Raw genomic sequence first — 72,089 nt, forward strand, 5'->3', positions numbered from 1 at the left:
CGACTACATCACCCACTCCGGTCTTCCTATTACAGAACTATGGGTGCAGGCTTAAGCTAAAACCACCTGACCTTGTTTTCATAAAACCAAATAGCGTACTTTAAAAATGGAAAGCTGTAAAAGAAGAACTATGAATGATGGAAGACTTGAATATTGTGAAAAAATTGTCAGTGAATATAATAGTCTATTAGTGGTAGTTAGTAAATGTGATGGTAGAATTAGACTGGTTCCAGATTCAAGTACATAAACCAGTTCTTACAGAGAGAAACAGACCATCTAAAGAATACTGAGGAGCTGTTGGATAAACTTGAACCTATGAAGATCATGACTAGTTTAGATCTTTCCTCTGAGTTTCATCAGGTAGCACTTGAATCAAACCCATGGAATTGCATAGCGTCTTTGTATGAGGGAGATATTATCAGTACAGCGTCGTCCAATTCGGATAGAACATATCAGTTGCTGAGTGTATCAGAAGTTTTGATTTTGCTTGAGGAAGAGAACTTTTGGCAAAATTGACAATTTATCTCGACGATAATCTGATTATAGGAGAAGCTTGGGAAGAACATGTTAACAGCCTGAGGAAAGTTTGCGACAAGTTAATGCAGAGAGGGATGTCACTGAAGTAAACCAAGTGTAAATTTGCTCTCAAAAAATTAAAATTTCTGACTCGCTGCCTGTCATAAAAAGGAATTTTACCAAATAATGAGATCCTTGAGGCTATAGCAAGATTTCCAACCCCAAAAAACAAAGAAACAACTTAAGAGTGTGTTTGGAAAGTGTGGGTACGACCAAAAATTTCTGGTATATGGGTATGCGACCAAGACTGTCAGGAAATCTTTGACAATTTCAAGACAGAATTGTGTAACAGTAATTTCCTACGCCTGCTTGATTTATCTCTTCCCTTTTTTTTTTGTGGACAGCAGTGATTATAGTTTGGGAGCACACCGTTTGCAGTAATTTGGAATAAATGGCACGGTGAACATAGGTCTATCTCTTTAACCAGCTGTACACTACAGAAACATGGAAAATGTATACAGACACTAAAAAAGAAATACTAGCAATTTATTGAGCATTTTTCAGATTCAAAAACTACTTGCTATGGAATCAGCAGTTTACAGTGACCATAGAGCAATTATTTATTTGCCCTAACGTAAGTTGTATCATGGCAGAACAACAAAAGCCAGAACAGCTTGATCACTGATGCATTGTCAAGATTCCACATAGGGTGTAACTTTGAGGGTGGTAGTGGGGAGTGTGAAAAAGAATTTAAAATTATGTATCCTCAGGGAATAAGTAATGATCATGAGATCAGAGACATATAGAACGATATTCGAGAAATCAGAATTATGACAAAAATTGGAAACTGGTAAAGAGTTACCTGGAAGAAAAAGGTCACAAAAAATCAGGATAATACTAAAAGGTGTAAAACGGCAGTTTGTTCAAAAGGAACAGCACTGACAGCGCATTTGACTGCATTGATCAAGTATGTGCATGAGAGCTTTGTTCATTGTGAGACACAAAAATGTTCACAGAAAATACAGGAGAATGGGTATTTTATAACATCACCTGAAGGCTTAAAAAATTATTAGCTTGTTGTCAGAGATGCCCAAGGGCAAAGAATATCAATCAAACATAGAGGGGTTTTATGCAGAATAGACAACCCAAATGGGAATATGACCTTGTTGCTGTCGATCTGTGTGATGATTTACCTAAATTTAGAAGTGGTTCTTGCTACATTTTTGTCTTGGTTGATGTTTTCCCAACATCTGTCAAATTTCACCCACTTAGGAAATCATCAAATAAGAATATTATTCACAAAATTAGGGGAGATTACTTCACCAATGTCGCAAAAACAAAAAAAGATATTGTCAGATAATGAGACACAATACACTTCGGGTACCTGGGAGACATTCGTTGAAGTTGATGGTATAGAACACATAATGATATCTGCATACAGTCCATCAGAAAATTTGACTGAACACTAGGTGTGTGAAATTGAGAGAATGTTCTGCATTTATAACAGAAAACCTGATATCTGGATACAGTATGTAGATAAGTTTGAAGACATCATGAACATTCTCCAGCACTCCGTGAAGGGTTTCTCATCACACAAAGTTCTGTTTGACAGTAGACCACCCAACCCAATCAGTGGAATAATAGATTTCGCAGTATGTAAAACCATGGGCCCCCAGGAAACAGAAGAAATTGTGAGGAAAAGTGTGGAAACTCTAGGAGAAACATGGGAACAGAGACCTAACAGAAGACTAAAAGAAAGTATTTTAAGAGCAGATGATTTAGTACTAGTGAAAACACAAGAGAAGACAAAATCTATCAGTTGTGGGATAAAATAGTTCTTTTATATTTATACAGGGCCTTTTGGAGCACAAGACAATCTTTATCCAAATGCACACCGACTTCTGTATCCAAGATCTGGAATAATGTGTGGCCTATGAAATATGATCGAACTGAAATCCTATAAATAAGCACAATAATGATCATGGCACTAATGAGAAAAATGAGATAATATTCTGAAAATAGTAGGTTATATGCTTATAAGTGTATATTATTCAACTTAGCTCATTATGTATATCAAGATGTAAATAAACAACAGAGTTCTATTAATTAATTGTATAATCAATTATGTTCTGTACCTTTCATATTTGTAACTGGAATCAGTAAACACTATTTCTGTGATAAATAGTAATCTTCAAGTTAATTAGACCTTAAAAGTTTGACATTTCTGCATATAACACATGAAGCCAAAGTACATAATGATTGACACAAGTCTCATTGATGCCATTAAAGTATTACTGATTGTGGCATAAACATGATTCGCAATTAAATAACTTGTTGCATTGATTATAGATGCCATTGCAGGTTTGTTCTAAACTTTATGGTGTATGTTTCCCACACAAGTACCCAAAACCCAAACATGTACATAAATAATCTGTGACTCTGTATATTTTTACGTAACCTAGATTCAGTTGTGGATGATGTGAAAACAACTGAGCCGTGAGTGGGACAGAAAGAGACTGCACTGTTGATGAGCAACCAGATTTTCCAATAATTTAAAAGCTCTGACAGACATGAGTGAGACAGACAGAGACTGCAATCCTGCAGTGCTGCCAGACGTTCCAGCCAATTAAGAAGATAGTAGGCATCACAGGTAAGTGGTATCCGGCCATTAATATTGAAGAAAGGAATTGTAATGTGTAATGAAAAATCAGTTAAGCACTTACAACAAATGAGGTAAAAAATTAAATTTCATATTAAAGTTTTCGATATGTTTTTGAACATAGGTTTCTTAAATATACCAATAACTTAATTAATTGATGGCAAATTCAATAATAAATTTCGTGAAGTATTAGACTACATAACAGTTTTCAGGGTCATCAGAATGAGTACAGACATCATCTCTGCCATGTGAGATTGGACATACTATGGGGGTCTTTACATAAAGTATTTGGTACCAAGGTACCATGCCTTGAAATGTTATACAATGCACATTTCACAGTATAGCACATGTTAAAATATAGCATTGGGTTAAGTTTAGTGTATCAAATAGCATTGTACATGTCATATAGAAAATATAACACATCCATTTAGTCAACTCCAACTCATTTAAGTACAAGTATCAGGGATCTTTAATTACTGGAAAAGTATCTTACTGTTATCTTCAATTTTACAAAGTGTACAGCAAAACTAACTTTATCATTTGCATAACTATCAGACAGTAAGCATGCAGAAATATTAGTGTTAAAGACTGTTAACTTATTAAATGTGAAATTAGTTGTCATAATTTGATTATTTCCTAATAGGTACAAATTAATGTTTTGGTTAGATTTCTGGCTACCACATGCACTAAAAGCTGCATTCGTTCACAGGAGATTATGTTTCTATAAGAACTCATGTCAGATTGATTGTAATTTCGAGTTATAGAACAGTCCATCATAAACAAACTATTACTTCGATCATTAGGTCAAAACGAGATTATTATGTAAAATTTGAACCCCAAAATCTATTTCTGCACTATGTTCATTACTCCAAAATATGTTAGCATGAACATTACTGCTGTAATGATCGAAAACTTAATTATTTTGTATCAAGTATTGTTAGTCACATTTCTGTAACAGAATTTCAATACTAATGTTGAAAAGCAATTACAGAAATCACAATTTGTTATAATCACACATTTAATGTCTTCAAAACAGTTATTGTAATTTCTTATGAAACATTCGATTATAATTGTTACCCAATTAATATAACTTTGTTGAACATGACTTTCAAAGAGCTTGTGTTATTAAGAAACGATATAATCAGTTAGCCTAAGAGCTCAGGTGTGGCACTAGAGTGACCATTGTTATCAGTTAGTTCAAGTGTGTAATTTGTAAAGTCAGTTTTTTTCAACAAGGCACTGTACAAATGTTCTAGAACAATAGAAGCAATAGCAAGAATTGAAAACTATATGTTGATGTCAATTATTTATTATGATCGACTTTTCACATTGACTTCTGGGACTTCTGCAGTGAAGTAATTGATGTTAAGCTCCCCAACTGACATTGAATTGGTGGATAAAAATCGTCGAAAGCGGCAAGACAAGTACACACTTCAAGCATTTCGTTGAACTTAACATAATCTCGTAATCTACAAGTATGTTAAAGGAAAATTTTTGTCTGTAACCTGGCAAAATGAGTGTGTTACAACCTTTTAAACCTACAGATAGGAAAGATGGTAGAGGAGTGAGAACTGAAAAAGAAAGAAAAAGTCTCACACAGCTGGGATCGTGCCAATCGCCACATGGTATACAGGCAATAGAGCTACCTGTTCCCTATGCTTTAACTATCTTCGTCATTCCTTCCGTGAATTACTGCTACACTGCTCCTGCATACAATTTCTCCACTCTCATAATTCCTCTAATCCTCATCTCTTCTGCAATCACTGAAAAATTGACAACCATTTCCTTGGTTCCTGTACCCATGACCACTTCTTCTTCCTCAGTGAGATTTTTGATTGTTAGAGCTATTGTGCTTGCAATTATGTCCTCGGTTTTGCTTGCCCATCAAACTATCTTCCTACACAAACTTCTCAGGTACCTCCATTAGTGAATGTCTATCCTTCATCAGACTTACTGGTAAGGTCTCTTGCATTGTTCCAGTCAGTCTTCTCTTCTTGGCAGATGTCATTATATCCTCATTTAAACGGATGCTCTGATGTTTTATTCAGTTTCCAGAACTGGTCAGCAAACTCGCTCAGGGTACCTGTTAAGTAATTTGCGATAATTTCTTCTTTCTTCCCCCCCCCCCCCCCCCCCCCCCCCATGTGAAAGCTTCAGCCACTATTCTGTGTATCACACACTGAATCATGTCTTTCTCCTTCAAATGTGCATGGAAAGTGCCCTTTAATCATTTCATAAATATCAGTGGGTGCAAGATGCCCTCATGTTTTTATATTTGTGCTACTTGACCTTGGTTGTACCTGTCATCCCCATTCACCACCATAATAACCTTACCCATCCATTGTTAATGCTGCATCAATCTACTTAACAGTCTTGTCAGTTTTCATTTCAAGTTGGCTTTATGCCATAAGTGCTGCATATCCTGTGTAATCTTCTGACTATCATCTCTACTTTACACTGTTATAGCATTCTTTATATTTGCAGCCAGTTCAACTTGCTTAATCCATAGTCACTGAATAGCGGCATCACAATGCCATTGTTCTGTGTCATCTCTTCGATTTACTGGCAAAATGTCTCTCGCCTTCTTGGTTCTTCCCCTTCTATTCTTCCTGGACTTTTTTAACACCTTCCTCGATTTTAATTGCCAGTTTCTCTTGCATTTTGCCCATATATTCGTGGGGTTACTTCACGTTTTCGTGCAATTTATTATCTCTTTCATCAAATTCTCTGTTCATCTTTTCCTTAAACTCCCATAACCCTTCCTATGGGTCTCCATGTTATTGTAATACCTTTTGAAACGTTTCTTTATTTTTGTTCCCCATTTTCTAAAATCTTTATTCTTCAGTCTAAACAGAATCATTATTGCTTTGGCAAATCACTGCTGTCATTGATTGCATTTCTTTCCACCTCTCGTCACCTGGATCGCTTTAGCTTTCCATTAGTTTTATCGGCATTCAGTATCAATGGTTGAATTAGGTAACGGACAGTCCACTTACAATCCACAAACACTGATCCCTGTGTCGTCTCCATCTTTCAGCACTACCTCTTTCTTTCCAAGTTCTACTTCCTGAACCTCTTGCTTAGCCCCAGTAGACGTTTTTGACTATGTGCTATGCACTGGGAAGTAGCAATAAGATAATGCTTGGGTAACGCAGACTCTCCTAATTATCGACATATTAAGGACGCAAGGTACTTTTACAGCTCAATATTATGTAAAACTCAACACCTGTTTCAGGCACTGTTTATAATGTGTGTGCTCTAGAGATTTTTTGTTGATATAAGGTAATGGAGCACATCTTCTAAACAAACTAGAAGTATTTTAAATATTTTCGAACCTGTTTCAGGTTACTAAAAATTGCAAAGTAATTGATGCTTTTTTTCCAAGATGTTTCCTCAATCTGAGGTACCATTTAATGCAATATTATACATCTGAAGGAGACCAAAATTTTACCAGATGAGCATGACATGATGGCTCAGGTATTAGACCTATTTAATTCCATCTATTCTGTACATTACAAGGATATAAAATATCGCACCTTACATTTTAATTATTATATTTTTTCCTAATAAAAATGTTATTTTTTCTATAATTAGTTGATTTTGCAATAAAGCTTACGTCTAATACGTAAGTATGGACTATTGCGAGTTACAGAGAAAACAGAGCAATGCTTTGTAAACTTTAGGAAATATTTGTACTGAATTCTTAAAAATAAAACTTGCAGGAAATTGCGAATGAAGATATAAGTCCAGTTAAACTGTGCCTCAGATATTCCTGAAGCGTTGTCTTCATCCTGATGTATCTTCAAGCGTCCTATTGACATTGCTTTTAGCACTTCTTGCTTCTTTGGTAACTTGAAGAGCGAATCTTTCTGCTTCATGCACCAATTGCCTGTTACACATAAGCAATTGATCTTCCGTATCAGAGCCACATTTTATGCCTAAATTTCTCAGGACTTCCAACCTCCCTATCACTCCATCATTGAAACATATCACTGCATATCATACATGAACTTTTAACTCATTTAGTCCTACAAAAATATTCTTGGGTAATGATTTCCGATATTCAATGGCTGAAACTTTCATTTTATTCTGAGTGCCCCCATGAAGGCATTTATTAGGCACAGGGTCACTCAGGTGTCCAAAAATTGGTTTTATTTAATTCATAACATGCTCAGGAAGAGACTGCTTGTGATTGTATATTTGACCACTTTCTTTTGCTTATTGGTATCCACACCAAGAATCAGCTCCTTCACAGCAACGTTAGTGAACAGGATGGTCATCTGTGGACATCTTATAAAACTAGGTGGCTTTCCTCATTGCTGTAACATGATTCAGAGGTGTAGTTCGTCCAATGGCTAGTCCATAATAACTCTGAAGAAGGTCTATTTCAGTTTCTGTCAGTCTGCCTCGGCCAGACAAAGATTTTTTTTATCAGATAACCACTTTCCTTTCATATCTCTTAGTAACTTCCTCGATCTAGCGCCCATACTCTTTTGCACATGTCCACAACATTCCAGTTTTCTTACCAAGGTAGCACCATAAACATTGAACACATAAATTTTATTGAAACCTCTTGAGTATCGCCTAGGTAGATCGTGTATCTAACGTTATAAACGGGTTCCTACCTCTGAAATATTTCTAGTGTCCTCACACTCCATACCTTCACTGTAACCATCATAATTCTTAGAACGCTGATGTTCAATACGTCCTTCAGTGTTATCATGGCAGGTGTGGCAATACTTAGATAAGCACTCAACATCATCAACTTTTCCGTTCTCCATAGAAGTAGCACTTACAACACCATTCAAGGAACGATGTCCTCGACGTTGCCATGTCCCACCAAGTGCAACAGCAATGTCCCTGGTTACACAAATATTTAGAGTTTCTTCTACTGCACGTTTCATAGATGCTTCAGACACAACAGTCAAGGCACCTAAAAGTATTTTTATGTACTTCCTGAACCTACTGGGAGCTGGAAGAAGGTCCATCAAACCACAAAACGTTTGAGCAGCCTTTTTTCCTTTTCCAATTGCATGCACTGCATACACTAACTTCAAATTCACATCATATGAATTACGCACAATGTTCGAAGTCATTTTCGAGGTAGATATATTTCAGGATCTACACAGAACAACTAATTTTGACGCTAAACTCTTCCTACCACTTTGTTGTTCAGTTATTTCCAGACAGCATACACCATCACAATGTTTACATTTCGCCACTTCCTTTATCAAAGAAGATAGGACTCCCACATCAACAACAACAAATCAACTACATACAGCGTCATTGTTAACTAAAAAACTTTAATCACCAGGAGGTGTGTCATGTGGTAGTTTCTTCCCTGAAGAACTGATACATTGGTTGCTTTCAATGGGATGGCTGGCTTTGCTTGTGAACTGGTTACCGCGGAACTTCTTTATGTGTGGCATAGTTCATATTCATTGCACACTAAAGGATATGTCCTTCCACCAATATTTATGTAGCAATTGGGCAACAAACATTCAGTAACACGTGAACAAACTGCTTCAGCGAAAAAAAGTAAATAATAGCGAAGACAATAATTTACAGACACCAGAAACCTGCACTGTTACCAACATATACAATGTATCATACGTATAATCACTGGAAACAGGAAGTTCACAGTTCTTTTCGAAATAATGCTGGTTACTGTAACAGAAATAGAAGGGGGCATGGCGTGATACATCACAGTAACTTTAAAATTTGGCATATATAGTTCGTTTTTCATTTGAAACCCTATAATTCACATATGAATGTAATCAGGAAAGACTATAGAATTTAATAAAGTCATAAAAAAATTCGACTCCCCCACCATTTATAAGTACCCTGTATCCTTAAATAAATGCTGACAGCAGTACCTCAGCTAATCCAAATTAACACAATATCTACACTATTACCACTGAACACAGTATACCTCACAAGCTTATCGTAACCAAATATCAATGTCAACATTCACCAGGTTAACCACTACACCAAACAGGATACACATCATAAATTACTACACATTTCAACCCATAGTTAATTACTTGAGTGATAGCATCGGCTTGAGGCTGTAAGTAACAATTCTATTGATGTAAACCTGCATACACACGCACACAATACTTTACACCAAAAAATTTCAGAAACGGCAGAATTACCATTACAGTTATTCATATTACCGTAAAATATGATATGACGGTACTTATATGCTCTCAAAACAGCATAACATTGTTTATTGCTGTGTCAACAGATCATCTCCACTCACCACTCGACACTGGTACAAGTCACCGTACTTGACGGTTTGCGCGGGCGCGCCTGTGTTTAGAATCGGCAGGCCACGCTGTCAGTTGGGGCTGTTGAACACAGAATGTTGTGGAGCCATGTGCATTCGCTGTCTCGTCCTCGAAGCTCCGCAGTTTACTAAAAAGAGATGCTGCCGTCGTAGTAGTCTGTTGGTCGGCTACCACATGGAGCTCCAATAGACAGTTCGGAGATTAGCCAAGAGATGTCGATATTGGCGGCCTTGCTTTTACAAATGTGCCCACTGGGAGTCCCTGCAGTAACGGACAAGTGTATGCAGCGTGTCTGCGCTGTCCACGTTCCTTGCGCAGCATGCTATGATGTCGTGTACTGTCACCTATCACCTTGTTGCTAGAAGGTCTTTGGCATGGCTCCTACGTGAGTGTACATGATGTCATCCAGCAATCACGTCAAAAACTTGGACTATCGTCTATATCACAGTTTATTATTCCACATATAACTGATCGATTTTAAACATTTGAAAAACAATTGCAAGCATGTCACTCCAAAGCATATCTCTTAAATTCTCATGCAGAATATTTGACCTCCACGTATTTCTTCGTGATAATGTTCATACGTATCTCCCGTTAGTATACAATTATTATTGTTTTTTGCTTGGATTTTACCGTTCGGCTTTTGCGACACAGTTTGTTGATACCTATTGCACTGTACTGTTTGAAACGTATTGTTTGTTCCCGTGATTTTTTAATTTGGCGCGCTGCCTTGTGGTGCACTTTTCAAAATTCGATACACCTTACTATTTAGCTCCATTCACAAAATCTAGCCACGGTGGTGCCTCAAAACCCATAAATAAAGCAGAAACTGCGGCACAGACTTAAATGTTAAGTACTGTAGTCCCCTTGGTCCGAAAACTGTAAATATACTGGAACAGTCGCGACGATAAAACACTCCCAATTGTTTTAGATCTTACTAATCACCCAGCAGAAGCCTAATAAATGACTTAAGACTGATCGTGTCCTAATGGCCGATCTGCTGAATGGAATGACGTCGCGTGGGTCATCCAAAATGCGTACAAGGTCCCTTAGGGTCAACTCGTGGGATACTATACCGACGGATACAGGGAAAATAATCTGGACAGATGTTGGAGCTAGCGTGTCGATAAATTTTCCAGGTCGACAAATCGTATGAATATGTCTCGATTTTTCTTTAGCCTGGTTCCGTTATCAACTATAGCCTCGGAACTTCCTCTGTTGCGCAATTACTTTTCCTAAATCGAAGTTGATTCCATGTAATTCATCCAAATTTCCTAAGCTCGTAGTGACTGAAAATGCACTTGCTTTTGTTTCGAGGAAATTTAAGATGTCTCGTTTTCAATATGTTATATCTCTCGCTACGACCATTTCTTACTGTCTTCAGCCTTCTTTCCCTGAAAGTGTGAACCATAAGTAGAACTAAGCTGTAATAATATTCTGTTCTCGTGCTGATACAAAGTGGTTCAGCTCTACCCTTTGACTCAACCGGTTTTTAACACTGCCACTAATGAGGACCATAAGACGACCCCACTGGCTTTAGGGTTTGCTTATTCGGTATATTCGCCCTTGTTGAACCTTTGGCCAGTGACTGACCACCTCCCAGGGCAGATGACTTTTGAAGTCATGCTGGATAACAGGAGGTAGGCACAAATTAATTCCCTCTGTGAACATCAGAGGTAGATGGAACGATACAACAGGATAGGTTCTACGCCAAATTGAATATTGGAGACGTATTTCTTACTAACAGTTTCAGGGCTCAAGGGAAGGCTGATAAAAAATTTCAAATAAGTTGTTTCGTGGGACTTTCTAAAACTATAATAATGCTCACCTGTGCTACCCTTCACGGTGGGAACCAATCCAAGGCTAAGACACACCAAATACACCTAAGCCACTGGTCTCAGTACTTATAGTTTTGCTCCCTCCCCTTTTGTGGTGTTTTGGTGTCAATAGAGGAGATTGAGCCGTGTTGGTTACAGTACGTATTCCATGGGATTACACTTTTTGATTGTTACCATGTAACGGCTTCGCATATCATGCAACGGAGGGCATATAGCGAGTTACAAGCCTCTTAGAGACATAACTGGCTCGTATGGTGAATTATTTTTCTGGTGATCATGAGGCAAGGTTCCGGCTGGCAGATGGAGCACCATCTTCACTCTAAGCGTAGAAGATGAGTGGGTGCCTGCCGAGCAGTGTGTGTGGCCGGTGGTAACATGTGGACATGAGGCAAAGTTGGTAGCTGTACATCTGGTGAAGGGCTCACTGGGTGACAAGTTACGACCAGAGGAAGACTGGTGTACCACTGGCCACTTACCCTGTGTTCAACCGAAAGAGCTGAAACTGGCGAGCATTTTTCCAAACATCGTCCGTTTTTGTGAGGTTGTAGCACGAAGCTGAATTTAACATACATTGGATTCTGTCCAGTGTCGTTTGCTGGACCCTGTTCCCTATTGAGCTTCAGTCAGCTTTCTTTTATTGTTTGTTACCTTTTCTGACAGACTTGGAAAAGGAGGATTACTTACGGTCTTATGTTAAATGGATTCTGACAGTTGGTTTTTTATTGTGATTGTGTGTCAGGAATAAATGATTTTCTCTGAAGGTTCATGTATTAGTTTGTGTACAAAAGTGGATCGGTAGAATATTTTTGTGCGATACAACTGGTCTGATCTTCCTTAGTGATTGTGTATGGTTTAAAGATTTTATTGTAAGTTAAATCCTTGAAACCCTCTTGTTTGACGGTCTAACTTTGCTTCATTCTATTTGATCAGGCTTCCCTCATAACCACCTTCTATTACAGGTATCAGTCTACCTGTATTGTGCTTGTAACAGGTTTACCAGGGCTTATTGTTGTTCACAAACTAAGCAAGATTTGTAAATAAGGCTCCAGTATCAGGAATTAAGACATTTATTGATTATTATGACAGTTCTTTCAGAAGATTTTCATTTTCAAGTATTTGGGTATACAAAGCTTGAGAATTACAGCGTTTTGTAGTTCAATAGGAGCTTTAGACTTAATTTTTTATAAGTGAAGAATTTAGTGAGCTATTGAGGCACAACTGAAATTACAGTCATAATTTTCAGTATCACGAATTACACAAATTTTTATCCTGTAGTTAGTTTTTATATTTCTAAATAATGTATGTAAAAGGGAGACTTACGTCTATGTAGTCCTGATGTATATATAACTTCTGGTCTGGGTGTAGCTGGTGACTGTTCTCATTACATCACATGTGAAATTCTAAAATATCGATTTCACGTCGATTTTGTGCTACTTCATACAGTGTGACGGAATATTTTGGTATAGTTTTATAAATTATTACATCTCTTACCGTATGTGTTTTATATTAGCGTAGTAACAGACTATGAACAGAGGTGATTAAATCTTATGGTAACTCAAGTGTGTGTATCTTATGCCTAAGGATATAGTCACGTCTGACCGTAGTCTGTTACTATATAAATACAAAACACCTATGGTGTGAATTGTCAAGAAATTACAAGAAATATTTAAAATATTATATAAAAACATTCAGCTACACTGTATAAAACAACACCAAATTGATGTGAAATCGATATTTTAGAATTTCAAGTGAGATATAACGAGAACAGTGACCAGATACCACAATACCAGATGTTATATCTACATCAGGGCAATGTAGACTTAAATCTTCCTCTTACTTACATAATTAAGAAATATAAAGGTTAATTACAACATAGCTGATTGTGTAATTCGTGATAATCCAAATTATGACTGTAATTTCAGTTATACCTGAATAATTCACGAAATGCTTCACTTATAAAAAGATTAAGTCTAAAATTCGGATAGAAGTATAGCAGACTGTAATTCTCAAACTTTATATACGCAGGTACTTGAAAATATTCCGAAACAGCTGTCGTAATAATCCATAAATGTTTTAAGCAGTGGTACTGGAATATAACTTACAATTTCGTTTCAAGATATATATTTCACTGCAGGCTCAATGACCAAGAAACTATTCAAGATTTAGCAGCTATGTCCATCAGATACAAGCACCGCTGTTCTCACTTTCCCTTGTTCTTATTTTTGGGATTTAAATTACTTACTAATTTCTTGAAAATGTATTTCAAATACTAATCAGGCTGAAGGCAATGTGATGTGTAATATGGGAAAACTTAAAACAATTGCCCTCTTTTTGTGAATGGGTTATTGTGTTTGTTAAATGCATTTCATTTTTGTGTTTTACACATGCCAGTGACTGTGCCATTTGGCCAGATCCAGAGGGCCTTCACATTTAGTACTATGCTGTGTTCGAATGCTGTCCACATTAATATGACAGGGAAAAGAAACTAATTCAGTATCTCATTCCATTTGTAGCTGCAAAATTATTTTGCTACCTCTGCGCAGCGCTTGTTTATTTACACAGAATTTTATTTATTGTGTGAATGATGTTAATTTGATGACCTAGTCCTACCCCTCCCTAAGCACATTGCTCTATGACTATTTTGTAGACAGCATTAACTATTTACACATTTACTGTCTGTTCATACCGCTGAATCACCTTGTCAATGGCAGTGGCGACTGCAGCACAAATGCCACACAGGACTAGAATATGCCGATGCAATCACCTTATAAATCTCGAAGGCACTGGCATCGGTGCAGCCACTATCATAACATATATGCATGCAGAGTGAGGTAGCTGGCCAAGCTGGTGAGCTGGTGGCAGAGATACTCATCTGTCAGCGATGCCAAACAGCTTAGCAGCACAGTAGATTAGGGCACTGTCGTGGAACAGGTATGGTCCTGTAAGTTCCCAGTGCCTCACAAAGGGGGAAATTGTTTATGCAGAGTTACGCCATTGCTTTCCCAACAGTGGATTGCTTACACATTCTAAATTGGGGGGGGGGGGGGGGGAGGGGGGCAGTAGCAGTTGTGTGTCTCTCTGGCACAGTGGCCGTTTGACAGTGCGACAGACATAATCAGTGAACAGGTGTTAGAAGGCTCCAAGCGTTCACATCAACAAAGGGGTGGACGGCAGCTTGGCTGCTGTCTCGAATGAAGGAGTCATCTGGCGAATGGATGTCAGCCCATCACTAGTCCTGTCTCAGAACTGATTCACTGCAACTGAACAGAAGAACGGCTCAGAGACCTGAGTATATGTAGCTCTGTTGCGGTCAATGAAACTATCCCTTGGCAAGGATGACCGAATGACCTGGTTTTCTCCACCACACAGCAGCTTCCCAACCTATCGTTTCACGCGTTCAGCTAGTTCCTTTCTGGATTGAAAATGTTCAATTAACGAAATTCATTCAGTTAAGATAGTTCCTTTCTGGATTGAAAATATTCAATTCACGAAATTCATTCAGTTTACGTTATGTTGTCTCTGTTTCCTCCTTAGATGCTAATACAGATTACAGTTCCATTACGTTACACTTATTATAAATTAGCCATTGCATAGATATCTGATGTACCATAAACTCGGGGATGGCAAAACTGGTAGTTGTAACACTAACGGTAGTGGTGTTATAACGTTGGTGATCTCAGTGTTTCTAGGTATATTTGTTCGGCAGAAATACGTCCTCTCAGCGATGCTATTCTTCCAAGCAGTATTACAGATCACAGTTAAGGACAGTGGTTAGGAAAATCAGATTTGGCGTTGGTAACACTTACAACGGATTTTCGTAATAATACAACACAGAGGTTGATAAGCTTATTGTGGTCGTAGTGCTGTTGGTAGCTGGAAGTCGAAACTGGGCTCCTGATATGTCGTAACTTGTATTATTTGTCAGTAAAGTACTTTCCTGTACGAAGCCTTCATCATACGTTTAAATCTTCCGTTCCCGATATAACTCATGATTACAGTTTCCGGTGAGAAATCTAAATAAATCGAGTGTGGTCCAACTCTCTGGAAATGGGATCTAAACCCTCTGTTGCAGCCCTTACACGTCCCTGAGTGGACGTTATTCTGTACTAGTCGGCTGGCCAAATTGTAATACTTATCCCAACAGTCTTTAAGGCTGCCAGTGGCATGGGAATGTAAGCTCTACTCTGCTGCGAGACTGCCAACACTCCCAGTGTGCGTACTTATATCCACTTCAGAGATAGAAACCTTTCTCACTTCACTTCCTCATCCAACAAAGCGTATACATGAATAAACAACAGTAAGAGAGTTCTCCCCCCCCCCCCCCACCCCATGGACCATGGACCTTGCCGATGGTGGAGAGGCTTGAAAGCCTCAGCGATACAGATGACCGTACCGTAGGTGCAACCACAACGGAGAGGTATTTGTTGAGAGGGCAGACAAACATGTGGTTACTGAAGAGGGGCAACAGCCTTTTCAGTAGTTGCAGCGGCAGCAGTCTGGATGATTGACTGATTTGGCCTTGTAACACTAACAAAAACGGCCTTGCTGTGCTGGTACTGCGAACGGCCGAAAGCAAGGGGAAACTACGGCTGCAATTTTTTCCCGAGGGCATGCAGCTTTACTGTATGGTTAAATGATGATGGCGTGTACTTGGATAAAATATTCCGGAGGTAAAATAGTCCCCCATTCCGAACTCCGGGCGGGGACTACTCAAGAGGACGTAGTTATCAGGAGAAAGAAAACTGGCGTTCTACGGATCGGAGCGTGGAATGTCAGATCCCTTAATCGGGCAGGTAGGTTAGAAAATTTAAGAAGGGAAATGGATAGGTTAAAGTTAGATATAGTGGGAATTAGTGAAGTTCGGTGGCAGGAGGAACAAGACTTCTGGTCAGGTGAATACAGGGTTATAAATACAAAATCAAATAGGGAAGTAGGTTTAATAATGAATAAAAAAAATAGGAGCGCGGGTAAGCTACTACAAACAGCATAGTAAACGCATTATTGTGGCTAAGATGGACACGAAGCCCAAGCCTGCTACAGTAGTACAAGTTTATATGCCAACTAGCTCTGCAGATGATGAAGAGATTGATGAAATGTATGATGAGATAAAAGAAATTATTCAGGTAGTGAAGGGAGACGAAAATTTAATAGTCTTGGGTGACTGGAATTCGAGAGTAGGGAAGGGGAGAGAAGGAAACGTAGTAGGTGAATATGGATTAGAGGTAAGAAATGAGAGAGGACGTCGTCTGGCAGAGTTTTGCACAGAGCATAACTTAATCATGGTTCAAGAATCGTAAAAGAATGTTGTACACATGGAAAATTCCCGGAGATACTAGAATGTATCAGATATATTATATAAAGGTGAGACAGAGATTTAGGAACCAGGTGTTAAATTGTAAGACATTTCCAGGGGCAGATGTGGACTCTGACCACAATCTATTGGTTATGAACTGTAGAATAAAACTGAAGAAACTGCTAAAAGTTGGGAATTTAAGGAGATGGGACCTGGATAAACTGACTAAACCAGAGGTTGTACCGAGTTTCAGAGAGAGCATAAGGGAACAATTGTCACGAATGGGGGAAAGAAATACAGTAGAAGAAGAATGGGTAGCTCTGAGGGATGAAGTAGTGAAGGCAGCAAAGAATCAAGTAGGTAAAAAGACGAGTGCTGGTAGAAATCCTTGGGTAACAGAAGAAATACTGAATTTAATTGATGAATAGGAAAATATATTAAATGAAGCAGGCAGAAAGGAATACAAACGTCTCAACAACGAGATCAACAGAAAGTACAAAATAGCTAAGCAGGGATGGCTAGAGGACAAATGTAAGGATGTAGAGGCTTATCTCACTAGGGGTGAGATAGATACTGCCTACAGGAAAATTAAAGAGACCTTTGGAGAAAAGAGAACCACTTGTATGAATATCAAGAGATCAGATGGAAACCCAGTTCTAAGCAAAGAAGGGAAAGCAGAAAGATGGAAGAAGTATATAGAGGGTCTATACAAGGGTTATTTATTTGAGGACAATATTATGGAAATGGAAGAGGATGTAGATGAAGATGAAATGGGAGATACGATACTGCGTGAAGAGTTTGACAGAGCACTTAAAGAACTGAGTCGAAACAAGGCCCCCGGAGTGGAGAAAATTAGAACTACTGACGGCCTTAGGAGAGCCAGTCCTGACAAAATTCTACCATCTGGTGAGCAAGATGTGTGTGACAGGCGAAATACCCTCAGCCCTGAAGAAGGATATAAAAATTCCAATCTCAAAGAAAGCAGGTGTTGACAGGTGTGAAAATCATCGAACTATCAGTTTAATAAGTCACAGATGCAAATACTAACGCGAATTCTTTACAGACGAATGGAAAAACTGGTAGAAGCCAAGCTCGGGGAAGATCAGTTTGGATTCCGTAGAAATATTGGAATCCGTGAGGCAATACTGACCCTACGACTTATCTTAGAAGAAAGATTAAGGAAAGGCAAACCTACATTTCTAGCATTTGTAGACTTAGAGAAAGCTTTTGACAATGTTGACTAGAATACTCTCTTACAAATTCTAAAGGTGGCAGTGGTAAAATACAGGGAGCGAAAGGCTATTTACAATGTGTCCAGAAAGCAGATGGCAGTTATAGGAGTCGAGGGGCATGAAAGTTAGGCAGTGGTTGGGAAGGGAGTGAGACAGGGTTGTAGCCTCTCCACGATGTTATTCTGTATATTGAGCAAGCAGTAAAGAAAACGAAAGAAAAATTCTGAGTAGGTATTAAAATCGATGGAGAAGAAATAAAAACCATGAGGTTCGCCGATGACATTGCAATTCAGTCAGAGACAGCAAAGGTCTTCGAAGAGCAGTTGAACGGAATGCACAGTGTCTTGAAAGGAGGATATAAGCTGAACATCAACAAAAGCAAAACGAGGATGATGGAAAGTAGTCGAATTAAGTCGGGTGATGCTGAGGGAATTATAAGTGTTTCATTTCCTAATAAAGTAGTAAAGGAGTCTTGCTATTTGGGGAGGAAAATAACTGATGATGGTTGAAGTAGAGAGGATATAAAATGTAGACTGGCAATGACAAGGAAATCGTTTCTGAAGAAGAGAAATTTGTTAACATCCAGTATAGATATAAGTGTCAGGAAGTCGCTTCTGAAAGTGTTTGTATGGAGCGTAGCCATGCATGGAAGTGAAACGGACGATAAATACTTTGGACAAGAAGAGAATAGAAGCTTTCGAAATGTGGTGCTACAGAAGAATGCTGAAGATAAGATGGGTAGATCACATAACTGAAGAGGAGGTATTGAATAGAATTGTGGAAAAGAGGAGTTTGTGGCACAAATTGACAAGAAGAAGGGACCGCTTGGTGGGACATGTTATGAGGCATCAAGGGATCACAAATTTGGAATTGGGTGGCTGCGTGGAGGGTGAAAATCGTAGAGGGAGACCAAGAGATGAATACACTAAGCAGATTCAGAAGGATGGAGGTTGCAGTAAGTACTGGGAGACGAAGAAGCTTGCACAGGGTAGAGTAGCATGGAGAGCTGCATCAAAGCAGGACTGAAGACCACAACAACAACAACATCAACAACAAGAGATTTCTACCCTAAGCAACTACAAAAAAGCTTCCAAAATCTGTGGTAATATATATTACAAAAATGAATTCAGAGTAACACCTGAAAAACCGCAACCCAATCCTTCTTTTGATGTTTCACTAGATGCATATTAAATTTGAGTTAAAGCCGTGAAAATCGAATAAATGCATTTTCACACAAATAATAAGTTAATAACAGTAACGCCAGAGACGATATGATTCCTTTTTTCCTCTTCTGAATCTTAATCAACTAGGTGCATCCAGAATTAGTAATTCCTTTGGGTGATCTTTTCGAGTTAAGTTGCTCACAATCTTGAGTAGTTATAAACGCTGCCCTCATCGCAGAGAGAACGGCTGCCTGCTTTCTCTGGAAGGCGGAATTCTGAGAACCGCACATTCACTGGAAACAGGTAGATGCAGCGAGCCACCCACATTGTCTATGTGACTGGCTAACAACTGAGACGCTGTGACTCTTGTAAACAATACGACGAGTCGAAAAATGAATTGGCTCGACTGCACGGATATGCGGCCTTTGCCCACTAGAGCAATGCTGACCGATAAGGCTTCCCTGCGGATCGAGTGATTCTAAGAACGAGAAGCGGTAGCTGGGGTTATATCAAAACATAGCGTTCAGTAGATAAACATTTGCTGGCTGCCCGTTGGTACATTACATTCTACCTGAAATTTTGTCGCTGGGTAGGATGCAGACTGGCTGACGCCAGAGAATAGAGCTATATTTTCTCTCTTGGTTTCCCACCGTCGGAGAAAATCGCGGCGTTCGCCCTAAAGAGTGCACGCTGCCAGAACTTTTGTTATGCATCAATGACCTACTGTTTGAGTCGACAATTTGTAAGAGAGGGGGCGAAAGGTTAGCTCGTTGAAGTCGTCGTTTTTCTCAGCTTGTGGTGGGAGATTTGCAATTGGTTGGGGAAGTGGACTCCACTCTCTGGCTCTGGACACTAAAGGCTGCTCTCGTCTTACGAAGCTACTTTGTTCGAGTCTGATGTTCGAGTCTGCTGTAGAGTCTTGCATGACCGAGTAAGCGAGCACAAAATACGAAATGGGGCGAGCACACCCTAACTGGATAGGCTGCCCACACTAGTTCTAGTGACCCAGCATAGATGCCGTGACCGAATACGTAGCACGTAACGTCAAACACATTACACGTGTCATTATCCGTGTGGTGTGTCTCTCTCTCTCTCTGTAATCATGCCAGTGCAGTAAGATGTAAGATTGAAACCAATGTTTACACATTGAAGCAACTGGAAGGTCTAAAAAGCGTAGTATGGAGTAAATTTATGTTGGTTGTAGACGAAAACAGTGCGTCTACTGGGTACGTATCGTGCATAAACTGCTCCACATTATCGTGTTTCCAGTCGGGAACCACTCATTTAAGGGGCTCCGGAACGCCCTATACTTGGAATGTTAAAATACCGCTTATAAATTACATCTTTCCTCACAAAGTATATGAGGTAGGAAGTTGAACTTTTTACAGATTGTTTATTGGAATATGGGCTACAACTTAACACAAGGATATTGGAAAATTTTAGTTCAGTTATTAAAGATGATTTTTTTTCTATTGTAATGAAAATTCACAACATTTTTTCTCAATTTTTATTTATATATTCAAAAATATACAGTTTTTTGGAAAAAGGCTGTGTTAAATTATGCAGAAGGTACTGTGTAACATTTACTGAAAGTTTGAAACAAATATGTTTGGAAGATCCTTAGAAAACATGTAATTAGTATGAGAAAATAAAAGTTTTGGGAATCGAGCGACAAAGATTGGATTAACTTTTTAGTGCATTCCAGGTCCATAGAATGGATTATCTTCATCCTCTGCAAACTCCTCCTCCAGCTTCCTCTTGTTCCTCCTCCTGTTTATTCTTGCTTGTATTTCTAGACTCTTTACAGCCCTGTCTGCAGCCCAAAGGCGTTCCTTGTCTAAAGCAAGCATCGCTCGTTGTTGTGTTCGTAGATTTTGCTACCATTTTCTTCAGTTGCAGTGACTGCAACACTGTTCCAAAAGGTGGTCATGTATGAACACTTATCACATTTCAGTTGTATTTCACTAGCAAGTCCTACGTGCTTTATTATGGAGAGTTCCAGACCAACTTCACTACAATGAATACATCTTACACAGTTTGAAAAAATTCCTTTGAGAACCGACATATCAAATATGTCATTCACATCCGATTCACCCATAAAACATTCATAATTTTCACTCATTGAACCAAGCTTCTTCTGTGAAGTATTTTCTTTCCCACTTTGACTGCTATGGGCAGGTGTACTTGAGAGGTTAGGTTCACTCACTTGGTTATCGTCTGTATTGTTTACAGTAATAACACATACCTTTGGCTTTCCAACATTTCTCCTTTTCTTAAAAGCCTTCAGAGGATTTCTAATAACTTTACTTTTACTCATTATTATACTTCAACAAAACAGAGACTCAAGAAACAGAATTAATTACGAATATTTTCGAGATAACGACAGAGTAAATGAACATGAAACAATCGACAATCACACCAGCGATATATATTGAACCATAACAGGATAGCCACAACACATACTTTATCTCACATCACTGAAATGTACCTGATGAACACGGACGTTAATAATAACACCATTTGACAGCAGTTTAACAACCCCACAGTGGGTCACGCCCATGTAGAACACATTTCAAAAAAAATTTAAAAATAGTTGTAGTCTTCGGAATTGAATAAATTATATATCTATTAAAAGGTAATAGTCTGCAGATTCAGAAAACGCAAAAAAGTAAAAATTGAACTTTTCATGATTTTGAGCCTTTCCGGAGCCCCTTAAAGAAACACAGTTGCAAGATACAGCTCCTTCACGGATATCGGCATTAAAAAAAAACTGTATTACAGCAAAGTGTGTTGCAATGTGTGCTAAAGATATGAGACCTTTTAATGCTGTTTCCGGTGAAGGTTTCAGAGAACTAGGCCAAGAATTAGCACATCTAGGTGCGCATTATGGAGAAGTTAACGTGGCAGATGCCATGCCACATACCTCTACTATAAGCAGACATGTCAAAGAACGAGCTGATGAATACGAAACAGCATAATGCCTTCTGTTATTGCAGAAGTTATTAATAAAATATGTGCTGCGACAGATGACATGTGGACTGGTTCGCAAAATCTGGTGCACTATTTAACGCTTACAACACATTACATTAACACAGATTGATCTGTTGTGAACAATGTTTTATTTACAACAAAATTCCCTGGAGTTAAGAAGACGGGAGTAAATATTATGACAGAAATTGAAGAGAGGATGGGTGATTGGGACATTTCGCCGGACATGTTGCACAGTTTTGTTTCTGTCTCCGACCAGGGTGCCAATGTAATAAAGACTTTGGAAAATCACGAAATGATTCCTTGTGCTGCCCATTGTATAAACACACAGTTAGCCATAGTTTCGATGAAGATAACTTCTTGCTAAATCATGCCCCGAACATCGCATCAACAATAAATACTGCAAAATGCATTACAAGGTACATTGAGTAGCCTCTGCTCGTCTTTGATATCATCGTTGAAACTAGAGGCCTACACACGGTGGAACAGCTTGTACACTATGCTGGAATCCTTACACAATTATCATAGATCCTTCAGGTACTATGTCATCACCACCCAGAAAGAGAGTTCGTTTCAAGGAATGGAGGAACAACAGATCATCCGCAGCAGATGAAGTAGATCTCTACATTTTAATGTACCCCGGAGATGATGATGACATCTTAAAGTAGGGGAGCAGACATGAAACAGATCTGCCAGGCCTGGCTGCAGTTGCACGACGTATTTTCTGTATCCCAGCAACAAGCGCACCTAGTGAAAGATGCTTTAGTAAAGCCGGCATGTTACTAACAAATCGCTGCAGCCAGTTAAATGCGGAACGCGTAAGTGATTTACTGCTGATAAACAATAACTATACTTTTGTTTCTGTTGCAAACATGTGAAAAGTACGACAAGTCACGTCTGTAAATGTTTAATGTTCTTTGTATGCTTTCTTTATGAAGATGGTTGTCTTCTAGATTACAGGGACAACACTTATTTAATGTTTCCTATTAATGAAAGGAGAAATATATCTTCTGCTTGGAAATGGGACTCGTCTTCTATCCAAGATTGTATTGAAATATCATTTTACTTCCCAATTGCTTTATGAATTTAGCTGTGTCTCGTACCCGTTCTTGGAAACGTTACTTTTGTACTAAAAGAGAGAGAGACAGAGATAAATACATTGTGTCTGTGTGTGTGTGTGTGTGTGTGTGTGTGTGTGTGTGTGTTTGTTTGTGTGTGTGTGTGTGTGTGTGTGTGTGTGTGTGTGTGTGTGTGTGAGAGAGAGAGAGAGAGAGAGAGAGAGAGAGAGAGAGAGAGGGAGGGAGGAAGAGGCGTTGGATTTGCACAGTACGGTGCAGCGAGCCGGGGCGAGGCGAGGCGAGGTGAGACGTCAGCGGTGACCGGTCATGCTCGGTTATCCGCGTGTCCGGGATCCGGACAACAGACATGGGGCGAGTACGTGACCGAGTCGAGTCGTGTGGGGCCGGACACGAGCGGCTCGGTCCCCCTGTCAATAGGCGAGCAGTGACCGGTCAAACATTGAGCGTTGCAGCACTCTAGTCTGCTGCACAGCATTACTGGGTGCACTCTTGGTGGCAGCTACCCGCGCCATCAGTAGCCAGGTCATATGCAGGGTAACAATTATTGAACTATATGAAATAAAATTGTCATAACTTCTGAACGGTTCAAACTGGACAGTTGGCCGCAGAGAATGATGGGAATTAGTATGCGCAGTATAGTTTGGTTTAGCGACAAAGCCGACTTTCATTTGGATGGGTTTGTCAACAAGCAAAATTGGTGGATTTGGGGGACTTTGAATCCGCATTTCACGATCGGAAAGTCTCTTGGCCCTCAACGGGTGACTATGTGGCGTGCAATATCCAGTCATGGAATAATCGGTGCGATATTTCTTGATGGTAAAGTGACTACCGAACGATACGTGAAGGTTAAGGAAGATGATCTCATCTCCGTTATCCAGAGTGACCCTGATTTCACCAAGATGTTGTTCATGCAAGACGGAGCGCGACCCCATCGAAGTAGGGAATGTTTGATGTCCTGGAGGAGCACTTTGGCTGACCGTATTCTAGCTCTATGGTACCGAGAGGCCACTGGCACGGGCCTCGGTTGGTCGCGATATCCTCCGGATCTGAAGACATACTACTCTTTGTTGTGGGACTACGTTAAGACAAGGTGCACAGCAATATCCCCACAATCGTTTCTGAGTTGAAAATAGCCATTCAGGTCATCAGCAGCATCAATGTTCCGACACTTCAGCAGGTCATGCAGTTTAGCTATTCGTGTACGTCAACCATCGCCAGTGATGGCAGGCATATCGAACAATACGTGTAATGATGATTACATGTTGAATAAAGTGTGTCCATGCCGCAATTCCTAACTACTGTATGTTTTCTCATATAGCTTAATAATTGTCACTGTGTACTATAAACGAGTGTCGTGAGATTATCTCGGAACATTGGCGTCTTGGGACATGTTGATGTTAGGATGCTGTCATTACCATTATCCAAGGCTTCCAAGAATAGAAATAGCAGAGTGGCATGTGTAGTTTCATTATTCTCACCGAGACATGTACGATCATTGTTACTAGTTGTACCTACGTTCTGTTAAATCAGTCATGTTAGTTAGCCAATGTGACCAAAATCCAACTTCTCTATTAACTAACTCTGCCAACCATAGTTTTCTGTAACTTAATTTAATTGTAATTAATAATTCGTACTAGTTAATTTCATGGGATGTTTGTTCCTTTAATTTTGCAAATCAAATTTTCTAATAAATCCTGGGTTTATGCAGGTCATGTTTCAATTCCGTATCTCGCAAATCCTTTCTCAGTAAGTGGTTTAAAATGAGAATGTTTGAATATCACAAGTTACGTTACATTGCTAAGGGCCAAGATTAGTATATAACGTTAATAGATCTGTTGCATAACTTTCAATCAAACATCAATCCGGAGGAACTATGTGACTTGTCGTAGACATTTACGACACAGATCATGACAACAGTCAGCTCAAGCAGGTTTCCGCATAACTTTGTATTCATCTTGCCATGATATAAATTTTTATTGCATAGCCACAGATGCAGTCAGTGAACATCACTTTTTCATTTTAAAATTTGGGAGTGAACCATTACAACTGCCGAACCTCAGAATAGTTGCTGGCATAATTAAACCACATATGTATTTTCATTGCAACATTTTCAAATATATATTACGATGTCCGTCCACATAGCTGAGTGGTCAGCGTGACGGATTGCCGCCCTACGGACCCGGGTTCGATTCCCGTCTGGGTCGGGGATTTTCTCCGCTCATGGACTGGGTGTTGTGCTATCATCATCATTATTTCATCCGCATCCTGCGCACAGGTCGCCCAATGTGGTGTCGAATGTAATAAGACCTGCACCAAGGCGTCCGGACATGCGTCACAAGTAGGCTGCCGGCCAGTGACGTCAAACGCTCATTTCCATGTATTACGATGATTCCCTCCCGCTTATGCTGGACTGTCTGCGTCGATAACAGCGTCGAAAAGTAATTCTGAAAGGGAATTTGTATGCGTGTTGTTCGCGTATTTGCAACAGGTTTCATTCTAACATTCTGCATGGTGTCTGTTAGTTCCAAGTCGTGCCTCCCTACCACTTTCGCGCAACGGCGCTCTGAGCGTGTTTTTTAGGGAATTGACTAATCTGAACCTGGGACCTGTTGCTGGTAAGGAGACGCCAGACGACACATGACATGTAGAGTTCAGAAGAGTTCAGTGAGACTAGCGATGATATAATAAATTACTTAATGATTTTAGCGTCAGATCCACTGCACTCCCTGTAAAAGAATCTTAACACTAACTAAATTTAGAGGAAAGGGTACAAGGCTTTCCTATTTTTAGTTAGCTGGTAAAATAACGTCGTAAAAGCAGTTAAGTTCACCACTGCAATTTTTATTCTACTCACAAAACATTTGTTTATAAATTGCGCTATTGATGAAAGGAAATATTTTAATACAGGATGATAAAAACCAACTACGTTCAACAAAAATGTGAACGAATATTCCCTGAATGGGTTTCCAAGTTCTATAATGGATCGAAGGATGACCTATGCCATACCACATCTATAATCTACGTTTAAATTAAGTTTCATAAAAGAAAAAGCTATCAAATATGGTCTACAGCGACCCTCAATTATCTTTAATTACTTATTTAAATTATCATAAATGACAGTGGCTGATGTGGCTTCTCAATAATTATGTAGCAATATCATCATCGCGTTTCAGATTTTAACTTCAAGTAGCAAATGTGAATACCATGAGGTTTAATTGACGATCGACACTAGTATTACGTAAAAGGGGATGTAACAGATAAGACCTCTGCAGTCCTGAATGAAGCCTTATGCGCTCTTATGCGCCATCACGTGCGTTCATTACCTTGTCGGTGGTTAGGCAGCGTCAGCGGCGGCGAGCGGCGCAGCTCCGCACACCTCGCCGTCTTGGTATCAACTCTCTAACTTCTCCTCACTACAATTTACGGAAGTGGGTTTAAGAATAAGGTATCTGGCTGTGTTTCCAACTGACCAATCAGGGTCTCAATGTTAACCTTAAGCTCGACCTACAAAAATTCTGTCAATCCAATGAGAAACGTTATACTTTTCGTGGTGTAGCAAAGGTTTTAATGTCTGCAATGTAAGAGACATGTGTATAATGTCACGCTAAAAGTGGCAGCTGGTGTGGCCCTTTTAGCGTTATCGTAAGATCTGTACTGTTCTTCCTGAGGGCTCTATCTTTTAACATGGTTTGGGGGCTGCTCTTGGCGATCAGCCGGCGATGTGGGTATCCGTCCCTTATTGTAGGGCCTTCTAGCTTACACGGCTGTGCTCTCGACTTCTGTTCTCGTTTCTCCCCTCGGAACTGCGTCTGTTTCACGGTGGGACAGTATGACATGCATTTAGGCGGTATTGTGTTAGTCTGAGATATTCCAGTTGCTCACTCGTTGATCGTATTACTTTGGTTAATTTAATGTCAGGATTAATTCGGAGCTATGTGACATACTGCCAGATTTGCTATCATGTCAGGGTTTTCGTGGAAGGTGTTGGATTTGCCTGACACCTTACATATCACCACCCTTCGAACTTAAATTTTGCACTGAAATTAGGCAATGATTGAATCGTTGTCTAAGTCAGTCAAAAATTATTCCTTTATCTAAATTTTGTTGCCTACCTTTCAGCCATGTTATTCTAGTTCTATGCTAGTCTGTATTACTAATTCATATTTTTATATTCTTCCATGTTATTCTCAAAAATATGTTTATATTGACAAGAGAAGAATTTTTTTATGCTATTATCATTATTAATTATCAATTATTTTCTTTCTTTATTTAAGTGTGAAGTTTGTTTTTTAAAACGTTTGTTATCGAAAGTGAGGAGTCTTTTACATCGATTTCCTTAGCAATATTTATTTTCTATAAATGAAGTAATTAAATAAAACCTATTCCTAACACATTTTCTATATATCATGTACAAATAAATACTGTGAATATTGTTGGCCATAATACAAAAAATGTTTTTCTTTGAAGACATTCATTTCAACATTGTTACACTAACAAATAAGAATTTTTTCCAAGAATTGCTTTGACGAAGAAATATACATATATAAGTATTGAGATATTATCCTAACAAAAGGTACAAATGTTGAAAAACGGAAAATATCCAACAAGATAATTTTTATTCTTGGTTTTTATAGGGAGAAAATAAGTAAAATATAGTTGTTTATTTATTTTTGTGAGGAGAAAATAAGTAGCATATAGTTTTACTGTTTATTATGCCTTACTTTTGTTCTTTATACACTGTCCATTTCAGAACTAATGACTTATTCTTATCGATAGTCTATTTTTACTTAAGTCCATAGTCAATGACTGTTATTTTGTAGGTTATTAGCTTTCTGGTGTGCTTTACTTATTTAGTTTTTCACATGTGTCTTTTCCATAATTCCTACATCACATGATTTCACACATTTTCACGATACTGTGAATGTTTATCCATTAGGTTGATGAATGTTATTGCACGAAGTTGATGGACTTGAGTGAGATGGATGTGGGCAAGTATTTGATGTACAGCCTCGTTCGTCGTCCTTGTTGGTTTTGCAACTGTGTATTGCTGTTGTGGAGGTCCCATAATGGAATGGAGCTGTGAGTGCGGTATCTCGTGGTTTACTGGCTTTGTATGTGTGAAAGTCATCGTCATGTGTCGCTGAAAGCGGTTGTTTTTCGTTGTAATACTTCGCAGACGACTAGTTTACTGTAGGATTGGGATTTGGGAAGGCATGTCGTCTATTCTTCATCCATCTTCTTTCTTGGTCTCAATCTTGCAAATCTTCAACTCCTGTTCTTCTTGCTTTATCTCTGTTTCTTACCTGATTCTTGGTTCTTCTCTAGGCAGGATGTTGGAATATTTATTGATAACTAGTCGCTTTGAAGTTCTCCTCTTAGTAACAGTTTGATAAATTGTTTGGACGTGTCATTTCCACTTTGTGGCAGTTTTCTTCAGTTTCGTGGTACAGTGTTGTCGTTTAATAGGAGTAGTGTGACTTTTACACATATTTTTTGCCAGTGGTGGCTTTCCCAAGCCGTCTTCCTGTCGGGCCGATTTTAGTTCGCTCCGCTGAGTCGGGGCATCTCAGGACCCTCGGCCTTCCGTGTCGTGTCCCTGCAGGGCTCAGTAGATTTACTGCCGAGTTTGGATACATGTGCCCTTTGTTGGTCTCGCTGCCCTTTCCCTTCTCTCGACGCTTCTGACTTGTAGGAATCATGCATGTCTTGCTAGTTACATTCTTTTCTTTGTTAATACTTCTCTCGTTGCAGCTTGTGGGTCGTTGCATCTGGTTCTTGCTGGAACTTGTGGGTCGTTGTATCTTGTTCTTGCTGGAACTTGTGGGTTGTTGCATCTGGTTCTTGCTGGAGTTTTTTTACAATGGTTCTTACAAAAAGTTTTACTTATACTCATCTAATGTATGTCTAGTACCTACATTGTTTTACGCCTTTTTAAAACGCTTTACAAATGTCGGCACCCTTTCCATGTTACAATTCTAAGATATTTTGAGTCTTAACTTCTACAAGAATCACCAAATTCGTTTTTTTATTTTTGTCTAGTGTTGTAGTGTATAGTATTTTAGTATTTCATGCTATGAATTAATCCCTTCACCTTAATCTATGTTACTGTTGGTGTTATTTTTGTTTTTGTTTTTATTGAAACTACTTTCTTTTTCCTACCTTCCTCTCTCTTCATTCTTCTTTCTCCTGACGATCTTATCTGCAACATAAACTTGAAATATTGTACTGATTATTTACCAGTAATAAAATTAATCCTCAAACTTTTTGATATAGCTCACATGGTGAAGTCCTAAGATTTTGCCTGTTTTGGGTTCATTATTTCCACAGCATTACCATGAGCAATTCAGCTAATTATGACCAGTCCTTTGTATGCAGCGTAAAACTTATGTATTTTGTGTTTCTGTTTGGTGAAGACATGATGTGTTTTTACAAATACTTTCTGGCCTACTGATAATGTTCTTTTAATTGCTGTTCTGTCTCCTCTTTCTTTTAATGGCTGCCTTTCTGACATTGGAGAGTGCTGTTGCTATGACTTGTTTGTGCTGTCTACGTGGTACAATAGGAAATCTTACATTTTCTCTGGTTATGTTTGGGAATTCAATATTTTTAAGCCCAGTATTTGGAGGTACTAGTGTAGCGCTATATGGCATTTCATTTATTACTTCTTGCAAATATTTAAGGTATATATCCCAAGTGTTGTGTCTCTTGCCTGCATACTATTGGTATAAAGTGCCTATGTCCTATAGATCGTTCTGTTGGATTTACGCTAGGTTTGTACTTAGATATGTAGATGGGTTTTATTTTGTGTTGTTTTAACATGTTCTGCCATTGCATTGATTTGTATTGTGGGCCATTATTCGAAATTATTCATTCCACTCAACCTACTTGTTTGCATAAATCTTGTCTAAATGCTTTACTTATAGCAAGACCTGTTGCCCGTTTTAATGGTATCAAGGTAACATATTTGGTAGTTAGTTCCAAAACGACAAATATGAAAATATATCAATTTTATGCGCGTGGGAGGCCCATCGGGGGGCCCCAACAAATCCGTTGCAGCTATTTGTTTTACCTTTTTAGGGATTATTGGAAACATAGGCGGTTTGGTTTGGAAAGTGACGTCTTTTTTGCATTTTACTAATACTGTTCTAATTCGTCTTTCCATATTAGGAAAATGGCTTGTTTGTTTTATTTTTAAAAAGTATTTCTTTGGTCCAAATTGGCCATTACTTAAATGTGTGTATCATATGTACTTTTTAATTAGTTCATTTGGGTATAAATTAACCTTTCATTCCTTGCAACAATTTGTCTAAAAAGTAAAATATTATTTTTTTAGGAGATAGTGTTGTCGAATGTCTGGAAAATCCTTACTTCTCCACTTGTGTTTGATTCCTTGTATTTCAGGAACCTTTTCCTGTTCTTGGCCTATGGTTTTCAATGCTGTCATAACGTAGTTTTCGAAAGGTACTTGTTTCATATAGTACATTGTCAACTGGTTGGTTGGTTGGTTGTTTTGGGGAAGGAGACCAGACAGCGTGGTCATCGGTCTCATCAGATTAGGGAAGGATGGGAAGGATGTCCGCCGTGCCCTTTCAGAGGAACCATCCTGGCATTTGCCTGGAGTGATTTAGGGAAATCACAGAAAACCTAAATCAGGATGCCCGGACGCAGGATGTAAACTGGTCTTCTGCTGCTTCCACACCTATGTTATTGGATGCACCCTGTGGACATTGTGATAAAGCATCTGCTAATACATTCGCTGGACCTGGTATGTGTGTAATAGTGTAGTCAAATTCTTGTAGCATTAACATCCATCTGGCTAACCTCCCGTTAGTTACTTTGGCGGATAACAGAAATTCTAATGGTTTGTGGTCAGTGTATACTTTTGTTTTTCTTCCGTACAGGAAGTATTAGAAACGTTGAAAGCTCCATACAACAGCCAATGCTTCCAGCTCCGTGACTGAATAGTTTTTCTCGCTTTTTGTGAGTACACGACTGGGAAATGCAATTGTTCTGTATGATCTTAGGCCTGCCTGTTCGTGTGCCTGGAATAAAACAACTCCTAAACCTGTTTTTGCGCTATCAGTGGCCATACAAAAATTTTGTGTTAGATCAGGATGTGCCAAAATCGGTGCTGTTGTTAGTGCGTATTTCACTTTTAAAAATTCTTCATTCGCTTGCTGATCCCATACCCATGGCGTGTTTTATCCAGTCAATGCACATAGTCGTGTTGTTGCGAGAGAATCGATCCAAATTAATTTTTTAAACAATCTGGTGAGACCTAGAATTCCTTTGAGAATTTTCTTATTATATGGACTACAGAATTCTTTGATTGTCGTTAGTTTTTCTGGGTCGGGCTTTACCCCTTTCTCTGAAATTGCGCGTCCTAGAAATTTGACCTCTCGGCTTCCAAATTTGGATTTTGTTATATTTTCTGTAACCCCATGCTCTTTCATGATCTGTGAAAACTGATTTAATGTGTCGTTGTGATGTTCCCAAGAGGGTTCTCCTATAATCACATCATCAACATAACATGTAATTTTTTGTAAAATCTCAGGACTGAGTATAGTATTAAATACTCAAATAAACGCTGCTGATGATATGTTTAAACCAAATGGCAATCGTTTAAATTGGTTACATCTACCGAATACGATAAATGCTGTAAATTTTATACATTCTGGAGCCAATTCTATTTGCCAGAAACTACTCTGTAAATCAACTGATGAAAATATCTTAGCACTGTGGAAGTTTTGTAACAATTCGTCTAATTTTTCTGGGCGCTCTGTCTCAGTGGTTATGATTGTGTTGATCTGTCTGGAATCAAGCACTAACCTGATGCTCCCATCTCTTTATTGTACACTATGGAGCGGTTTGTTATATGTGGAGATAGCTGGTTCAATAATCTCATCATCTAACATTTTAAACATCTCCTGGAATACTTTATTCCTATAGCTTAATGGGATTGCATAGGGTGGCACTATAAATGGTTTGTGCTGTTTTACTTCAAACTTGTACTGAAAGTGTTTAATACTGCCAGTATTAGGTATAAATACCCATGCTTTACCTCGTAAAACACCCTCTAATTCCTTTTACTGTGTCCCGAAATACCTTGAACTTCTTGCAATATTTCGTCGATTTCTTTATGGACTTCTAACATGAGTTGAGGAAATTCCCCCTTTTGTGCATACCATTCTAATTCTGCATCCTCTTTATCACGCATCATTCATAATTGTTTGTTTATAACTGGTATTTTCTCTAATTTTACCTTTTACTCAAAGAGAAGTGTGACATTTCCGAATGTTACGCTACCTTTCCCCATATCTATTATTGCTCGTCTCTCATTTCAAAAATCTGCACCTATAATCAAATCTACAGTTAGTGTAGGCATAATCACGAAGTTGGCTTCGATCTTTTGACCTTGGCACGAAAGAGTTCACCTTGTTTGTCTCGTAACTTCCTCAGCATTGTTTCTAAAAGGACCTCTTACTTTAATCTTAGGTGTTTTCAGAACTGGCAATTCCTTATTGGCATTACACTGCATGAATAAATATTCTGAGATCGCGGTAAGTTCACTTCCACTATCAATTACAATATTAACTGGGATATGTTTTACCATGGCCTTCACAAATGGTTGAATTTGAAAGGGGTGGTTCTGTTCTTCTTCTTCTTGCATCAACGAATCCTCCACTGAATCATACATGAGTCTTTCCAGGACTTTCCCCTGTGAATTCGAACTTTCTGTAGGATAGGCTTCGACTGCTACTTCTCTCTCTTCTATTTCCTCTTCACTATTTGTTCCTTCATTTGCACTTTCTTCAACATCCTCTACTTTTTCCTCATCTTCTGCTGTCTTCTCCTTCTTTGTCGCTACTTCCACATAATCGCATCTAAATGCTCTAATTATCGCTTCATAACTTCCTTCATTATATATGTTGGCTTGTGTGCCCACTAGTAACTTATTTTTAACTTCTGCCGACTGCGCATTATCCTCAATGAGTTCGCTTTCCCTGGTTTCCATCTCAAATAGCTCTGCAGTACTCAATACTTCATCCTTTCCTCCTACATTCGTTGTGCATGCCTCTGGTAATTCATCTTCCTCGTCACTATTCTCCGAATTAATTTCGTCCCAACACGATATTGTTATTTCCCTGTCTTCGTTTTCATCTGGTCCCTGCGGTTTTGTTTCTTCCTTCTTCTCTTCTCGTGACAAGGCATTTACTTCCCTGTTCAAGGTGCTACAATTATCCTGGGTCGCTGCGTCATTCTCTTTGGCATGGGCGCTAAGTTGTCAATTCGAACGTTTTTCGGGGTTTGGTGTTCTTACCTCCACCTCTTCTATCTGTATTCTCTTTACTTGCTCCGCTTGTTGATGTTGGTATCTTTGTTGATAATTTGTCGGTCTATTGGTTCTCCAATACCCATCCCGGTTGTTATTATTCCCTCTGTAATACTTGTTGCTGTTCCTGGGTGAATTATAATTATTGCCATATTCTCTTCTAAATCCATAACTGTTTCTTTGTTGAAATCTGTTGTCGTTTCTTGGTGCGAAGTTATCACGTGGTTCGTAATTATTGTTTCCTCGTACTGTGTCTTGTGGATTCCACTGCTTTTTCCTATCGTTTTCAAGTGCGCTTCGTCTTTTTCTTGCGTCATCGTCCGAAAATATAAACTCTAGTTCCCATAGAATTCCTTTAAATGCTTCGACGACATTGCCTCGGCGACCTACTAATGATTGCTGGTATTTCAATGGTAACTTCATCGCGCATAATTTAATCAACTCTCTGTCACTGTATGGTACATCTAAGCGTTGATTTCTTTTTTTGCCATTATTTCGATAAATTTCACGGGTCTCTTCTCTCCTGAATTTTCAAAATATGAGTTCTGTAATAATTCGTACTTCACTCTGTTCTGTGCTTCGCTGGACCAATATCGTGAGATCGGCATGTCGCTGCATGGTTTCTGCGACTGTTCCTGACGTGTGTGCACATATAAAATCTAATTGGCGTGCTAGCATCCAGTGTTCTGGTAATCCTACGCTGAATTGATCAATAAAAGTTCGTGGATGTAATGAGTTCCCTTCTCGAATTTGTTGAAATTTTCTGACTGTGGGGAAATGATCGTTGTCGTACTTCGTAATGGTTCCATATGAAATTCGCGATTCTCCACCACTTTTGTTTCTGATCAGTTCTCCCGTCGTTCTTTCCGGCTGTGGTAGATCCATTGGATATTGTCCACTGTAACTTTCGCCTACCCTTGCGTGATGTCGTTGGAGTGGTACACAATAATTTTCTTCCATCGGTTGTGAACGTGTAGCTGAATACATTGCACTGTACACTTCACGACCTGGCTTTCCATTGTCACGTATTGGTCCGGTATCTTGTCTGGCTAACATTGCCGATTCATTGCACGATCCAAACTGTCTTGAACATACATTCGTGGTTCCGCATGTGTTTATGGTGCCGTTTGTTCATCAAGAATTTCGAAACGTGTTTGTTGCGGTGCAGGCTGTCTGATTTCACGTATGTTACTTTCCGCCTGTGATTGGATTCGAAAATGCATGATATCTTCGTTAATTGCTTGTTTTTTCCGGTGCTGTTACAGGTACGGATGTGGTTGTAGACTCAGTGCTTGTTCGATCCTGTTCACTACGCTCTTCAATGGTTTACAACAACTCTGTTCGCAATTTCTGAAATTGTTGTTTCGTTTGCGCTTGTATTTTGACTATGCCATTATCATACCTTTTCAGCGCTGCTTTTGTGATACGTTTGTGTAACACACTGTTTTAAACAATTTCAAGCGCTGTACCTGCTGCTTGTCTAATAATTACGTTTATCTGCTTGTCTAGTTTCTTGATTTCTTCCTGGGTGTTGTTACGTAATGTTTTGATCTCGTCCTGAGTGTCATTACGCAATGTTTGTATGCCCACTTGTACCCTGTCAGTGTCTGTTATCAATTGATTGTGACCTCTTATTAAGTTTCCTATCACTTCTCGAGATTCTTTTGCCTCGTCTTCAATATGACTTAGGTGTAACTGAATTTTTTCGTTCTGTTCTTTAATCTCACGCATTTGTTTCGTGGTTTCTCCAATTTGTTTCATCGTTTCTGCATTCTGAATTTTAATTAGGTTCGCAATTTCTTTATTTTGCCTTGTCATGGTTTCCGTCATTTGTTGTAATAATTCTGCCAGATTGGTGGGTCCTATTGCGTTTTCTTCCTACGTCCTATGCTCTGTATTTTTGCTCAAGTGTTGGTTTGCAACCGATTGCATTAAACTGTGCTGTGACACGTTTCTGCTCGAATTCCATGAACTCTGTTGTGAGGGAGCTCTGATTACTTGTACTATGGGTTCTACATATTCAAGACGCAAGTTAGATTCCTCATTGACTGTCTCTCTACTTTCCTGCTCCTCTGTCGCATGCTGACCTACGTTTTCTGTTCCTTGGCGTACATTATCCTCGTTATGGTGCGTTATCTGTCCTATTTCTCGCGATACTGCATCGTCTGTTGTACTGTCCTCTATTCTCTGTCCGTCTTCATGCTGAGTCTCTATCTCAATTCGGTCAGTGTCTCGATCTGCCATTGATAATCTTTCCGATTCCCTCACATTCTGTTTTAAAAGCAATGCACGCGCCCTACTTCGCGTTAACATGCGCTCATACGATTTCCCGCGTTTCATAAACTTTTTGCTCACACGACTTGACACTTATTATACCCAAGACTGACAATCCATTCTCTTACGATTTGGGTCAGAACCAACTCTTCAACGATGTATCAACCAGCTGTGTGCTTGCATTGAAGAGAAAACTTAATTCTAACAATATTAAAATTCATAACTTAATTATGCTATTGTCTCTGCTAGAATGTCTCACTTTCTATTGAATCCTTTCTTACTATCTATCGCTGCAGCTACTGTTTTTAAAGATCTATACCTTTTAGAAAAATCACTTGTCACGAAAATTTTTCAACAGGATATTTTTCTGACCTAGTGAGGCATGTGGTCGACCCTCAAACATGGTATTTTACCATCCTGGCAGGGTCGCCATTGTCTAACATTCTGCATGGTGTCTGTTAGTTCTAAGTCGTGTCTCCCTACCAATTTAGCGCAATGACGCTCTGAGCGTGTTTTTTAGGGAATTGGCTAGTTTGAACCTGGGACCTGTTGCTGGTAAGGAGACGCCAGACCACACATGGCGTGTGGCGTTCATGAGAGTTAAGTGAGACTAGCGATGATCTAATCAAATACTTAATGACTGCAGCGTCAGGTCCACTGCACTCCCTGTAAAAGAATCTTAACACTAACTAAATTTAGAGGAAGGGGTTCAAGGCTTTCCTATTTTTAGTTATCTGGTAAAATAACGTCCTAAAAGCAGTTAAGTTCACCATTGCAATTTTTATTCTACTCACAGAACATTTGTTTATAAATTGCGCTATTGATGAAAGGAAATATTTTAATACAGGACGATAAAAACCAACTATGTTCAACAAAAATGTGAACGAATATTCCCTGAATGGGTTTCCAAGTTCTATAATGGATCGAAGGATGATCTATGCCATATCACATCTATAATCTACGTTTAAATTAAGTTTCGTAAAACAAAAAACTATCAAGTATGGTCTACAGCGACCCTCAATTATCTTTAATTACTTATTTATCTTGTCGTAAATTACAGTGGCTGATGTGGCTTCTCAATAATTATATAAGAGTAAAATCATCGCATTTCAAATTTTAACTTCAAGTAGCAAATGTGAATACCATGAGGTTTAATTGACGATCGACACTAGTATTACGTAAAAGGGGATGTAACAGATGAGACCTCTGCAGTTCTGAGTGAAGCCTTATGCGCTCTTACGCGGCATCACGTGCGTTCAAAAAATGGTTCAAATGGCTCTGAGCACTATGGGACTTGACTTCTAAGGTCATCAGTCCCCTAGAACTCAGAACTACTTAAACCTAACTAACCTAAGGACATCACACACATCCATGCTCGAGGCAGGATTCGAACCTGAGACCGTAGCGGTCGCGCGGTTCCAGACTGTAGCGTCTTTAAAAGCTTGGCCACCCCGGCCGACCACGTGCGTTCATTACCTTGTCAGTGGTTGGGCAGCGTCTGAAATGGGTTTAAGAAAAATGTATCTGGCTGTGTTTTCAACTGACCAATCAGGGTCCCAATTTTAACCTTAAGCTCCATCTACAAAAATTTTGCCTATCCGATGAGAAATGTTATACTTTTCATGGTGGGGCAATGGTTTCAATGTTTGCAACATAACAGAGACGCGTATAGTCTCACGCTAAAACTTGCAGCTGGTGTGGCCCTTTTAGTCTTATCGTAAGATCTATACTGTTCATCAGGAAGGCTCTATCTATAACATGGGCTGGGGGCTGCTCTTGGCGATCAGCCAGCGATGTGGGTCTCCGTCCCTTATCGTAGGGCCTTCTAGCTTACACGGATCTGCTCTCGGCTTCTGTTCTCGTTTCTCCCCTCGGAACTGCGTCTGTTTCACGGTGGGAAGCTATGACATGCATTTAGGCGATATTGTGTTAGTCTGTGATATTCCAGTTGCTTACTCGTTGATCGTATTACTTTGGTTAATTTAATGTCAGGATTTACTTGGAGCTATGTGACATACTGCCGGATTTGCTATCATGTCACGGTTTTCATGGAAGGTGTTGGATTTGCCTGACACCTCACAATATGAGAGTGTTGGCTTAGTTGATTAACTGAATGAGGATGACAAACAAAACCGGATTAGGAAGGGACCAATTTAAGATTAATCAGATAGCAGCCATAGAGCAACATTTAGATACTTGAGGAATTGAGACAACAGAAGAACAGACAATTTTTTTTGTCCACAGAACAGTCAGGTCTGAGCGTGAAAGGGACGGAAACAGTGCCAACAGAAAGCAGAGAATTAGGAGGTGCGAGAGGTTATAACAGTGAAGAAGAGGGAAAATTCATTTCACCAGACATTGGTGCGGCACTAAAATTATTAATTTCAAAACAGCGATGATAATAATAAATACTCCATCACATAATAGTATACTGATTTAAGCTTGTGTGCCTTTCACCAGGTAGGCGATCTGGGTCAAGGGATGAATATGTCGGAACTCTAGACCTCTTGAGAAAAGTTGACAAGGAGACAAGTGAGATGAGCAAGAGTTCGAAAGAAGAGATAGAAATTAGTGAAGAGTTGGCAAAATATTCACATAGGTTTCAGAAAATGGCTTTAGAGGTGGAACAAATTCCTTTCCTAAAGTGAAATCTCGAACCTGTGTATGATTAGCAAAAGAATCAGGAAATAAGTACTGGTGAAGTGGAGCAGCGTGCTGGTTGTATGGCAGATAAATTGATAGGAGATCAGTTAAAGATAACCAGGTGTTAGCCATTATATCACGAAGTACGAAAGGTATAAGCAGTATCAGATATCACAAACACACAGTCGTTTCGAGAATCTACTGAGGTTCTGTATCTACTTTTTAAAAGAATCCAGGAATGGGTGACTGAATGCCAACAATGAAGAAGACAAGATTTGGAGAATGGTTATGGTAGATTTAAGGAGAGGCGAGTACTACCGTGAGAAATTAGTGAAAACAATTGGAGGGAGAATCACAGTAATGTTTACACTGTTAACTCAAGGAATGAAGAGGAAAGAAGAGGTTTGCCAGTGCCACATAGGACATGTGTGAGACAAGAAACACGATTTCATTTTAAACATTTCATCTCAGTCCATAAATTTCAAAAGTACAAGGACAGTGCTAACACACTGCATCCCAAATGAACTGTGACTGCTGTGTTCAGATGCAGGCTGGGTTAGTAATCCTCGTGGCTCCAGGCAGTGCTGGCTTCAGTCACACGGCTTGAGGCTGTTGCCAGTGAGCATCGCTTTGGGGGTTGACGTGGGGATGCATGTATGTCCAGCACATCCCTCATATCCCCTGATCGTTCCACTGCTGTCACTGCCCAATTTAGTGCCCTCATTGAGGATGAACCCTCACCTATGGTCGAGCTGGAGGATGTTTCAGCGTGTGGCAGGCACTGAAAGACTTTACATGGGCAGATCAAAGGGCTTTCCAGGTTCATGTGACAAACAGGTTTTGGGCACTATCTGTGACATAGATCCCAAGTCACATGCAGTACCTCGCCCTCATTCAGAGGAAGCGTTGGGTCTGCAAGATCTGAGCTTTCGCAGAGGCTGGGCTTACAAGTTATTGGGAGCTCCATCATCAGGTGTGTAATGGGGAAGAAATTCATTGTTCACTCTGTGTGCATACCAAGGAGAGTTATTCCAGATGTGGAATGAATGTCATGAAGACAAGAGAGTGCAGCCAAGTGCCGGTGTTGGCTCATGTCAGTGTTAAAGATGTGTGTTACTTTGGATCAGAAGAGATTATTTTCGGTTTTGGGCAGCTAGCTGAAAGTAATAATTGGTTCCTTTTATCGACCGCCGACTCAAATGATACAGCTGAGTCTCAGGTAGGTACACAATTGAAACGATTATTGCTGGTGGTGACTTCAATTGCCCTCGATTTCTTGGAGAAAATACGTATTCAAAACCGGTGGTAGGTAAAACACACCGTCAGGAAGAGGGTAGTTGTAAACTATCGTAGCTGTTTTGGGAAAGAACCAGAGCTCCAGGTCCTAATACAAAGCACTGAAACTCAAATCCTTATAGGTAACTGAAGATGGTGAAAGCTGGAGATAAGTTCAATCAAAATGTTTATAAAGGAATCAACATTGTTTAGGAAGATTAGATTAAATACACTACAGTTGGTGACGAGATGAAGGCAGAACTCACCATCTCTGGCATCGTCGATAGGAGCGACAGGTGACGTTTGGCACAAACCCAAGTGGAGGGTTCGAATCGGAGGCTCACACGGTTCTGCGACCGAAAATAAAAAAAAAAGAAAGCAAGTGAAATTAGAGTAAGCATGTGATATGAGAGTAAGCAGGGGTAGCACACAGCTTATAGGTACTTTTATAATAGAAGAATAGTTGCACCTCGTGCTACCAGGTGTTCTGTGAACTGGGTGGGTATGGTCACCTGACGTCAGTTTGCAGCTCGTAAACGTCAGCACAGCCAGGCGTTTTACTGGTGCGAGACACACCATCGCTGACACTAACATAGCCCGTCCTGAAACAGAGGACGCTACGCCTGCGTTGTCAACGCAGGCAATCTCTCACCACAACACAGAGAAGACATGTACCTGACTTTCCGCTCTCTTTCCACTGTAACCGAGAATGGACATTAAATTGTAACTCTGCATGTGTTTATGGAGAATGACTCACAGAATATGTATAACATCTTTTACTTTTCGGAGGAAAATGATGTGACTAGTCAGTACCACTAGCAGCACTGTGCAAGGGCACAATTGGTACCACACCATATTTTCTTGTCTTGTAGGGTACATTCCTGTGCTATCAGCGTTAAACAGCATTCCTAACTCAACAAACACTCAAGGATATCAATTCAATAATTCTAATTTAGTTTTGCTCGTGACTGAGTGATTTCGCATCTCACTGTAGCAAATCAGCAAAGAAGCACACCTCTATAGGCCAAACAACGCGGACGAATACCGTAAGAGGTATAATTCTTAAACAGACATTTACCTTGACCGAAACCATGACGAAACTGCGACCTCACGCAGTAGTTTGCGTCTCATCATTACTTGAACACTCGCTGCCACAATGTCGCAGAGCACAACAATGAATCTGTTCCCAGATGACCGTCACGTTAAAGGAAAGATGACCGCCCATCTACATCATGATGAGGACCAATGAGCTCATGGTCTTCGCCTGAACTGAACGTCTTGCTTCATCAATAACTCATATGATAGAGCCTACCGGGATCACTCATGTGCCAAAAGTAAACACGACAGAGTTGCTGGGTGATATCAAAGTTTTATTTCTGGTGTAAAAGTGCTTTACTTCGTTGTTCTGAATTTTATTTCAGACGCACAACTAATGACTGTTTATTCCATATCGAATTTCGCATATTTTATGCAACTGCATTTATATTTTTATGCCAAAGTTACGCACGTTGTACACATAATATTACGGGATACACCTGTTTTGTGTAATACAATAACCTGTGCCACTGAAACAAAACAAACGGTTCATTACACATGTTTTCATGTCACAAAGGATACTCAAAGATTCCCCACATTTTGCATACACATTTTCTGTGCGCACAGTATGTTTGCTGTTGTATTTTACCATGTATTTTTCTTGTAACAACTGTGTAAGAAAGGATTCAATGATATTAATATTAGAGGGAAGTTTACCGTTTTGAAATTTTGCTCACAATTCTATATGTTTACAACGTTACTTTGAAGAGGGAATGTTTTACAATTATGTGGTTAATTAGCATGGGTGGACCTTACGTCTTTTTCCCTTGTCTTTTTGAACAGAGGTACAACTGGGGGCCACAAATGGATTGAAGGTATCGTCTTTAACTAACGTTATAGCGAAAACGGTTTCTGTCTCCTTCCAGAATGAATGCTTTCCTTTATCAATCTGGTGTGTTTTAGTTCACATTTTTGGTGAAAGATGTTTGATAACAAAGTGAATTGTAAAATAATTAATAGAAACATGAAATTAATACCCTTCACCTACATGACTATCCGTAATAGTAAATGGATTAAGGTGTTCCTGCAATTATGGAAGGTTATTTTTATTCTTTTGTCTGCAGAGACACCCTGTTTGTTTGCCATACCCACCATGCCACACTGGTACATCAGACAAGGAAAAGTTTAATTAAAATTTGTTAATTCACGCCACAGTGGCATTTCCTTACATTCCTTCTCATGTAATTTGTTCTATGGACTATTTATTCCTATTTTCTAGGTTAAAGAACCGGAATAATACCATTATGACTACATCTGATAAGGGACTCCGGTATGGGATACATTACGTAATGCAATGACTACAACCGGGTCTGATAATTTCACTTACTCCTTTTTTTATATAAGGAAGTTATTTATGTGACTGTAAGACTCATTATGTCTGCAGGAGATAGATTCTCTCGGAGTCGTAAAAACTCTGTGGATATAACATGGAACTTTACGTGTACAAGGATTTAGAATTGTGGAGAGCAGGATCGCAGCAGAACATTAATTAGTGGCATTGCTGCAAGCTGCCATCCTGAATACCGAATGAAATTTGGTTAATTCTGATAACATTTCATCCCATAGAAGAGAATGAGGTATAATTGAATGTAGCTAGGAAAATTGTTTACGGAAAATTATAATTTCATGAATGGGAAAGGTACGTTTAATTCTTTGGTTATTTTAACACCTCTCTCGTTTGTGGCGCGAAACATTATTCGCTGTTTCGTAACTCGTAGGGCACTTTGTATCCTGGGAAATCAGTACAGCTTGCTGTTAATGAGAAAAGCAGTTTACGAACATGCTGACAGCATTTCATTGTCTTAACTCGGGCTCAGTTTAAAATGCAAGCGGAACAAGAAAGCTAAATGCAGTCAGCTAATCTAACGGACGCTATAGACGATCCCACAAATGCGGTGCTGGATCTAGCTGGATCTTCAGCATCTGCTATTGTGCAATAGCTTGTTTTGCTATCCGATAATATGCCTCATATAGGGCAGGCACAGTCAACCGAGGCACAAGCACAGTAACCCGTGGCACACGCGCAGTCAAACTTGCCACAAGAGCAAAACAATAAGAAAATTCAAGTCTTTCAGAAGGCATAACCGCAGTCTGAAATACAGACATAGCTTGAATAATTCTGCTGATCGTGCAAAATCAAAACGAAATGCAAGAGACGATAGCAAGCAAGAGGCCTTGTCGAATGAGTTACGTGAGTTGCGACAGGTTCCGGACAAATTTCCGAAAGAGATCGAAAAGATGGATAATAGTGCATAAGAAATTATGACTCAACAGAATCGGGTAGAAGAAACGATTGTTAGCAAAATTGTGCAAAATATTTTCTCAGGATTGGACGATAAAGTCAAAGAAAATTTAGAGGTGCATAAGCGTTACCTTTCGGAGGAGATCGATAACTGGGCAAAGGCGAAGGAATAGCAGCTGAATCAGGCGACCACAGATGGTGTAAAATCTCTTGTCTCATCGTCGTCCCCGGGTAAATTGGCAGAAGAGAATTTCTTTAAGAAAGGTTTAGAAGAGGTTCAGACTCGGCTACGTTCTGACTTTGTGAATTGGGAGCAGCAAGTCGAGGAATCTATTAAAAGGCTTAAAGGAAAGCTAGAAGAGTTTCGAGGGGCGGTATAGGTATATCAAGCTGCACGACCACAAACGTCGGGCGAGGCACCCAGTTACAGAAATCGAAACGTGTATTCGCCATATTATATTCCCCATATAGTCCACAAGAAGCCGCTACGGGCCAATACATGTATTCTACACCTATTATCGAAGAGAAATTGCTCCAATATCGGCAATTTCAGACATTTAATCCCTATAAGAGGACGGTACATGACGTAGCGATCGTGCGAAGCTTCAGGTGAGATTCGCCAAGGAACTGGACTGAAGCACAGAAGATAAACTTTGCATCAGGTTATATTCAAGAAGGTGCACTAAGGGCAACCAATGCACGCAAATCTTGTCGGACTTAACGATGAATGTGAACAGGCGTTCTTAGAAAACTACTGGTACAAAGGTTGTGTCAAGAAGTGTTTTACCCTGAACAATTCTGTTTCAAGCAAGGGATTGTTAATGTATAGGGTCAGGGATGGGGGGAGACGGTTGTTACATACGCCTCGTGATGACAGTGTGCAGGAGGTCGAGCGGTCAGGACTTGAGAGTGGCCGTACAGGGCTACCGTTAAATGACAGAAGAGGAAATTATGTACAATAAGGGGGGTATACAGTATTTCAATGTACGGTGTACAAAGGGCGCGTCTAGGGTCGGAAGTTACTAGGTCTAGGCCAGTCTAGGAGGTCGAACAATTAATTGAAATGGGCAACGGATCGGGCAGCGGTTCATGTTAACTTACTTTGGTGGCCGGTCGTAAAAATCAGAGCCAGAGGCTGTGTCTCCCAAAAAGACGTCTGTTCTTCTCGAGGTCTGGATTGCAAGAGAGAGAGGCAACTGTGTTACGCACCGCAGAACACTCCAGCGTCCACACACGTGACCTGTATCCCACACACGCTATTGGCTAAAAGCAATGGCGTGAATTCGCTAGCAGTTTCAGCAGAGGTCTCAGATCGTCTTTAGTCAGCAGCTTTAACTGGACAGAACTGCCTCGGTTTTGCACGACAGGCGATTGTGTCACGTAGGTACAGCGTAAGTTACACTGGGAGAAAATTCGTAAGGATTTTACTGGGCCTTTGAAATAAATTTTTCAAACCGATTCCCCAAAATATTCCTTGACTGGCTGTCACCGCGTACATCCCTTCCCCTTCCAGATAAATGGTGACAAACATTGTTTACATAGCGGCGTCAGTCACTCCCCTGAAAGACCGTTTGCCCTAGTAGGTGCCCTAATACTATTAGAGGAATCTGTTACAGTATTTTATTTAGTGTATGTAAGTGCGAGGGGAGTTACATGCAGTTAAGTTTATCAAATTTCATGAGTTAAGGAAATAATGAAATATTAACTTTTCAAATTACAATGAATATCTCCTGCAATAGTTGAAATCATTACTGTCCATATAATTAGATCTTAATAATATACGATGTTAAAATCATGCCAGAAAGCTTCACAAAAGAGGAACGAACTATTATGATTTCTGTTAGTTACAGGAAAAAAAATCTGTTATTAATCTGCTGTTGCAGTACAAACTCGTTGTCATGGGGAGTAGATGGTGGCGGAACTGATTCAGCACAGATCTCTTAATGATCTACAGGTGTTGTTTGTCTTTTTTGGCAAATATTAATCTCATTGCTAGATAGTGGAACTAATGCCAAAAATAAAATGCATCCCCAACTTGACAGAATACTCAGTCCTAGGCTAGTCAAAGTATTTGGGTAAAAAACAATAAATCAGCAGAACGCAATCGTTAATTGGGTAAGAACTGGGTGAAGCACATTTAAAAAGAGTGATAACGAACCTACAATGGTCTTGTAGCCTCCACATATTAGTTACAGTCAATAGTTGCACAAAGTTTCACAGGCTACAAAATATTAAAACATTTCAGTAGAATGGAGGACGCAGTTATTTCCATAAACCGCATGAAAATCTTTAACCGCATTACTCCATGTGAAAATACAAGGTACAAAAGTTTTATTGTAAAATACTGGAATTATGGATGAATTCAGGGGATAACAAAGGCTACTCATCAAAGTCCATGAATATCTAATACCAAAGTGCTACCTTCTCACTTTAAAGTACCTTAAATCTCAGAAAATCACAAGATAAGACACACTTAATGATTTAAAAACGACTTTAAATTTCCTCATGGGATAGTACTGCTCACGTGCATCACTTGGTTTTACATGTAAATTAATTAGTTAAAAGTAAGGCAAATAAAAGTTGACAATGTTGAAATGTGACCACGTTGTGGTCTGATTTGTTTCTGGTTTGTACAACAAATGCTACAGGTCTCATAGTAGGAAGCTTGTAAGCAGGCTGTTCTGGCTTTTATGCTGGTGACGCCACGTAACGCTGTGTATGAAAATCGCTGACTGTGCTGTGTGCAGTCTCTTGCTAGTAGTACTCACTGTTGGAATATTCCCTAGTGTAGTGTTGGGCTGTTGGATGTGAACAGCGTGTAGCGTTGGCTAGTTCGAGATGAGCCGCCAGCAGTGGTGGATGTGGGGAGAGAGATGCCAGAGTTTTGAGATGTTAATATGAGCAGACGATCTGGACGTGTGTCCGTCAGAAAAAGGAAATCTGTCAAAATAGATGCCAAGAATTTATATACGTATATATATATATATTACGTTTTTTGAACACTATTAAGGCAAATACATTTTTTGTTCTCTATCAAAATCTTTCATTTGTTAACTTGCCTATCAGTAGCTAGTGCCTTCAGTAGCTAGAATAATTTACTTAGCTGGCAGTATTGGCACTCTCTGTGTTGCAGTAGTTCGAGTAATGAAGATTTTTTGCGAGGTAAGTGATTCATGAAAGGTATAGGTTATTGTTAGTTATGGCCATTCTTTTGTAAGGATTATTAAAATCCGACTGCGTTGCGTTAAAATATTATGTGTCAGTTTATAAATGATCAGAATAAGTAAAGAGAAAACTGTCTGAGTACGTTCAGTTTTACTCAGCTGTTTCCGTATCAAATGACGTGGAAGTTTACCAGCACAGTCTTCCTTTACATACAAAGGGGAAGTTTCGACCTATAATCAATGTTTCTCGTAAGTTAGTGCTCAACATGTTACACACGGATTTAATGTTTTTCCCAACAGTGCCACTAAACCATAGTGTTCTGCAAACATGTTCCGGTAGTTATTAACAAACTGTTCTTCATAACTAAAATTTTAACAAGAATTTCTGAAGGACAGGACCAAAACAACACTTTTAGGACTGCCAACTGACAGTGAAGATCGGTTACAGCCACATATTTTCCTCTAAAATGAAAAAAGTTCAAGAAAAATATATGTCCCATCAACTGTGCTTCGAGTTTACAGTTTTGACATTATCAAGGTACTGCCATATGGTCTAAAATAAGCTTGTAGAACAAAGATGTATGCATGAAGAAACACAGAGGCAAAACTCTACTAAAGATAATTCAAGTGCGTGTCCACAGTAACAAAACAGCTAACACTGTCCTCGTCTTCTTCATAAAACTTCACATAAAAAAGGGAAAGAATGCAGCGAGTTTACAATCAGATCATAAAGTACGAAAAGGTTCACAGCCCGAATGCGGTTCTGTGCGACAGAAGCGCACACATTGTTTGTAAACAGACTTCTGACTGACGGGAGAAGAGCACGTGGCTCGTCCGGCGGGGAAGGAGAGATATGCGTGTGACATCGACAAACTTAAATGGCCGTTCTCTCTAGCAGGTTAATGGAGGACGTATTATCTTAGGCGTAACACACGTATTGTCGGAGGGGAAAGAACAGAGAGGTATGCGCAATGGATAAGAAATGGCAAGAGGGGGGTGGGAGGGAGGGAAGAGCGTGTGCTTGCTACGGCGATCTTCAAGCAGACGTTCTTTGAAGCACAGATGATTGCAAGTTGGTAGAAATTACTGCCTGGTGTGGGTATACAACAGATTATTCAACCGGTCGGACATAACTCCTGATTTGGACGGGTGATTCCTAAACGGTCAGAGGCCAACAACAATAGCAACAAGAGCGAGCACGAAGTAATATGTCATTGTGTCGGCACACAGGAAGACAGGAAGACGTTAAATGACTAATAGTGGGCGTCGTGGCGACAGGTGGTAGTAGAGAGTGCCGGTGGTCAGGCTTGAGTACCTATAAACACGAATTAATCTTCTTAGCTCCAGCTGGTTGTTATGTTACAAAAGGGAAGTATTACAGTGGATGAAAAAGTAGTAAGTAATTACCTGAGGTTGTAGTGGCGGGTGAAAAGTAGGTGGTTAACTTAAATGTCAAATGCGCACTATGTCACTGGGCAATCTAAACTGGCAATCCCAAAGAACGGCAGGAGTATAAGTTAGTAGCAATGGGGCAGTGGGAGAAGGAGGAGGGTATGGTCGTGCTGAAAAAAAGGCTTACTCGTCATCCTGATCAGCATGAGTGTAAAAATGCGGGGCTGCATAAATCAATGCCTGTAATCGATGCGTAGGTGGAATTTGCGGTGCCGGCCCCAGCGGCGGAACAGTTCTAGGCGCTTCAGTCCGGAACCGCGCAGCCGCTACGATCGAAGGTTCGAATCCTGCCTCGGGTATGCATGTGTGTGGTATCCTTAGGTTAGTTAGGTTTAACTAGTTCTAAGTCTAGGGGACTGATGACCTCAGATGTTAAGTCCCATAGTGCTTAGAGCCATTTGAACCATTTTATGGTTTTAGTGGTTTGCTGAATCGTAAGCCTTAGTAATGAATGTTGTGGCTTAGGAGGAAAAGGGATTTGACCAATAAGAAAATTATGTTGCGGTTAATGCAGAGACTTATCTCGGTATAATCGTGGACAGTGGCCCGCGATCGCATCGCCAAGACAGCTCGACATATTGGCCATCTATGCCGAGCGGCCCGCTCGCGACGAACCAGAAGGGTGCACACATTAAAGAATAAGTAATTGGGTATAATCGGGAACAAGTGCAGGTAGCGGGTTTCAGAATAAGATTGATTCAGCAGTGATAATTCCACTTGCTGCAGGGTACAGAGACATGAGGTCAGACACACATGTCTACTGGGTGATCGGACACTTGCTCGACTGACTAGCCAAAACACAGATTTTCCCTAACGGTAATACCTCAGAACGTAGCTAATGGGCCACTATAGTCAAGGGAGGAGTGATACCTCTATATAATGGCTGGAAAGCGTGTCTAATATACAGTGCTATATTAGCTCTTGTGGTCCTGCCAGAAGGCATAGCAAGGGCACCCTACCCTAACAGAGGAAAGGAAAAAATAGAATAGAGACGTTGACCCAGCAGTAGGGTAAGATAAAAGAGGGGGGAGGGGGCAAAAAAGTATCTGCAACGACTGACACGGCAATAGGGCGCACCATCCACAGGGACCTCCACAGCAGAACTGGCCGCCTACCGCCAGCCTAGCAGGAGAGTAAGGAACCAAGTCAACGAAATTTGGCCTCTACTAAACTGAGTTTACTCTGGGGAAAAACAGGTCTGGTCTTAGTTAACCGGTAGTGAATCGGCTATGTAGCATCTTGGGGGTGTGCGATGTCCTTAAAGAACGACATAAATGGAAAGTCTGTGGGGCACAAGTGTGAGTCAGTTGCGACGCAACCATCGTGTAGCATATTCGCTTATGAGTGCAGGTAATTACTAATATTATACGAAGATGGATGGTGGGATTCGGAGAAAAATTCTCGAGTGGCTTGTGGGCCACACAGTAAAATAAACCACAAACAACGTGCTTTCTGCTTTGGAAGTAGGGCATCTCGTTGCCCGGGACTATCACAGTCACATAGTCTCGACAGTAGGTTGTGTTAGTGTGGGTGAACAGTGTCAGATATCCAGAGCTACTAGTGTGTGAACGTATGTTTGTGCTGTTGGTTGAAAAACAGTTGTGCTTAACTCCTATGCCAGGGAAGAGAAGAGGGGAGCAGTGTTGCAGAACAGCTTTGCTTAACCCTCACGCCAGGGAAAGAGAATATGGAAGCAGTGTTGCTGCAGTTGTATCATCATTCAACAAGTTTCCATACAAGGGTCTGGGCAAAAATGGGTGGATATATTAAGGTATGCGGCTGGAGGAGCCGAGAAGGTCTGTAGACTGAATGAGAATGGTACCATGGTGACTGGGGCAGACGACAACAGAGATATTCTAGGTAGTGTGGGAGGATGTCATGTCCTCTGGGGGGAGGCAATATGTCCGAGTAGCATGGACTACCAACCAGGGTGTAAACGAAGGTGAGCCTCGTGAAGTGTCAATGAAGTGTGGATGAAAGAGATAGGTAGGCGATCAGTTTAAGAATCAGCTGGGCGCTCTATGGGCGCTAACCACATTGTGTAAGGTACACGGCCCTGGAGGAGGGAGGTACCAAGTAATTATTGAGGGTGGAACAAATAGAGGAGCAACTCAGAGCAATGGCAGTAACCCAGTGTAATGCATGGGCGAGGGAGGAACTGAATTCTGTCTCCATAGGGGCGATTACGGCTCGTGGGAGTTAACCATTAGAAAATTCCCAGAATCCATTAAGTAACAGGGTGAGCTACGAAAACAGAGGGCCGCGAATTACTGCGACGTTGTACAATAAAAGTTTTATTCATTAGGGTGGAAGTCTCTTGCTGACTATATTTCCAACAAGATAACGCGTAAGTACACTTGGGTGATGACATCACGTCATGGATGCTAATCATGAACAATCTATTGCTTATTTCAGTGGGTGCTTCAATCTTATGACATTGTGGATGTGACTGAATAAACAAACTGGTGTCTCTCACTTCCTAAACACACGGCGAACCACTGCATGCAAATGGTAGCAGTGTCGATTTCCGTGCACACTAGTAACATCTCCACTACATTATTAAATTATTTCGTAAGAAGTAGGGTGAACAAGAGCGATACTTGTGTACATCTGAACATGGGGTGCGAACTACTGTTCTTCACTCACTTGGGTGAAACTTAATTACTTTTATCCTATCACAAAACCTATTTCACTTACCACTCTGCAGCGAGAAGGTAGCGCACGTCTTGTCGACTTTAGGGGCATGTTCGACTCTTCTCTATTGAGTATCCTAGATAACTTGGGTGCTTCTCTTTCTTCTAATCATACCAGTCTGGCTCTTGGCACGAACATGGCGCATAATGGGATTCCAGAATCGCTAACTCACAAAATCGTGTATCACAACTGAAGGGGAATCTTATGTAATGGGAGTGTTGCTGTAGTGCAACATATCTAGAATCCGGGCTGTGGTGGGTACGTAATGGTGAAACCATTTAAGAATTAGGAAATGGAGCAGGTAGATGGTTCTTAAGATGCTTCAGACTAGACGGAAGTGGTATGGTGGTACTATACCTTGAAGGAGGCACGGAAATGCAGAGCGCCACCAAACAATATGGCGGTGCACGGGAAGACACCCCATAACGGCGCGCTTCGTTATTGCGATGTGCTTCCACGTCGCGTTCCGTCAATGGAGGATGCTTGCTTCCAAACTCCCCTTAGAGCTACAGTCTGGTCAGCGGTATGAGAATAAAAAACTCGTCATAATTTTCTAATGTTAGGCATCTTGAAATAAAACAGGGACATAAATGCTTCTAAAACGACAGTAGACTTAGCTCATCTGCAAAGCAGTGGAGCATTAGTTCCATAAGTTAGATGAAAATCCGAAGTATCACAATCTATTGAATAATAAAAGACAAATAGAATAGACACCGTATGGAGGGTCATGCTTGTAAAATCTAGCATTGTAGAAAAACCTTAGTAGGGTGAACTTGATGCATTCTTTCGAAAGACAAAACTAAATCATTGTCGATAGTGGAGAACGTAAAGTGAATTACAGTACAATACTTTTTTTAAAATCGTGTGAATAGGACCTCCCGTCGGGTAGACCGTTCACCGGGTGCAAGTCTTTCGATTTGAAGCCACTTCGGCGACTTGGGCATCGATGGGGATGGAATGATGATAATCAGAATTACACAGCACCCAGTCCTGGAGTGGAGAAAATCTCTGATCCAGCTGGGAATCGAAGCCGGGCCCTTAGAATTGACACTCTGTCGCGCTAATCACTCAGCTACTGGGGGCGGACAATATGATACTAAAATTCTGCAACAAAGCTGAAAAATGCAAGTAGCGTAATACATTAAATGATAAATACTTATACAGTAGTTGGGAGAGGGTACCTTTAAAGACCTCAAAATCTTCAGGAACATCTAAACTTTTCATATAATACAAAGAGTTATTGGGCCATCATTCACTTAAAACTTTGAATGGTTACTTACAACCGCTTAATATTTATACTCCATATAATACTCTCAGTAATCTGTCACTCAAAACATTCAATAAATGACTTATAAATGAAACGAAAATTAGACATCATTTATGACAGACCAGACAAAATGAGGGAGAGAATTGGCAGTGCTTGGGGGCGTCACTGGCTTATCGCAAGGCGACAACTGTGCCAGTCCACGTGTTTGCGCCATGCTGTCTCTGCTTATAGTAAGCGTTCACTGGGAACATAGGCCGCAATTTAGATGACTAAAAAACCGTTGTCTCAACTGGAAACTCGCTGCATGGTAAAGTGAATCATGGCTAACGGTTCTGCACTGACCTCTGGGGTGGCAGCATAAAACAGCCCATTTAACATAACTGAAAACAACTTACACAGAAACTCTTGCCTGTACGTAATTGTCCTCAACCACATGACCACATGACCTCGTGTCTGCTCACAAATAACCTCCATAAAACAACGTATTACGTATCCTCATATCAACAAAACTTCGCTACCCTCTAGGGGATAACAGCCGGAAGTAATCTATCCACTTTTATCAACTTACAGGGATGGAACACATTAATTCTCTTTCAATGTGATAATTCTTATTACTGTACATCACGTAATACATTGTAGCTTCGTGCATTGAGTTAAGCAATCAAGGAACTACCACTTACGAAAAGCAGGGGGCATGGACAGATAAAGAGTAAATGGCTGGAAAAGACCATGCAGAGAGACGAGAAATAAATGAAAGAGAAGGTAGAAGAATTTCATTCCTTAGTGCGCCAAAGATTTCGGAAACCTTGCAGACGCGGTACGATGGCACATGGTGTTACAGAACCTTTAAAGCGCTCACTTCTGTGGAGCAAGGTGAAGGAACCTACTTTCATCATAGTGCGGGGAAATGAATCTGATAGGAAAGGTGAAAGAAAAAAAACCAAACGGAAGAAAATGCCATGAACAGGTGGTATTCTCTGTGGTTGCCAAACACATTGCGGAAGCTGCATGTCCCTAGAGATGGTCGTGCTTAAAGTTCTCAAAAAAAAAAAAAAAAAAAAAAAAATCGTAAAAAACTTCTCATCACAACAACTAGGCATGACATACCTCGACGACAACAGAGTTTAAAACAAGGATAAGAAATTTATGGCAGTACACATATTCAACAGAAGTGTATTTTTAAACTAACATTCACCTAACATACATCTGAGGGTCATATATAGGAATTCAGCATACCTCATGGTAATCAGACACACTAAAATTTAAAGTTCAAGTCGTTCTTGTAAATAAAGTCTCGTCCAAACAGAAGGCAGTAACTGTATAAGGCGCAAAACCTATGCTATTAGTTACTGATCTCTAAGTTCTTCTCTGGATAAATGGCTGCAAGGCCTCAGCGCATATCAAAACTCACAGTACAGAAGAGACGGTGGCAGCGGTGGTGCAGTGGCTGTTGGCCGTACGGACACCGGTACTCGCATAGCAGCGGCGTGGGCGGCGGGGCGGCTGGCTGCATATCACTGAAAGTACGCGTCCCGGGCGTTGAGGCTAGGACCCAAATGCAGATGGCAGCAGGGACGGCGGCGAAAGTGGGGTGGCAGGTGGGCGGCGGCAGGTGGGCAGCGGGAGTGAGGCTTTGCCGACCGTGAACGGCGCCCCAGTGCGCTCAGCTAGCCACGGCACCGGCTAGGACGCATTGCGCGTCTTCCTCTCGCGCCTCGGTGCGCGGTTCAGAGGTAGCGGGAGGCGACCGAGAAGATGTGCCGACTGCGACCCTCAAATGGGGCCGGAGCGCACGCAGGATGCATGTGCACTGTGAGGCACGGCTCGCTGTTCTCAGAGCGCACGTGTTGGTGCGGCGCGCTGTGAGGGGCAGGCAGCAGCATACTTTGCCCGAGGTGCTGGTATGTGCGGACGCAGCATTCGGAGCGGCAGCGTAGCCGATGCGCCGCAGCGTGCTGGCTCGGCTCGCAGTGGAATAACAGTGGCGAATACTGACCGACCACTCAATGTCAGACATGAACCAAAAGTAAACGGCCACCGTATGGACCGAACGGTGTGAACGAATCGTGATTCCGACAGCAGTGTTAATGAATACGATCATTATCTATCCCCCTTCTGACATCAGTGTTAATGTATGGGGTCAGGGATTGGGGGAGAAGTTTGTTACATACGCCTCGTGACGACACTGTGCAGGAGGTCGAGCGGTCAGGACTTGAGAGTGGGCATCCAGGACTGCCGTTAAATGACAGAACAGGAAATTGGGTGCAATAAAAAATATATATTTCAATGTAGGGTGTACAAAGGGCGCGCCTAGGGTCGGAAGTTACCAGGTCTAGGCCAGCCTAGGAGGTCGAACAATTGATTGAAACGGGCAACGGAAGGTGCAGCGGTTCATGTTAACCTACGTTGGTGGCCGGTCGTGAAAAGCAGAGCCAGAGGCTCTGCCTTCCGAAAAGACGTCTGTTCTGCTCGAGGTCTGGATTACAAGAGAGAGGGGGTACTGTGTTCCGCACCGCAAAACACTGCAGCTTCCACACACGTGATCTGTACCCGACGCACCTTATTGGCTAAAACCAGTGGTGTGAATTCGCTAGCAGTTTCGGCAGAGGTCTCAGGGCGTCTCTGGTCAGCAGCTTCAACTGGACTACCTCGGTTTTGCAAGATAGGCGATTTGTGTCACGTAGATACAGCATAAGTTACTCTGGGAGAAAGCTGGTAAGAATTTCACTGGACCTTTGAAATAAGTTTTTTAAACCAATTCCCTAAAATATTACTTGACTGGCTACCAGCTCGTACAGGGTGTTAAGAATGTACTTCGAAAAATATCTCAATAAATGTTGCTACTGGGACGATCGGTTGCTACGATAGGATATGCTGAGAATATTAAAGGCAAGATTACCGGTCAGTGCCAGATATCAGCTAGTTAATGTGCCAGACGAAAATTTGGAGTAATCTATATCTCTGTTATATTCGAGTGACCTGATTCAATAAACCTATGAAGTCCACGTCAGGATCGAATAACGGGTATAATTATGTGTACACTTGTGTCTATCACTCACCAAGAGGCCGTGGAAATAGTAGTAATGCGCAAGGAACCAATTAAATGGCTGAAAAATATTCAGGCAATGAACGAAATGGTAATTCAAACATTAGCTGAAAGTTCAACAATGTAAATGGAAATGGTAGAGGCTTCCGACCGGTCAGAAACAAATTTAAAAGAGGCGATCGGAGGCACAATCCAGTCCAACCTAATAACCAGCATCAGTCAACTAGCCAGCTTTGGAACAGTAACTTTCCGCAACAACAACAATAGAATTAGCCAAAATCTACGCCAGAAGATTGGCCCATGCAGACAGTAGTAATCGTGGAGGTAACAGACGGCGCAAGTAGTGGCTGCGAAGCACGCTCAGTAAGCTAATCGTGACCGCCTCGTGCCCCAGAGACGTGGTCAGGGATTCGAACAGAGGCTATGACCAGCAGTTGGCGATACTACGTTATAACGATGGAAAGGAATTATCAGAGGAATTATGTGAGGATATTTATCAGTGTGACAAGGCTTATCCTTTCGTGACAGTATCGGAAATCCTTGCTACAATCGAAGGAATTCCAATCACTGTAACATTAAACACGGGAGCTTCAGCTAATGTGATCTCATGCACTTTGTTCCAAAAGCTATCGCGAAATGCAAAACTACCAATTCTGCCAGTGGAGAACTTTAGAATTATAGGAGCGTTAAGCACAAGATCCGTAAGTGTCAGGATGCAGACACTAAGTGAAGGTGGACTTGAGAAATGCAGCAATTACATGCGCGTTCCTAATTATAGAAACATTGTTATTGGATTGTATCCTGGGCATTAGTAGGATACGACAGACGGACGGAAGCATCGACTTATATTTTGGATCGACGGTGCTTTAGGGAGGTTGATTTAATACGGAAAGAAGGAGTACATAAGCGATACTGTCTTGCGGTCAGCATAAACTTGATCATCACAAGTAATAAACGCCGATCAATATTATCCCTGAACACAATGAAACTATCCACATTTCGAGATCAAGTATTGAGAAGGCAACATAAGCATCTCACTGACGAAAAGAACCAGCAATTATCTAGCCTTCTGTTATCTGCTTCAGTTATTTTTTAAGAAAAACCCGGAATCATCAAAGGATATGTATGTCATCTTCATTTTGTACCAAATAGTACGTACCGTCATACATTCTATCCTGTTTCCTGGCGTGTTAAGAAACCTGTAGAAAAGGAAAATATGAACAATCTGCTTCACGCATAAACCAAATTCATGCCCGCTGAACTGGTGTTCAGAAGAAAGGAAAGAATTTAATGGGTAGATAAAATTCCGAAAGCAGACGATAGTGACGTACCTTGGAATTAGAGAATTAGACAAGCTGTGGATAATCTCACCGAGAAGGCCAGGATCAGAAAGAGGGATTATGATAGCAAACTAAAACAGATATAGACACTGCGGTGAGCACATCCAAAATCCGCATTACTTTCCAAAAAGAATTGGAAGTGTCAATTAATATACACTTGACCATTCTAATTGTGAATATTCCTAACTTGATGCCTATTTATTGGCGTACCCAGAAAGTTTACCAATCAAACAACTGCATCCCCATCAGGATATTAAGAAATATCATGGGAAGAAATTAACCGTGTGAAATGGACTGTGATGATTAAATTCATAGTGATTAAGAATTAGAGAGTGAGGAGTGATGGACTATGATTAAATTTATAGTAACTGTATTTTGTGTTTGACTGTGACGTATTCATAACGAGATCAGAGTTACTAATAAGAGACTATGCACCGCATAGAGAGTACTTTGGAGAACGAATGGTAGTGTTTATCTAGTAGCTAACAAATTAATTCTTCTCGTTGGTGATCAAGTTCATTCTTAATATTTATAGGAAGTGTATGTACAGTCATACTCAAAAGTATCCGAACGACCTGAATTGCATTTTGCCTGATTCGCATGCAACCGGCAAAACGCAGCTGTTTAGCAGGTCTTCTAATCGCTCCTTGGTACAGTCGTGTGACTATTGAAAATGTTTCCAACACGTCACCACTAGAAAACACTGCTCTGTATCGCAATAACTCAAGATGTAAAGTAATACCACGATGCTACAAATATCAGGGAACACCTTATCACAGATAAGACTGTCCTTAAGGCTTGTAAGCTCACATTTATTGCAATAAATGACATACCTGAAATGTTACCACGCTCATTATTACGTCAGATAGGTAATGCACGTAATACGTCCGTCATATTCATGATTTCCTCTTCAAAGTAACATACAGTACTTACTATTTAACACAAAATGACATTAAAAATTTGAGTTATCCACGAGCAGCTAGTTGAGAATATGTATGAACTTCAAATGACACGACGAACCGTCTCGTTCTGCATATGGATTCAAACCCAGGTCAGGCAGACTAAGCAAAAATTTCGTGACTGACGCAAACTAACAGTCATTCCTGATTAGGCATACAGAGAGTGATATACCTCGATTTTAGACAGTATCAGTTAGCAAATATCAACTTTAAACTACGTAACACAAACATTTTTGACGGACGCGAATTCCTACCCAGCATCTACTGTCCCTGTTAACGAACTACGAGAGATGTTAAATATTGCTTCTTCACAAGTAACTTACTTGAAATGCCGTGAGGCAAAGCTTTGTGTTGGACAGGCATTCCAACGCAGAAACTAAGCGGATTGATATCGAAGCACAACCAACTGTGACATATCGGATTTCCTCGGCAGTAGCTAGATGTTTTAACTGAAATGACGAGACGAAACATTAATTTTTTCCTTCCCAGGACTCCAACCCAGCACCTATCTCTGTTATATTCTAAAGAAAACGAACGTCAAATACGGGTTTGTTGCACCAGCAGCGACATGTGAGCATGTTTGAACTAGAAATAATATGACGATGTGGTCAGTGCTCACTGGGAATAGAGCCCCACACATATCGTTGTTGACTACACACAAAGACACGTCAGCTACCGATTTTTTCTGCACCAGCAGCTCCGAATAACATCTTGAACTTACAGTGATCTCGCAAATAGTTCTTTGTCCCACTGGGAGTCAAAAACGTCAGATATCGTTAGTGTTGACAACGAATGAAAAAACATTAAAAATCAAAATTATTATCCACCAGCAGATAGGTGTTCTCATGCTAGAGCTTGATAATACATAATGAAGTCCTTAGTGCCGGGCCAGGATTCGAACCCATTCACGCACAATGTGTGGAGATGTTGAGGAATCTGCAGTTTTGAACAAATAACAAAATGTAGCCGAGCTGAAAATCTTTCTGTTCTTTTTTTTTTTTTTTTTTTCCTATGGAAGAACTTTGACAGCGACGTATATCGGAAGGCAGTAAGATCTCTTGCCTTTTGGTTTGGCAGTACTCGATAGCCATTTCTAGAAGTAAATGATGAAAGGCAGCGCGTTTTTGTTATCAAGTAACGTCTTCATAAATTACTTTAGTTTAATGTTATCCACGAGTAATTGCTGATGTTTGACATTAACATGAAAAGGACTCCGTAGACAGGGAAGGAAACTGTTCTTGGCAAACTACTTCTATAGTGACCAAAAGGCATTATATGATCTTCAAGTGATGTGTTCCAGCAGCGGTATGAATAAAATAACATTAATAACGACGGTAAGAATCGCACTATCAAATAACTTCACACTTCACAGTGGATTTTCTCGAACTAAGAAATTTGCCCAATTTGCGAAAATTCAAAATAGCTTTACTTCGAGCCTATGATGCCTAGAAGAGTCTTTACATCCTGCTAACATGAGAATAGCATAATCTCTGCGTCAGAAGTTTGCTCCTACTTAACCATTTAATAGACTCGCATTTATTCCATCGTGACTAATTTTGTAAGCTCAGCACATCATCCGTTTCAGCACACTCTTGAGGCTGAGAATTGTGGCCACAATGGTCTGGTGGAACTAATTATCACAGGTGCACTGCGTGGGTTCAGGCATTTACTTTTAAGAGGCACAAACAGATTTATTTTACCTCTGGTAACCTCAAGAGAAAGACGTTATAATCAATAATCCGCATTAAACATCGCGTTCCTTTATTACTAACTGGCCAGAGCCGGTTTACGTTGGGAAATGAAATAGCGGAAGTCATGGGAAACAGAAATACAGTCGCCAGTAAACTTACTTATATTAGAAAATTTTATTTTATTTGATGAACCGGTAGCCATTTAAAGGAACAGGTCTCTTATTTTACTTGTACTTGATTGAACTAGAGACGTTGAGAAATTTGGTGCTGGACTGTGATTCGATTTCGTATCTCCCCTTTCGAGGATCTGAATCTCTCAGAACCGTATAGTTCAATCATTTCGTTCCTTTTTGCTAAGACTGCAATCTTCTTTAGGTCCCCTCCAAAGGATCCAGTACAAAAATATTCATAATTTCATTTCAAGCCCTATCAAGTGCACACCCAGCTGCTAGTGAAAATTAACGCGCATTTTTAATATCTGTTCATGCGTTGCCAACAATCGCAATAGGTGTCGTTATTTCTGGTCAGACACGCACACATCTTACTGTTGGTGAGTAAGCAACTGATACTTCAGCTATATTCGTGGATGCACGGCAGGTGTGCAGTTAGATTGTCGCTTAGGCACAAAAGTTTGTAGCCGGCCGGTGTGGCCGTGCGGTTAAAGGCGCTTCAGTTTGGAACCGCGTGACGGCTGCGGTCGCAGGTTCGAATCCTGCCTCGGGCATGGATGTGTGTGATGTCCTTAGGTTAGTTAGGTTTGATTAGTTCTAAGTTCTAGGCGACTGACGACCTCAGAAGTTAAGTCGCATAGTGCTCAGAGCCATTTGAACAAAAGTTTGTATCCTTATTTAGATACAAACACCATGCAGCTCGTAAGAAAAACCGATACGTAACCTTTGATTTTCCTTAGTTAACAATCCGATTATGTGTTGGGTTCGTATCTCCATCACAGAACTTCACATCATGCACTTCATCTTCAAATGCATGCACACTTTGTTACACCAGAATGGAGTTATATCAGACATCTTTCGTGGTTAGATAACAGGGACGAAAGGGTCTTGATAAGAGTCCCGGTTTATTACAGAAATTGTCGTCTTTTATTTTCAAGTTTAGATTTGGTTAATGGTATTGGCAAAAATTTCGGTAATTTATGACTCTTAATGGCTAGTCATCAATATAGTGTGATTAGATTAGATTAGATTAGATTAATTCTTATTCCATAGATCATGAATACATTTCGTAATGATGTGGAACGTGTCATTTCAAATGAAAGATTTCTTTAAATACCATGATTCAATTTCTTTACAACATTTTTTTTCACACACTCTCTTTCACAGTCATTTTTATTTCTCTCTCTCTCTCTCTCTCTCTCTCTCTCTGTGTGTGTGTCACACAAACAAACATTCCTTTTTATTTTTATTTGTTTGTTGTGCTCGACTATTGGCGAGGCACGAAAACGTCTATGAATGAATTTCTTAGTTTTGAGTACACTTACGAAAGAAATATAAAAACAGCTATGAGAGTTACTGATTTATGATGCTTAGTTTTCAGTCAGTTCTGAGTATTATTAGTAACTACGCTCCAGTCCCTAAACCTAGTTACAGAAACGCGAATCAGACGCATTACGTACTCCAGGCCGTAGCAGCTGCGACTTGGAGACTCCAGCTATGGTCACTTCCCAGCCAGCTGTATGATCACATCGGTTCATCTTCTTCCTCCTGGTACTTTAACTGAGATTTGGCTACAAGGCACCGTATGTTTGGCAACTCTCCGATCGACGAGTTACTTCCTGGTGTGCACGGAATTAAGCCTTAAGGTTCACTTGATTTTACCTGTCATTTCCATTGAGTAATCTTGTAAGATTGTAAACTTATGGTTTTCAGCCTACGAAAGTCGTTGCAGGTGGAAATCGCAACTAATCTCGTCCTTTAAATAGCGGTTTATGAGTTGTAGCTACTACTGGCCTCGTAAGAGGCCAGCTCTGTTCTGACGCGCTGACCTGCGAAAAAGCGTCTGTTAAGGTTCGCAGTTCCAGTCTAACTGACTCAACGTATTTACCACTTACGTGAAAGAGCTACAAGCAGTCAGATCAAACACCAATAAGAAAACCGCAAGAAAATACTTTCGGCTCATAGTGCAATGGTGAAAAACTTACAATGCTGCACAACAGGTAACGCCTCTTTCCGCTGCTGACAAGCTAATTTTGGGTTTCTAGAAATACATAACTATACTATGCCACATTTGCATACCTCTTGTGTATGACACAGCATACCAATTAAACACACCGAGCGAGGTGGCGCAGTGGTTAGACACTGGACTTGCATTCGGAAGGACGACGGTTCAATCCCGCGTCCGGCCATCCTGATTTAGGTTTTCCGTGATTTCCTTAAATCACTCCAGGCAAATGCCGGGATGGTTCCTCTGAAAGGGCACGGCCGACTTCCTTCCCCATCCTTTCCTATTCCGATGAGACCGATGACCACGCTGTCTGGTCTCCTTCCCCAAACCAACCAACCAACCAATTAAACACAGACCCAATGAAAATCTAAAGGAGTAGTATTTTGCTAATTCGTGTCGATAGAGGCATGCTTGTGTACAGATACTCAGTTTTATTAAACAGACTTTCGTTATAAGGTTATCGTGGGTAGTTTTATTTCGTTTCTTATAATACAGTGCATAATTTTCAGTAAGTTTTCCTTTAGTGTTGATAAAACAATAGTAAACATGGGAGAGAAATTAATCATCAACGACATATGTGAATCTCTGAATTTATCTAGAACAGTCTGACAATGCACCTGCAATTTATTGATTACATGCATGTAGAAAACATGTGCTGAGTTAAAGCTGTCAGACGAGATTTGAAGAAGAATAAAATGCCACTACGACACGACAGCCAATGCAGAAAATACTTTTCTGACGTATTTGGGCTCGATGCGCTCTCCCATACATAATACAAATGCTTCAAGATGCATCTGCTGCCTGGCTGTCTATTAAACCTGAAAAGAACATAATGTCAGAGAAGTTAACCGTTTTACCACATGCGACTATTTTGAATTGAGAAGTGAAGGGAACTATGTTCTAAGTTACATTAGATTGGTAACTTCTGCAGACAGCAGAACTGCGTTTTAAAAAAAATTAGCAGCAAATGTAGTCGAACTCACGACATCTTATCTATAGTGCACGACACTTACCATCCCGCTACTAGCTGACACGTAGCTACAGTAGCTTCAGAGCTGAGCAACAATTCCTCCAGAACTTCTGGATACCACAGCGCTGCGAGATAATGCAAATGGCCAGGTCTATACTTCCGAGAGAAGCAGTTACAGCTTTTCATTTGCGCTGCACGACGTTTTTACAAACAGATAGCGCAATAGAATAACTCAAGTTGATAGAAACACTTCCAATTTTAATTTCTGCATCCTACACTATTGGTAGTTCTGTGTAGGTGGCAGTTATGTGATTTTATTTCGGTAATTACAAAGTAGAGTCGAATGTATGCAATGCGTAGCCGCTGCAGCTATTTCATGGTGATTTGGTCAATCAATTAAATGAATTTACTGAACATGCTGTAGTTTGCTACAGGGAGCCTGTGTGTCAGAATTCTCATCCAGTGAGGCACAACGGTGTTATGATAGAAAAATGAGTCAAAGAAATGAGGAGTTGGTGGTCTGGTGGATTGATGATACGTTCTTATACCTATGGTCTGGGTTCGATTCCCACTTCTGTCAATGAATTTAGATACGGAGAGAAAGATTCCATTCTCTTCTGGTTACACCAAGTGAAGAAGATATAATGGCAGTGTGGTCTGGAATTCACATTAAAGATGATATTCCTTCTCTGCCAAGTAGACGTTAGATTGAACCACAATAAAGTCTGGAGTGGCGACATGCAGAAACTCTATCACCAGTAACCTTTCTTATACTAGTTACTTATTTCTAGTGACGAAACAAACGCTATGTAGGGTCACAGAACACTTATTCCATCTTTTATCTGAGCTTCTGTATGTCGATATAATTGGTTCTGAACTGAGAATGCAAGTCAGACCACCCTTAACGCGGAATTTGATCCCTTCGTGACAATACAGCTCGGCTACGTTTTGTTATTTGTTCAAAACTGCAGATTCCTCAACATCTCCACGAATTGCGCGTGAATGGGTCCGAACCCTGGCCCGGCACTAAGGACTTCATTATGTATTATCAATCTCCAGCATGAGAACACCTATCTGCTGGTGGATAATAATTTTGATTTTTAATGTTTTTTCATTCGTTGTCAACACTAACGATATCTGACGTTTTTGACTCCCAGTGGGACACAGAACTATTTGCGAGATCACTGTAAGTTCAAGAAATTATTCGGAGCTGCTGGTGGAGAAAAAATCGGTAGCTGACGTGTCTTTGTGTGTAGTCAACAACGATAAGTGTGGGGCTCTTTTCCCAGTGAGCACTGAACTCTTCGTCATATTATTTCTAGTTCAAACATGCTCACATGTCGCTGCTGGTGCAACAAACCCACATTTAACGTTCGTTTTCTCTAGATTATAATAGATATAGGTGCAGGGTTGGAGTCCTGGGAAGGAAAAAATTAATGTTTCGTCTCGTCATTTCAGTCAAAACATTTAGCTACTGCCGAGGAAATCCGATATGTCACAGTTGGTTGTGCTTTGATTGGGATCCAGCACGGCGTTCCGTATCACCCTCCTCAACCCACCGATTCCATATTCTGATAGCAGTCATTGGATCTCGACCAACGTGAGCAGCAATGTCGTGATACGATACCCCACAATCGCGAGCGGCTATAATGCGACCTTTATCAAAGTCGGAAACGTGATGGTACACATTTCTCCTCTTTAAACGAGGCATCACAACAACGTTTGACATTCCTCATGGCAGCACGTTGTAGGTGTCGCCACCGGCGACAACCTTGTGTGAATGGTCTGAAAAGCTAATCATTTGCATATCGCAGCATCTTCTGCCTGTCGGATAAATTTCGCGTCTGTATCACGACATCTTCGTGGAATAGCAATTTTAATGACCAGTAGTGTATGTACAGTCGTGCTCAAAAGTATCCGAACGACCTGAATTGCATTTCACCTGATTCGCATGCAACCGGCAAAACGCAGCTGTCTAGCAGGTCATCTAATCGCACCTTGGTACAGTCGTGTGACTATTGAAAATCGTTCCAACATGTCACCACTAGAAAACACTGCTCTGTATCGCAGTAACTCAAGATGTAAAGTAATACCACGACGCTACAAATATCAGGGAACACCTTATCACAGATAAGACTGTCCTTAAGGCTTGTAAGCTCACATTTATTGCAATAAATGACATACCTGAAATGTTACCACGCTCGTTATTACGTCAGATAGGTAATGCACGTAGTACGTTCGTCGTATTCGTGATTTCCTCTTCAAAGTAACGTACTGTACTTATTATTTAACACAAAATGACATTAAAAATTTAAGTTATCCACGAGCAGCTAGTTAAGAATATGTATGAACTTCAAATGACACGACGAACCGTCTCGTTCTGCATATGGTTTCAAACCCAGGTCAGGCAGACTAAACAAAGATTTCGTGACTGACGCAAACTAACAGTCATTCCTGATTAGGCATACAGAGAGTGATATACCTCGAATTTAGACAGTATCAGTTAGCAAATATCAACTTTAAATTACACAACACAAACATTTTTAACGGACGCGAATTCCTACCCAGCATCTACTGTCCCTGTTAACGAACTACGAGAGATATTAAATATTGCCTCTTCACAAGTAACTTACTTGAAATGCCGTGAGGCAAAGCTTTGTCTCGGACAGGCATTCCAATCAAGAACCTAAGCGGATTGATAAAGGTCGCATTATAGCCTCTCGCGATTGTGGGGTATCGTATCACGACATTGCTGCTCACGTTGGTCGAGATCCAATGACTGCTATCAGAATATGGAATCGGTGGGTTGAGGAGGGTAATACGGAACGCCGTGCTGGATCCCAACGGCCTCGTATCACTAGCAATCGAGATGACAGGCATCTTATCCGCATGGCTGTAACGGATCGTGCAGCCACGTGTCGATCCCTGGGTCAACAGATGGGGACGTTTGCAAGACAACAACCATCTGCACGAACAGTTCGACGATGTTTGCAGCAGCATGGACTATCAGCTCGTAGTAACCACCCTTGACGCTGAATCACAGATAGGAGCGCCTGCGATAGTGTACTCAACGACGTACTTGGGTGCACGAATGGCAAAACGTCATTTTTTTTAATGAATTCAGATTGTGTTTACAGCATCATGATGGTCGCATCCGTGTTGGGCGACATCGCGGAGTTCGCTCATTGGAAGCGTGATTCGTCATCGCCATAATGGCGTATCACCCGGCGTGATGGTACGGGGTGCCATTGGTTACACGTCTCGATCACCTTTTGTTCGCATTGACGGCACTTTGAACAGTGGACGTTACATTTCAGATGTGTTACGAACAGTGGCTCTACCCGTCATTTGATCCCTGCGGAACCCTACATTTCAGCAGGATAATGCACGGCCGCATGTTGCTGGTCCTGTACGGGCTTTTCTGGATACAGAAAATGTTCGACTGCTGCCCTGGCCAGCACATTCTCCAGATCTCTCACCAACTCGAAACGTCTGGTCAATGGCGACCAAGCAACTGGCTCGTCACGATACGCCAGTCACTACCATTGATGAACTGTGGTATCGTGTTGAAGCTGTATGGGCACACGCCAGCCAAGCTCTGTTTGACTCAAAGTCCAGGCGTATCAAGGCCGTTATTACGGCCAGAGGTACTTGTTCTGGATACTGATTTCTCAGGATTTATGCACCCAATTTGCGTGAAAATGTAATCACATGTCAGTTCTAGTATTATATATTTGTCCAATGAATGCCCCCTTATCATCTGCATTTCTTCTTGGTGTAGCAATCTTAATGGCCGTTAGTGTATTTGTATGGCTGTGTGATCTTCAATTTTAATTATGTAAGTTTTGATTATGTATACGACTTTTGTTTTATTCACTCGTTCTTGCCACTTAGTGTAGTTGCAATTTGGTTGGCCTACAATGGATAGATTGTGACTGGTTTGATGGTTCCTGACCCTAATGAATTTCTCTTTCAGGAAGATGAAATCCAATTCCATATTAGGCTTACCGAAGTGTGTTTTTCCTTGTTGTGAGTTCTCTGTCATCTATGTTTCAACATTCTTCCGTAGCATCACATCTAAAATGGTTCGATTAGCTTCTGTTCCGGTTTTCCCACAGTCCATGTTTCACTACAACACAATGCTGTGCTCCAAACGTACATTCTCAGAAATTTCTTCCTCAAATCAAGGCCTACGTTTGATACTAATAGACTTCTCTTGGCCAGGAATCAACTTAAGACATAGCTAGTCTGCCTTTGATGTCCTCCTTGCTACGTCCGTCTTGATTATTTTGCTGCCTAAATAGCAGAATTCCTTACCTTCATCTACTTCGTGACCATCAATCCTGATGTTAAGCTTCTCGTATTTCTCATTTCTGCTACTTCTCAATACTTTCGTCTTTCTTCGATTTACTCTCAGCTTATATTCTGTTCTCATTAGACTGCTCATTCCTTTCAGTAGATAACGTAATTCTAATTCACTTTCACTCAGGATAAAAGTGTTAGCAGTGTATCGCATCATTGATATCCTTTCACTTTGAATTTTAGTCTGAAGCCTGAAACTTTTTTTTTTATTTCCATCATCGCTTCTTCGATATTCGTATTGTACAGTAGAGGTGAAAGACTACGTACCTGTCGCACACCCATTTTAATACGACCACTTCCTTCTTGATCGTCTACTCATATTATTCGCTCTTGGCTCTGGGACATATTGTGTATTAGCCGTCTCTCCTTACGGCTTACTCCTGTTTATCTCAGAATTTCGAACAACTTTCAAGACTTTGCATTGTCGAAAGCTTATTCCAGGTCGACAGATCCTATGAACGCGTCGTGATTTTTCTTTAGATTTGCTTCCATTATCAACCGCAAGGACAGAATTGCGTCTCTGGTTTCTTTACCTTTCCTAAAGCCAAACATATAGTACTCTAACACACCATCAATTTTCTCTTCCTTTCTTCTGTACATTACTATTGTCGACAACGTGTATGCATGGCAAACTATTTTATATTCCGTGCAACAGCAGCTGTTGACAAACATGATGTTAGGAAGAACTCCGCTTACAGCTGCTTGGGTTGGGTTGTTTTTGTGAAAGGAGACCAGACAGCGAGCTCATCGGTCTCATCGGATTAGAAAAGGACAGGGAAGGAAATCGGACATGCTCTTTCAAAGGAACCATCCCGGCATTTGCCTGGAGTAATTTAGTAAAATTACGGGAATCCTAAATCACGGTGGACGGAAGCGGGATTGAACCGTCTTCCTCCCGAATGTGAGTCTAGTGTGCTATTACAGCTGGTGAAATTGCTGTTTATTAAAACGCGACCGGTTTCGTGGCTTTAAGCCGCATCTTCAGGTGATCCTACGTGGTAGAAAGGAAAGCACAGTGTCACCACATTTTGCGGATATTAAAATTAGTAAAGTATATCTAAAATACACTCACAACGTTAAGACATCATAGGCGTACCCATCTCTCCTAGTCAAAATTTACTATTCAGAGTATACCGTCAATACTATGATGAGGGAAAGCAAGAAAGAGTTGAACCATTCTTTCAAATTTGCCTGCATCTAAAAGGAAAAAAAAAATAATTTAAAGTGGGAGAAGGATAATTTTTAAAAAAGATGCCGGATTTGCGAAATAGCAATTGTCACTGCTGACGTGATTAGTCGCTGTAAACGCAAGTTACAAAGTGGTAAGAATCAGGTGGCAGCGTGTTACCAGAATGACAGCTGGGCAGCTTAGTGCAGAGCAAGGCAAAAGCGGTCCGCACGAACGACAAAGAGACACCAGCTGGCTGGCGGAACGGAAGCTGTCCATGTGGACAGTGCGACGTCATATGCTTATGACTAGGAGCGCCGGGTCGCTACCTTCACAAGCAAGAATAGTACGGACTTTTATTACATACTAACGCCTGTTGTTGTTGTTGTGGTCTTCAATCCTGAGACTGGTTTGATACAGCTCTCCATGCTAGTCTATCCCGTGCAAGCTTCTTCATCTCCCAGTACCTACAACAGCCTACATCCTTCTGAATCTGCTTAGTGTATTCATCTCTTGGTCCCCCTGTACGATTTTTACCCTCCACGCTGCCCTCCAATACTAAATTGGTGATCCCTCGATGTCTCAGAACATGTCCAACCAACCGATCCCTTCTTCTAGTCAAGTTGTGCCACAAGCTCCTTTTCTCCCCAATTCTATTCAGTACCTCCTCATTAGTTATCTGATCTACCCATCTAGTCTTCAGCATTCTTCTGTAGCACCACATTTCGAAAGCTTCTATTCTCTTCCTGTCTAAACAATTTATTGTCCACGTTTCACTTCCATACATGGCTACACTCCATACAAATTCTTTCAGAAACGTCTTCCTGACATTTAAATCTGTACTCGATGTTAACAAATTTCTCTTCTTCAGAAACGCTTTGCTTGCCATTGCCAGTCTATATTTTATATCCTCTCTACTTCGGCCATCATCAGTTATTTTGCTCCCTAAATAGCAAAACTCCTTTACTACTTTAAGTGTCTCATTTCCTAATCTAATTCCCTCAGCATCACCCGACTTAATTCGACTACATTCCATTATCCTCGTTTTGCTTTTGTTTATGTTCATCTTATACCCTCGTTTCAAGACACTGTCCATTCCGTTCAACTTCTCTTCCAAGTCCTTTGCTGTCTCTGACTGAATTACAATGTCATCGGCGAACCTCAACGTTTTCATTTCTTCTCCATGGATTGTAATACCTACTGCGAATTTTTCTTTTGTTTCCTTTACTGCTTGCTCAATATACAGATTGAATAGCATCGGAGATAGGCTACAACCCTGTCTCACTCCCTTCCCAACCTCTGCTACCCTTTCATACCCCTCAACTCTTATTACTGCCATCTGCTCTCTGTATAAATTGTATGTAGCCTCTCGCTCCCTGTATTTTACCCCTGCTACCTTCAGAATTCGAAAGAGAGTATTCCAGTCAACATTGTCAAAAGCTTTCTCTAAGTCTACAAATGCTAGAAACGTACATTTGCCTTTCCTTAATCTATTTTCTAAGATAAGTCGTAGGGTCAGTATTGCCTCACGTGTTCCAACATCTCTACCGAATCCAAACTAATCTTCCCCAAGGTCAGCTTCTACCAGTTTTTCCATTCGTCTGTAAAGAATTCGCGTTAGTATTTTACAGCTGTGACATACTAAACTGATTGTTTAGTAATTTTCACATCTGTCAACACCTGCTTTCTTTGGGATGGGAATTATTATATTCTTCTTGAAGTCTGAGGATATTTCGCCTGTCTCATACATCTTGCTCACCAGATGGTAGAGTTTAGTCAGGACTGGCTCTCCCAACGCTGTCAGTAGTTCTAATGGAATGTTGTCCACTCCAGGGATCTTGTTTCGACTCAGGTGTTTCAGTGCTCTGTCGAACTCTTCACGCAGTATCCTATCTCCCATTTCATCTTCATCTACATCCTCTTCCATTTCCATACTATTGTCCTCAAGTACATCGGCCTTGTATAGAACCTCTTTATACTCCTTCCACCTTTCTGCTTTCCCTTCTTTGCTTAGAAATGGGTTTCCAACAAAGCTCTTGTTATTCATGCAAGTGGTTCTCCTTTCTCCAAAGGTTTCTTTAATTTTCCTGTAGGCAGTATCTATCTTACCTCTCGTGAGATAAGTCTCTACATCCTTACCTTTGTCCTCTAGCCATCCCTGCTTAGCCATTTTGCACGTCCTCACGATATCATTTTTGAGACGTTTGTTTTCGTAACAACTAATTAAGCAAATAATCAAAATTAGCTAGAATTAGCTATGGTGCTTTAATTCCAACTGGATATTCTACTTTAACTGTGTTTCCTTTTTTATGTCTAAAAATTTCCACTTCTCCAAATATATTCAAATCATGGCTCTTTTCTTTTTTGTGAAGTATTTTTAAATTTCCTGAAGGGATTGTGATACTGTGCCCCTTTCACGTAAGTGCGCTGTCAATGCAGAGCGGGGATTTTTTAAGTTGAGGTTTTCCTGAAATCTTTTCGGAAATGACCCTCCGGGTTGTCCTATATACTTCCTAGGGCAATCATAGCATATGATGCAGTATACACCCACTTCATTACATTTATTCACCCCAGTATTTTCCTTGTGTCTAAGGTTTCTGGGTAAATCTGAAAATTTTAAAAACGCAGGAATAATGTTTTTGGATTTCATACGTCCTCCAGTTTTTCCGGATATTGCACCCAGGTATAGCATACTACAAAACATAGAGCGTTCTTTAATCTGCTCGGGTGGTCTAAGAGTTATAAAATCTGCGTCTAATCCGCTATGGGAAGGAAGCTTCCTCTGTTTCAATATACTTCTATTAATTGTGTTAACAAATTCTGGATTGTAAACTTTTTGAAACGGTATGTACCGTAGAACCTAATATTCAGCCACTTGAGTTTCTCTCGTAAGGGGAACTTCATACATACTGTTTAATATGGCTCTGAATGCTGCGTATTTGTATTTAATTGGATGACACGACTGCCTGTGAATGACAACATCTGTCGTGGATGGATTTCGGTAAATATCGAAGCCGATATTTCCCTTTTTTGGGCACTCGGAGGTCCAAAAACCGTAAAGTGTCATTCTCAGCGCATTCCCGAGTGAAATGTATCTTTTGGTTCAATCTGTTTAGATTCCGAGCAGATAATACCTTGCACCTGAACAGTAGGTACATTAGCATACATGTTATTAGTGTCTCATATCATCGTAACTGTGGTTGGCGCTATGATTACATCTTCCAAACTGTTAAAAAAGCTGCTACCTACTTTTTATACTGACATTAGTAGGACATCTGAAATGTTTATTCAGATACTCTGCGAGCAGCTTATCTACGTCGTAACCTGCAACCCCCTAGCATTCACAATACAGCCTGACAGTTTACTTGTTTTGTTAAGTGTTATAGTACCACGTAATTTTAGTACAGCTGGGTGCATTGGAAAAAGTCGTTTCTTTTGGTTTTTATTAGGAAATATTTCCGATTTACTAAAATTTTTTTTTAAGTTCGCGAATATTTGGCAGTTAAATCATATGGAATTATCATTATATTGCTCGGCCCAAAAAAAATTTGAAATTTACTAATGTAGTCCGCGTCGAAGATTACTGCCGCTGACTTACTTTTACAGCCTGTACTATGAGTGCTTGACGTTCTGATACCTTACTATTGATTGACCTTAGAAAGACACTGTCCGAGTTTTCTTTCTCTGTTTTTTATTTTCCCTCCTTTTCTAATGCAGATATGAGCTGGTTCACTTTGACCGCCACATCATTACTCTTTTCCGTAGATAGACGAGCACCATTTAAAGCGGCCACCGTATGAGCCATTATACTACGCATTTGACCCTGAGAGCATGTTGTCTGCTAATTGTAGGATAAATCTTTTTGTAATAACATCTCCTCTTTGCCATCGACTATGTGGGTGCAATATCCGGAAAAACTGGCTGACGTGTGAGATCCAAAAACATTATTCCATCGTATTTTACATTTTCAGATCTAGGGAGAAAATTCAGGCGCAAGGAAATCACTGTGATGAATAACAATAATGAAGTTGATGTATACTGCATTATATGCAATGATTGCCCTAAGAAATATATCAGACAAACCGGTAAGACATTTCGAATCAGATTTTAGGGACACACTAATTTAAATAATCCCCGCTCTGCATGAATAGCACACTTACGCGAGGAGGGGCACAGCATCACAAGCCCTTCAGAAAATTTAAAAATACTTTATAAGAAGGAAAAGAGCCATATTTTGAATATATTAGAGGAAGTGGATATTTTTACACATAAAAAAAGAAAAAACTCAGTTCACGTTGAATAACCAGTTGCAATTAAAGCACCATAGCATTCTGGTTAATTTTGATCGTTTGTGTAATTACCTGCTAGTATTTCTGTATTATTCTTGCTTGTAAAGGTAGCGACTCGGCGCTCCTAAAGTATATGACGTCGCACTGTCCGAGGTGGCCGAGCGGTTCTAGGCACTACAGTCTGGAACCACGAGACCGCTACGGTCGCAAGTTCGAATTCTGCCTCGGGCATGGATGTGTGTGATGTCCTTAGGTTAGTTAGGTTTAAGTAGTTCTACGTTCTAGGGGACTGATGACCTCAGCAGTTGAGTCTCATAGTGCTCAGAGCCATTTGAACCATTTGTCCACATGGACAGCTTCCGTTCCGCCAGCCAGCTGGTGTCTCTTTGTCGTTCGTGCGGGCCGCTTTTGCCTTGCCCTGCACTGAGCTGCCCTGCTGTCATTCTGGTAGCACACTGCCGCCTGATCCTTACCACTGTGTAATTTGTGTGTTGTGATAAACCTCTTACATCTCTTACCCTTATGTTTTCGTCTTCTTTAAAGGCAAAGAGAAAAGATGAAGCGGTAGCCCAGCGTAGAGCCTGTGCCT

This window comes from Schistocerca serialis, chromosome 4, assembly GCF_023864345.2.
Source record: "Schistocerca serialis cubense isolate TAMUIC-IGC-003099 chromosome 4, iqSchSeri2.2, whole genome shotgun sequence".
In the NCBI taxonomy this organism is placed as follows: Eukaryota; Metazoa; Arthropoda; class Insecta; order Orthoptera; family Acrididae; genus Schistocerca; species Schistocerca serialis.